General features: G+C 55.8%; 2 protein-coding genes across 2 annotated transcripts in view; one reads left to right on the top strand and one right to left on the bottom strand.

The window, feature by feature from the left end:
* Positions 1 to 17,253, bottom strand: part of LOC309832716 (lipase maturation factor 1-like) — a gene marked incomplete at both ends in the record, with an annotated part of 18,616 nt that extends 1,363 nt beyond the window's left edge. The window contains one exon of the mRNA XM_082670700.1: positions 17,061 to 17,253. Coding sequence (XP_082526826.1) covers positions 17,061 to 17,253 — 193 coding nt within the window. The remainder of the gene's footprint in view (positions 1 to 17,060) is intronic.
* Positions 17,254 to 28,800: 11,547 nt separating this feature from the next.
* SOX8 (SRY-box transcription factor 8) lies at positions 28,801 to 32,223 on the top strand (the record flags this gene model as incomplete). Its single annotated transcript, XM_082671378.1, has 3 exons — positions 28,801 to 29,222; positions 30,547 to 30,776; positions 31,484 to 32,223. The coding sequence occupies 3 exons, from the start codon at positions 28,801 to 28,803 to the stop codon at positions 32,221 to 32,223; spliced, it is 1,392 nt and encodes a 463-aa protein (XP_082527504.1).
* Positions 32,224 to 70,607: the final 38,384 nt, after the last annotated feature.

The raw sequence follows: 70,607 nt of genomic DNA, 5'->3' as shown, positions 1-70,607 counted from the left end.
AAGGTTTCCACACACTAGGAAGCCCCTTTGCGGGCGGAGACTGTGGGTGGCGGAGACTGTGGGTGGCGGAGGGGGGAAGCTTCGGAGCCGCGGAGGAGAGCACAGCAACAGGGGTGCAGAGGGCAAAGCGGAGAGATTCCCGCACAAAGGATCAGTGCCGACTGGCACTCACCAGCCCGAGAGGCTTGTCTGCTCACCCGCCGGGGCGGGCAGGGGCTGGGAGCTGAGGGGATGGCAGGGAGAGGACTGTCGGCGTGAACAGAGCCTGAAGGGGTTAGTGCACCACCGCTAGCCGGGAGGGAGTCCGGGGAAAAGTCTGGACCTGCCGAAGAGGCAAGAGACTTTTTCTTCCCTCTTTGTTTCCTGGCGCGCGAGGAGAGGGGATTAAGAGCGCTGCTTAAAGGAGCTCCAGAGACGGGCGCGAGCCGCGGCTAACAGTGCGGACCCCAGAGACGGTCATGAGACGCTAAGGCTGCTGCTGCCGCCACCAAGAAGCCTGTGTGCGAGCACAGGTCACTATCCACACCTCCCTTTCGGGGAGCCTGTGCAGCCCGCCGCTGCCAGGGTGCCGGGATCCAGGGACAACTTCCCCAGGAGAACACACGGCACGCCTCAGGCTGGTGCAACGTCCTGCTGGCCTATGCCGCCGCAGGCTCGTCCCGCACTCCATGCCCCTCCCTCCCCCGAGCCTGAGTGAGCCAAGGCTCCGGAATCAGCAGCTCCTTTAATCCCGTCCTGTCTGAGCGAAGAACAGACGCCCTCTGGCGACATACACGCAGAGGCGGGGCCAAATCCAAAGCTGAGCCCCAGGAGCCGTGCGAACAAAGAAGAGAAAGGGAAATTTCTCCCAGCAGCCTCAGGAGCAGCGGATTAAAGCTCCACAAGCAACTTGATGTACCCTGCATCGGTGGAATACCTAAATAGACAACAAATCATCCAAAATTGAGGAGGTGAACTTTGAGAGCAAGATTTATTATTTTTTCCCTTTTTTCTCTTTTTGTGAGTGTGTACGTGTATGCTTCTGTGTGAGATTTTGTCTGTATAGTTTTCCTTTCACCATTTGTCCTAGGGTTCTGTCCATCCGTTCTTTTTTTTTTTTTTACTTAAAAAAATTTTTTTTGCTTAATAATTATTTTTTATTTTAATAACTTTATTTTATCTTACTTCATTTTATCTTCTTTTCTTTCTTTCTCTCTCTCTCTCACCCTCCCTCCCTCCCTCTCTCTCTCTCTCTTTCTTTCTACTTTTTCTCCCTTCTATTCTGAGCCGTGTGGATGAAAGGCTCTTGGTGCTGCAGCCAGGAGTCAGTGCTGTGCCTCTGAGGTGGGAGAGCCAACTTCAGGACACTGGTCCACAAGAGACCTCCCAGCAATATCAAATGGCAAAAATCTCCCAGAGATCTCCATCTCAACACCAACGCCCAGCTTCACTCAACGACCAGCAAGCTACAGTGCTGGACACCCTATGACAAACAACTAGCAAGACAGGAACACAACCCCACCCATTAGCAGAGAGGCTGCCTAAAATCATAATAAGTCCACAGACACCCCAAAACACACCACCAGACGTGGACCTGCCCACCAGAAAGACAAGATCCAGCCTCATCCACCAGAACACAGGCACTAGTCCCCTCCACCAGGAAGCCTACACAACCCACTGAACCAACTTTAGTCACTGGGGACAGACACCAAAAACAACGGGAACTACGAACCTGCAGCCTGGAAAAAGGAGACCCCAAACACAGCAAGATAAGCAAAATGAGAAGACAGAAAAACACACAGCAGATGAAGGAGCAAGATAAAAACCCACCAGACCTAACAAATGAAGAGGAAATAGGCAGTCTACCTAAAAAAGAATTCAGAATAATGATAGTAAAGATGATCCAAAATCTTGGAAATAGAATAGAGAAAATGCAAGAAACATTGAACAAGGACCTAGAAGAACTAAAGAGGAAACAAGCAACGATGAACAACACAATAACTGAAATTAGAAATACTCTAGAAGGGATCAATAGCAGAATAACTGAGGCAGAAGAACGGATAAGTGACCTGGAAGATAAAATAGTGGAAATAACTACTGCAGAGCAGAATAAAGAAAAAAGAATGAAAAGAACTGAGGACAGTCCCAGAGACCTCTGGGACAACATTAAACACACCAACATTTGAATTATAGGGGGTCCCAGAAGAAAAAGCGAAAAAGAAAGGGACTGAGAAAATATTTGAAGAGATTATAGTTGAAAACTTCCCTAAATTGGGAAAGGAAATAGTTAATCAAGTCCAGGAAGCACAGAAAGTCCCATACAGGATAAATCCAAGGAGAAACACGCCAAGACACATACTAATCAAACTGTCAAAAATTAAATACAAAGAAAACATATTAAAAGCAGCAAGGGAAAAACAACAAATAACACACAAGGGAATCCCCATAAGGTTAACAGCTGATCTTTCAGCAGAAACTCTGCAACCCAGAAGGGAGTGGGAGGTCATATTTAAAGTGATGAAGGAGAAAAACCTACAACCAAGATTACTCTACCCAGCAAGGATCTCATTCAGATTTGATGGAGAAATTAAAACCTTTACAGACAAGCAAAAGCTGAGAGAGTTCAGCACCACCAAACCAGCTTTACAACAAATGCTAAAGGATCTTCTCTAGGCAAGAAACACAAGAGAAGGAAAAGACCTACAATAACAAACCCAAAACAATTAAGAAAATGGGAATAGGAACATACATATCGATAATTACCTTAAATGTAAATGGATTAAATGCTCCCACCAAAAGACACAGACTGGCTGAATGGATACAAAAACAAGACCCATATATATGCTGTTTACAAGAGTCCCAGTTCAGACCTAGGGACACATACAGACTGAAAGTGAGGGGATGGAAAAAGATATTCCATGCAAATGGAAACCAAAAGAAAGCTGGAGTAGCAATTCTCATATCAGACAAAATAGACTTTAAAATAAAGACTATTAGAAGAGACAAAGAAGGACACTACATAATGATCAAGGGATCGATCCAAGAAGAAGATATAACAATTGTAAATATTTATGCACCCAACATAGGAGCACCTCAATACATAAGGCAAATACTAACAGCCATAAAAGAGGAAATCGACAGTAACACATTCATAGTAGGAGACTTTAACACCTCACTTTCACCAATGGACAGATCATCCAAAATGAAAATAAATAAGGAAACACAAGCTTTAAATGATACATTAAACAAGATGGACTTAATTGATATTTATAGGACATTCCATCCAAAAACAACAGAATACACATTTTTCTCAAGTGCTCATGGAACATTCTCCAGGACAGATCATATCTTGGGTCACAAAACAAGCCTTGGTAAATTTAAGAAAACTGAAATTGTATCAAGTATCTTTTCCGACCACAATGCTATGAGACTAGATATCAATTACAGGAAAAGATCTGTAAAAAATACAAACACATGGAGGCTAAACAATACACTACTTAATAACGAAGTGATCACTGAAGAAATCAAAGAGGAAATCAAAAAATACCTAGAAACAAATGACAATGGCGACACGATGACCCAAAACCTATGGGATGCAGCAAAAGCAGTTCTAAGAGGGAAGTTTATAGCAATACAATCCTACCTTAAGCAACAGGAAACATCTCGAATAAACAACCTAACCTTGCACCTAAAGCAATTAGAGAAAGAACAAAAAACCCGGAAGTTAGGAGAAGGAAAGAAATCATAAAGATCAGATCAGAAATAAATGAAAAAGAAATGAAGGAAATGATAGCAAAGATCAATAAAATTAAAAGCTGGTTCTTTGAGAAGATAAACAAAATTGATAAACCATTAGCCAGACTCATCAAGAAAAAAAGGGAGAAGACTCAAATCAATAGACTTAAAAATGAAAAGGGAGAAGTAACAACTGATAATGCAGAAATACAAAAGATCATGAGAGATTACTACAAGCAACTCTAAGCCAATTAAATGGACAACCTGGAAGAAATGGACAAATTCTTAGAAATGCACAGCCTGCCAAGACTGAATCAGGTAGAAATAGAAAATATGAACAGACCAATCACAAGCACTGAAATTGAAACTGTGATTAAAAATCTTCCAACTAACAAAAGCCCAGGACCAGATGGCTTCACAGGCAAATTCTATCAAACATTTAGAGAAGAGCTAACACCTATCCTTCTCAAACTCTTTCAAAATATAGCAGAGGGAGGAACTCTCCCAAACTCATTCTACGAGGCCACCATCACCCTGATACCAAAACCAGACAAGGATGTCACAAAGAAAGAAAACTACAGGCCAATATCACTGATGAACATAGATGCAAAAATCCTCAACAAAATACTAGCAAACAGAATCCAACAGCACATTAAAAGGATCCTACACCATGATCAAGTGGGGTTTATTCCAGGAACGCAAGGATTCTTCAGTATACACAAATCAATCAACGTGATACACCATATTAACAAACTGAAGGTGAAAAACCATACGATCATCTCAATAGATGTCAGAGAAAGCTTTCAACAAAATTCAACACCCATTTATGATAAAAACCCTGCAGAAAGTAGGCGTAGAGGGAACTTTCCTCAACATAATAAAGGCCATATATGACAAACCCCCAGCCAACATCGTCCTCAATGGTGAAAAACTGACACCATTTCCACTAAGATCAGGAACAAGACAAGGTTGCCCACTCTCACCACTCTTATTCAACATAGTTTCGGAAGTTTTAGCCACAGCAATCTGAGAAGAAAAGGAAATAAAAGGAATCCAAATCAGAAAAGAAGAAGTAAAGCTGTCACTGTTTGCAGATGACATGATACTATACATAAAGAATCCTAAAGATGCTACCAGAAAACTACTAGAGCTAATCAATGAATTGGGTAAAGTAGCAGGTTACAAAATTAATGCACAGAAATCTCTGGCATTCCTATACACTAGTGATGAAAAACCTGAAAGTGAAATTAAGAAAACACTCCCATTTACCACCGCAACAAAAAGAATAAAATATCTAGGAATAAACCTACCTAAGGAGACAAAAGACCTGTATGCAGAAAATTATAAGACACTGATGAAAGAAATTAAAGATGATACAAATAGATGGAGAGATATACCATGTTCTTGGATTGGAAGAATCAACATTGTGAAAATGACTCTACTACCCAAAGCAATTTATAGATTCAATGCAATCCCTAACAAACTACCACTGGCATTTTTCACAGAACCAGAACAAAAAATTTCGCAATTTGTATGGAAACACAAAAGACCCCGAATTGCCAAAGCAATATTGAGAACGAAAAACGGAGCTGGAGGAATCAGGCTCCCTGACTTCAGACTATACTACAAAGCGACAGTAATCAAGACAGTATGGTACTGGCACAAAAACAGAAAGATAGATCAATGGAACAGGATAGAAAGCCCAGAGATAAACCCACGCACATATGGTCACCTTATCTTTGATAAAGGTAGCAGGAATGTACAGTGGAGAAAGGACAGCCTCTTCAATAAGTGGTGCTGGGAAAACTGGACAGGTACATGTAAAAGTATGAGATTAGAATACTCCCTAACACCATACACAAAAATAAGCTCAAAATGGATTAAAGACCTAAATGTAAGGCCAGAGACGATCAAACTCTTAGAGGAAAACATAGGCAGAACACTCTATGACATAAATCACAGCGATCCTTTTTGACCCACCTCCTAGAGAAATGGAAATAAAAACAAAAATAAACAAATGGGACCTAATGTAACTTAAAAGCTTTTGCACAGCAAAGGAAACCATAAACAAGATGAAAAGACAACCCTCAGAATGGAAGAAAATATTTGCAAATGAAGCAACTGAGAAAGGGTTAATCTCCAAAATTTACAATTAGCTCATGCAGCTCAATATCAAAAAAACAAAAAACCCAATCCAAAAATGGGCCGAAGACCTAAATAGACATTTCTCCAAAGAAGATATACAGATTGCCAACAAACACATGAAAGAATGCTCAACATCCTTAATCATTAGAGAAATGCAAATCAAAACTACAATGAGATATCATCTCACGCCGGTCAGAATGGCCATCATCAGAAAATCTAGAAACAATAAATGCTGGAGAGGGTGTGGAGAAAAGGGATCACTCTTGCACTGCTGGTGGGAATGTGAATTGGTACAGCCACTGTGGAGAACAGTATGGAGGTTCCTTAAAAAACTACAAATAAAACTACCATATGACCCAGCAATCCCACTACTGGGCATATACTCTGAGAAAACCATAATTCAAAAAGAGTCCTGTACCAAAATATTCATTGCAGCTCTATTTACAATAGCCAGGACATGGAAGCAACCTAAGTGCCCATCATCGGATGAATGGATAAAGAAGATGTGGCAATATATACAATGGAATATTACTCAGCCATAAAAAGAAATGAAATTGAGTTATTTGAAGTGAGGTGGATGGACCTAGAGTCTGTCATACAGAGTGAAGTAAGTCAGAAAGAGAAAGACAAATACTGTATGCTAACACATATATATGGAATCTAAGAAAAAAAATGTCATGAAGAACCTAGGGTTAAGACGGGAATAAAGACACAGACCTACTAGAGAATGGACTTAAGGATACGGGGAGTGGGAAGGGTAAGCTGTGACAAAGTGAGAGAGTGGCATGGACATATATACACTACCAAGCGTAAAACAGATAGCTAGTGGGAAGCAGCCGCATAGCACAGGGAGATCAGCTCGGTGCTTTGTGACCACCTAGAGGGGTGGGATAGGGAGGGTGGGAGGGAGGGAGACACAAGAGGGCAGAGATATGGGAACATATGTATATGTATTAACTGATTCACTTTGTTATAAAGCAGAAACTAACACACCATTGTAAGGCAATTATACCCCAATAAAGATGTAAAAAAAAAATAAAAATAATATACACCTTATTTTACTTTTATTTATAACTTAAGGGCTTCCCTGGTGGCGCAGTGGTTGAGAGTCCGCCTGCCGATGCAGGGGACACGGGTTCGTGCTCCGGTCCTGGAAGATCCCACATGCCGCGGAGCAGTTGGGCCCGTGAGCCATGGCCGCTGCGCCTGCGCGTCCGGAGCCTTGTCTCCGCAACGGGAGAAGCCACAACAATGAGAAGCCCGCGTACCGCAAAACAAAACAAAACAAACAAACAAAAAACTATCCATGGGGACTCCCCTGGTGGTCCAATGGCTAAGTCTCTGCACTCCCAATGCAGGGGGCCTGGGTTCTGTCCCTGGTCGGGGAACTAGATCCCACATGCCGCAACTAAGAGTTCACATGCCACAAGTAAAGATCCTGCACACCGCAACTAAAAGATCCCACGTGCCACAACTAAAAGATTCTGCATGCCGCAACTAAATATCCCACACGCGGCAAGGAACATCCCAAGTGCCTCAACTAAGACCCAGGAAGCCAAACAAATAAATAAATAAATATTTTTTAAAAAATCAATGTAATCACCACACTAACAAACTAAATCAGAAAACCATAAGATAGTATCAATAGACCCACAAAAAAGTACATGAAAGAATTCATCCATTCATGGTAAAAAAACTTTCAGCAAATTAGGAATAGAAGGGTACTTCATCAGTCTATAAAACGTAACTATGAAAAACCTACAGCCAAGATCATACTTAAAGATTAATGACTGAATACTTTTCCCTGAAGATTTGGAACAAAGCAAGACTATCTCTTCTCTTATTACTCATATTCAACACTGTATAGGAAATCCTAGCTAGTGCAATGAAGCAAGTATAAGAAATAAAGGTATATAGGTTAGAAAGGAAGAAATGAAACTATCTCTATTAATAGACTGCCTATGTAGAAAATCCCAAAGAATCGACAAAAAAGAAAGAAGAAGAAAAAAAAGCCCTCATGGCACTAATAAGTGAGTTTAAGAAGGTCACAGAATACAAGACCAATATACAAAAGTCAATTATATTCCTATATATCAGCAATGAACAACTGTAAGCTGAATGTTTAAATATTACAATAGCCACCAAAAAAAGTGCCTAGGGCTTCCTTGGTGGCGCAGTGGTTGAGAGTCTGCCTGCCAATGCAGGGGACACGGGTTCGTGCCCCGGTCCGGGAAGATCCCACATGCCGCGGAGCGGCTGGGCCCGTGAGCCATGGCTGCTGGGCCTGCGCGTCCGGAGCCTGTGCTCCGCAGTGGGAGAGGCCACACCAGTGAGAGGTCCACATACCGCAAAAAAAAAAAAAAAAAAAGTGCCTAGATAAAAAACTAACAAAATATATGCAGAATCCGTACATGGGAAACTACAAAACATGATGAGAGAAATCAAAGAAGATCAAAATAAATGGAAAGATTCATTGTGTTCATGAACTGGAAGAAGAGCCAGCATTATTAAGAGGTCAGTTCTCCCCAATTTGATCTATAGAGTCAATGCAATCTCAATCAAAACATCTGGTAAGCTTTTCCATAGATATTGACAAGCTGATTCTAAAATGTATATGTAAGAGCAAAGGAACTAGGATAGCCAAAATAATTCCGATGACGAACAAAGTTCGAGGACTCATTTTATCCAATTTCAAGACTTACTACAAAGCTATAGTAATCAAGACAGTGTGGTATTAGCAAAAGTACAGACACATAAATCAATGGGAGACTAGAGAGTCCAGAAGTAGACCTACACAAAGACAGTCAACTGATTTCTGACAAGGGTGCAAAGACAATTACAGACAAAGACAGTATTTTCAACAAGCGGTGCTGGAACAACTAGACATCATATGCAAAAAAAATGAACCTTGACACATAACTCACACTTTGTACAAAAATTTATTCAAAAGGACCAGAGACCTAAATGTAAAACATAAAAGTATGGAACTTCTAAAATAAAATATAGAAGAAAATCTATGTGACTTGTGTTTGGCAATGAGTTTTTAGATACAACACCCAAAGCATGACCCATGAAAGAAAACACTGATAAATTCTACTTTATCAAATGAAAAACTTTTGTTCTGTAAAAGATTTTTTTTTTTTTTTTTTTGCTCTACGTGGGCCTCTCACTGTCGTGGCCTCTCCCGTTGCGGAGCACAGGCTTCAGACGCGCAGGCCCAGCGGCCATGGCTCATGGGCCCAGCCGCTCCGCAGCATGTGCGATCTTCCCAGACCGGGGCACGAACCCGAGTCCCCTGCATCGGCAGGCGGACTCCCAACCACTGCGCCACCAGGGAAGCCCTGTAAAAGATATTTTTAAGAGAACGAAAAGACAAGCCATAGACTGGGAAAAATACCTGCAAATCACATATCTGATAAAGGACTTGCATCCAGAATAAAGTACCATTAAAACTCAACAACAAGAAAACAAACAACCCAGTTTTTTAAAGGGCAAAAGATCTGAACAGATACTGAAAGTCATCTGCTTCACACAAAGAAGATACACAGATGGCAAATGAGCACATGAAAAGATGCTTAATATCATTTGTTAGTGGGGAAACGCCAATTAAAACCACAATGCAGGGGCTTCCCTTGTGGTGCTGTGGTTAAGAATCCGCCTGCCAATGCAGGGGACACGGGTTAGTGCCCTGGTCCGGGAAGATCCCACATGCTGCAGAGCAACTAAGCCCGGGAGCCCCAACTACTGAGCCTGTGCTCTAGAGCCCGCGAGCCACAACTACTGAAGCCCACGTGCCTAGAGCCCATGGTGCTCTGCAACAAGAGAAGCCACCGCAATGAGAAGCCTGCGTACCGCAATGAAGAGTAGCCCCCGCTCACCGCAACTAGAGAAAGCCCACGTGCAGCAACAAAGACCCAACGCAGTCAAAAATAAATTAATTAAATAAATAAATATTTTAAAAAACTTAAAAAAAAAAAACAACGCAATGCAGTATCACCACACACCTATCGTAACAGCCAAAATCCAAAAAACTGAAAATACCGAATGCTCCAGAGGATTCAGAAAAAGAGGAACTCTCATTCATTGCTCGTAGGAGGCAAACTGGTACGGTCACTCTGGAGGACAGTTTGGCAGTTTCTTATAAAGTTAAACACAGATTTACCATATGACCCAGCAATTATACTCTTACGTGTTCACTCAAGTGAACTGAAAACTTACATTTACAAAAAAGCCTGCATGCAACTGTTTACAGGAGCTTTGGTCATAATTGCTAAAACTGGAAACAACATAGATGTCCCTCAGAGCTTGAATGGATAAAAACTGTGGTGCGTTCATAAAACGGTATGATATTCAGAGAGAATATCAACGGAATGTTGATTCACTCAACAGCATGGAAAGATCTCAAGTACATTTTACTAAGTAAAGGAACCCAGACCCAAAGGCTACACACTGTAGGATTCCATTCATCTGACACACTGGAAAAGACAAAACCATGGGGCAGAACACATACCAGAGCATGCCAGGGGCTGCGGGGGGAAGCCGATTACGTGGACAGGGGAATTTTCAAGAGATGTAACTATTCTGGTACAGTACTAGAGTGACTGATAACTATGCATTTGTCAAAACCCATAATTGTACATCATAAAAAACGAACTTTAATGTATATAAACTATCAAAACAACCTAGCCAGGAGGTTAGGGGATGCCAGCATAGAATGCAGACTGTGACAAATGAATCAAACTCTATCACAAATGTATAACTCGGCCACACTGAATGCAAGGAAAGAGGGAGGGCTGGCCTAAGAAACTTTGGAAATTGTTCTGAGTAAAAACTAAGCACAAAGACAAAAGTAACTGTATAGAAACACCGGAGTCTAATTGGGGGTAGGCGAACAATTCTAAGACTGCTTTGCATGTGCATTGGGGTTAAGCAAATAAACCATGGGGGATGGTGGGGCAAGATTTCTCACTAGTGGAGAAGGAGGTTCCAGATAAGCAAAAAGGGAAGGCCAACACACACCCCACATACTGGATGAGAATCGGAGATGCCAATGAGAATTCATGTTTACCCTAATATACATTCAAATGGATATGCAGAGAAATGACCATATGTGAGTGAGCACACCCACATATGTAACCTAGCTCTGTTTGCTAAGAGAGTCTGGAAGCAGTGACACCCCAGTAGCAATGGGCACTCTCAGCACAGCACCTAGATCTGGGTTCCTAACACCACTCTCAAATAAAAGGAACGAGGGCTCCTGGAGAAATGGCTGGTTTTAGGGCTGGGAAATGAGAGGAGCCTGCAGCATCCTGTAGTACCACAAAGTAAGGAAGCTCTCGAAAAATAAAGAATGGAGGCATGTCACAGGGATACGGGAGACAACTGGGAAGAACCACCACTGACCAGAGCTGGACAATTTGATACCACGAGGAACACTGCTGGACCACAACCCACAGTGTAAACAAATATGACAATTGCCAAATAAATTCATTACAGAGGATATCCAAATAACATGTGGAGATACCACCTCGGGGGGTCCCTGGAGCATGGACTGGACCCCATGACGGACGGAAAAAGGAGAACTTGACAGAGGAGACACCTGGCAGACACACCCCAACCAGGTGATCCAGGTCAGTATCACCCGTGATGCGAAGGGTGCCTCTCCTCTGTGAGATTCTCCCCACAACCTGTCCAGTCATGAGAAGACATTAGACAAGCCCAATTTGAGGGACATTCTACCAAACACATGACCAGACATGCTCAAAACTGTCAAGGTCATGAAGAGGCAGGGAAGTCCAGAGACTGCTGCAGACCAGAGGGGACAGAGGAGCCATGACGGCTAACGCAGTGCGGGGACACCGGATGGGAAGGGGTGCTGGTGGAAAACCAATAAGGTCTGGAGTTTGGTTAATAGTTTTGTTTTTAAAGGCAAATGTTTCTTGAATACTACGTGCGGCTCACTGTAACTGCAGGAAGAAAATTGAGACCTGATCCCCCCCATGACAGCAGATGTCCAGGATGTCAGGAATAAAGACAGAACACTGGACACCAGAGGGTCAGCAGGGAGGGCTCCCCTGGTCTTCTCCTCGCACCCCTCCTGCTGCCTCCATCACTGGGCAAAAGCTGCCCAAGTCCATATGCCACCGACCTTCCTGGTAACATGGAGGCCACCCCCACAGTGGTGCCCACCCAGCCCTGGCCGTGTGTGTGCACATCCACACACACGCACCCAGGTGGAGCCTGTCTCTCCCGACTCAGACTACGTGGGGACCTAATTAGCAATGGCTGAACAGCTGGACATCCTCCCTCCCCACAACCACACTCCAATGCCATGGAAGAAAAACGAAATTTGGTCTCACTAGTTAAAAAGTAAATCTACCAACAACACATTAAAAGGATCATACACCCTGATCAAGTGGGATTCATCCCAGGGAGGCAAGGATTCTTCAATATATGCAAATCAATCAATGTGATATGCCACATTAACAAATCGAAGAATAAAAACCATATGATCATCTCAACAGATGGAGAAAGAACTTTTGACAAAGTTCAACATCCATTTACGATATTTTCAATTTTTAATTTAAAAAAATTTAAAGTTTTAAATTGTGGTAAAATACACAAAGCATAAAACATACCATCTTAACTAAAAAAAAAAAAGTAAATCTAAGGCAAGCATCATAGGAAACTTCCTACCTTACAGGAAAAAATGATAATAGAATGGATTTAAATTTCAGATGAAAAGAACCTATTCATTTTTCACTCCTGTTATAGAAATGCCTAAATAAAGAAAAAAGTTTTCAAAAAATCATAGGATCTCAAAGCTAAACCAAACAACCAACCTTAGAAAGGCTCAGTCAGCCCCCACTCTGCTCTAGGAAAGAGTCAGCCCTCTGCCCAGCTCTAGGAAGGAAGGAGACAGGGCCCAGGCATGAGACTCTCAGCTGCTCCCTGGTGGGGTAACCCACAGACTGACCTAGGAGAGGTTACCAGGTCACCTAATATGCATTATCAAGGATGTCTGCAAATATTTTCTTTAAAATATCAAAAAGAAAAAATTTAGTTTTCTCTCCCTTTCAGATAAAGTGCTATAAAATTAAAACAGAATCATCTCCGAAATGTCACTCTCCGATGGGTGGTTTTATGGACTGTGGCTACATTCTGGGCCTTAGAAAAATAACCTCCAGTACTTTTTCTTTAAAGGTTTTCTTTAAAGGTGTGTGCTGTAGAGAGCTCAGACGTAGGGCAGGTTTATTTCTTAAACAAACTGGAAGCATTTTACAGAGAAGCTTGTGAAATCAAGCAGAGCATTTCATTAGCAATCAAGGGGCCTGGAGGGAAGAACTAACTTCCCATGAATCTTGGAAGCGCTGAAAACTCAGAACAACAGAAAATGAAGCAAGATTCGAGTACTCTTTTGGTTCCATTTTCTTCCTCAAAATTTCCAAAGAACACCTAAGAGTTCAGCAAATGCAGGTGTGTGTGGTTCTGCTGGGCTGCGCCAGTGCTGGGCCTGGGCGCTGACTGGCCGCAAGGCTAAGCTACCAGACCCCAGGTGAGACCTCTTGACCATGAGTGAGACAAGCTGCCGCTGCTAGAGGGTGCAGTTTAGGTTCACCTCAGACGCTCTAACAGTGACTGGCAGCTGGGAGGAAAGACCTAATAAACTCTACTACAGGTAAAGTAAACAAGGAAAGACTCAAGCATGACACTGCACAGCAAATCTGAACCAAAAGGACAGTACCGTAAGCTGGCAAAGCCAGGAATCAGAGTTGGGCTGAAACTAGTTGTGAGATCTTTTTGAAGTAGGATTTTAAAAGATATATTATCCCGGGGACTCCAAGGTACCATATGAAACTGGGGAGATAAATAATTTTGCTGATGTGTCAAAAAGTCCTCCATTCGCTCCAGTGCTTGCAGTTCCTTGGAGAGCACCATGGCGGCAGTCACCTACACATGGTTACTCATACGGTCCTGGCCATCACGGCGGGTCCCATATGAGGGCACAATTCCCGAGGCCTGGGAGGAGCTCACCTTCTTCTGCAACAGATCCTCGTTTAGCTTCAGGCTCTGGTCTGAGCTGGGAGCCTCAGTGCATTGGTGGTCCCCAAAGGGGTACATCTGGGACCCACTGGGGGGTCTGAACAGACAGGGGCCTGGAGTCAGCAGACTGGGCAGGGCCAGAGAAGCTCGTCCAGAACTAGGGCAGGAGTCTTAAGTCTGAGTGAGCTCACCTGGGCCCTGCGAAGGAACGAGGAAGGGAGCTCACAGAGCCACGCCATCACATGACAAGGACCCAGGCCAGGATGGCAAGGCAGCAGACTCGAAAAGCTCCCAGAGAGGAAAAAAGGTCCCTGTGGTATTGTCATATCATAAGAAATATTTATTTGGTCTTCGTCCAGGTTCCTGGCACAAAGCTCCTAAAACCCCAGGGATTTCCTGAGTGATGAGGTGAGAGGAGCATCTGTTATTCATAACAAGCCCCTTTCAACCTTACCTGGGTTTATACCAATGAGGTGATTCTTGGAGGATGGGGGCTGGTTGCCAGAGGAAATTTCAGCCCCACTCCTGACCTCTAACCTCACGGGACGGGGAGGGGCTGGAGATGCAGCTGATCTCCAACAGCCAGGGATTTAATCAGTCCTGCCTGTGTAATGGAGCCTCCACACAAACCCCAAATGGAGGGGTTCAGGGAGGTGCTGGGAGGGTGGCTCCCTGGGAGGGCGTGGGGGCTCTGCACCCCTTCCCACACCTTCCCTGGGCATCTCTCCCATCTGGCTGTTCCCGAGTCATGTCCTTTACGATAAACCAGTAACATAAGCAAAGTGTTCCCCTGAGTTCTGTGAGCTGTTCTGGCAAGTTATGGAACCCGAGGAGGGGGTCGTAGGAACCCCAATTTACATATGGTTGGTCAGAAGCACAGGTGATGGCCTGGACTTCTCACTGGCGTCTGTGGTGTTGGGGGGTGTCTCGTGGGACTGAGCTCTCAGCCTGTGGGGACCCTGGGCAGTTAGGGTCAAAACGCACTGACTTGCAGGACACTCACATGGTGTCTGGACAATCAGACGATTACTCGCTGTGAGAAAAAACCCACATCTGGTGTCACAAGCATGTGAGCAGAAGAAATAAAAGTGTTTCCCTTTAGTCACCTGCAAAAGAGTAGGAGTCAGACTGTGTAAAGACCCCTTGACATCACAAAGTTCTGAGGAAAACTGCTCTGAGAGCCACAGACCCAGGCAAGTGGCCAATTTCTACGTGTGCAAGGAAGGACACAGAAAGTTCACCTTCTCTGTATCTTTTCTTGGAATGTTGTTTTGGGATATGCTCCAGTAAAGAGAGAGAATAAACCCCCAAACAAGACACGAGATCTGAGGAACTACAACTACAACTCAGAGAGAACCAGGGGCCTCTCGGGTGGGCAGTCTCTGACCTGAGTGTCACACCCAGGGCCTGGGGTGCCGAGCTGGGGAGGAGGGAGGACACAGTTGGAAAAGTATCCTGTGGTGGCACAGAGCAATGATAAAGGCTGCAAAACGTCAAGGAAATTTTATGGAGCAGGAGCTGCTCCTAGAAGACAGAGGACGGAGGTATTAAACACCGACCCTGGCTTCAAGGAGCTCCCAGGGAGTCGCACAGACAGGTAGACTAATGACACTAAGAACTCTGTTAGATGTGCAGAGGGTGAAGGAAGCATAGGCTAGGGGTCCATTATTCAGCCTCCTGGTGGGGTCAGCAGTCCATGAGGGCAACTGTAACACTCAACGTCAAGTGAAAGCTGTGGACAGTCTGTGGCATTGTGGGAAATTCCTGGGACTTAAGGGACTCTGAGGTAGCTCACAGTCCCCAGGAGATCTGGAACCCTCCAGAAAGAAATCAATACAGGGCGACTGCCTACTTGCCAGAGCCATCTCAGCCAGGGACCCTCGTCCCTGAAGATGGTAAACTGGTTCCTTCGTGCAGCTGAAAAGCACTGACTCTACCCCAAATAGCGAGAAAAGATGGGGGTGGGGGGAATGCATATGCCAAAGCAAATCATTCTGTGCTCAGTACCGGCCTTAAAATATCTTCTTGACCCACTGGTTCAAAACGGTTTCCTTCTGAACCGAACAGAGAATCCCTGTGGAGATCAAAGGCAGCCCCTAACACTGGAAAGCCAAGCTGAGTTTTTTATAAGCTGTGCTCTCTGCGAGCTAAGCCACCGGGGTTTTTCTACTGTCATGGCGCCGGTTTAAGGGTCTGTTAAAGTCTCGGAGATTAACTTTGTCTTGACTCCATCTTTTACTAAGTGACAGCTCAACCGTTTAGAATGACTAATCCCGTGGAGAATAAAGCAATACTGGCAAGAAGTATTTTCTATAGTAACTTAGAGCGCACGAGAGTCGAAGCTGAATCCCCCAGCGCCGCACACCGAGCCTCACCGCGCGCCCGGCCCTGGTCCCCGCGGCGCCCCGCTCGGTGTGTGATGACGGTCGCTGTGCAAAGCGTGGCATTTCCACTCCCTTGGAACGCATGTTCTGAAAACTCAGAAATGACGCCGGGACGGCCGGTGCCCGCGGCGTGCAATCCCGGCCGGCCCGCCGGGTACCAGCGCCCTCCGGAACCCTCTAGAAGGGCGACTGCCCACTGGCCCCAGGCCATCTCAGCCGGGGGCTGTGCCCCAACCCCACTGGCCCCCGCACTGCCACGTTTGTCTGAGAAGCCCAGTTTGGCTTCAGGCACCAATGCTCGACCCAGGGCGTTTGTGCCCCTCCAGGCGTGGGGATCGGGGTTGGGGGGGTGTGCACTCCCCGCGCGCGCGGACGGGGGGCGTCGGGTGTCCAGCGGTGTTCTGGGGGGCGGCCTGGGGCGAGGGGAGGGAGAGAGGGAGACTGGGGCAGACCACGCGGTTCTCCGCCTGATAAAACCTGGCGCGCACAGAACCCCGCAGGTGAGGCCGCACCTGCTGCTCAGGCCTCAAAGCTTTGGAGCCGCGGGGAGGCGGCGGGGCCACAGCTCGTGGGACCTGTAGGCGGCAAAGGGGAGTCACCGCTTCACGAGCTCCTGGTCAGCGCGGGGTCGGCGTGGGGGCCCCCCGGACCTGCAGGACGGAGGGGGCGCAGGGCCGAGGCTCGGCCGCGAACCCGCTTGGGGGTGGGCCTGAGGGTGGGGGGCAGGGCGCGAGCGGAGGGACCACACTGGGGCGCCTGGCCCCGCGAACTCACAGTAAACGAAAGCGAGGGCCTTCAGGAGCACGATTCTGGTCAGCCAGAAGGTGCCCGCGCGGAGGCGGGCTGGGCAGCCCGCAGGGTCGCGCCCCGGCCCTGGCGAAGATTCAGGCGCCGGGCCCGCGACCCCGGCCTTCCGCCTCCTCAAGGGCTCCTCCGGCGTCGCCATCGCCGGGCCGTCGGAGCGCATGCGCGAGGAGCGCCGCGCGCTGAAAATGCCCCGCCCACGCCGAGAGACCCCGCCCACACTTAGAGGTCCGACCAACTCCGGCCAGCCACGCCCATGCGCGGGGAGCGAGGACTTGGCCCGATACCGCTCGCGCTCCCCGCAGGTCGCTCGGGGCGCTGCAGCCGTGAGAGTAACGGGGTGGGTTCGTGGAGAACGGCTCGTCGCCCCACCTGGAGCGGGCTTGACCCACTCACTCGTTCATTCACTCGCTCATTCATTCATTGAATTAGCCAAAGTTGCAGAGGCCCCCAGTGCACTCCCCTACCTAGGCGCCTCCCCTCCTGGACCCTCACACTGGAGAGGGACGGATGGCACTTCAGAAGCAGAAATGCAATGTGAAAGAGATTATTGGAAAGCACGTATGAGACCACAGGCCTTCTCCGCGTCCAGGGCAGCTGAGATGTGGGCAGCCAAGGACCCTGGAGGGTACTGCGCTCCTGCTGCACGCCCTGGCAGTGTGTAGACTTGCATTCCTGCAGAGGAAAGGCCAGAGCAGCAGCTTCACCCCAGGGCTCCAGGCTGCCACTGCCTGAACGGGTGGTGTGGACCGGTACCTCACAGGTGTCCCCTCCCAACTCCCCATCTCTGCTGTCTGAGGAGGGTGCTGGGGTGATGATCACACAGCTAGTGAGGGACAGTGCACGCAGTGGCTGGGCCCTAAAGTTCAGACGCTCCAGCTTTCTTTCCCTTTACCCCCCACCAACCCCACAACATCTCTGCACAGGACAGCAAAGTCCCCTTAGACGGTCAGCGCTCCTATTGGCCCTCAAGACTGGACCTCCAGCCGCAGGGGAGAGTGGTGGGCTGAGGATTCAGAGTAAGGAAGAGCTTACTGACCAATGACCCAAGCATAACCCCAGTGAGGACACAAGCAACTCTACATTCTGAAGATACAGGAGAGGTGTCTCTAAGCAGGTGGAATGGTAGGCATTCCTCAGAGGAAGGAAGAGCTGTGTGAGAGAGTGGACCTTAGGGGTTACTGGGTAAACTGTGGGGAGCTTGGAAGGAAATGATTGAGGTAGGTGTGATTTTTTCTTATTCATTTGTTAGAGCTCTTTACATATTAAAGATCCTCTTTTTTTTAATATTGCTTGGGATTTTATCTACTTAAAATATCTTTCCATTTCAAAGTGGAAGTAGATCAACATTCTCACTTTATAGTTTAAAAGAAAAAAACATTAAAGTCCATGAGGTATAGTTTTCATTTTAACTATACCATTTTCATTTGTGTTGGCCACTGAGAATTCAAAGGTAAATATGAAATAGTTTTGATCCTGAAAGAATTCACAGTCTAGTAGGGGAGAGACAACCACCTAGTCATACAATGTGAAATGCACTACACACAACAAGCCCAGACAAGTGAGTGGTGAATTTTGTCAAGAAAGATCTTCTTGTCTGTATATTGCAAATGTTCTGGGTTTTTTGTTTGTTTTTACGTCTTGTTCCTAGTCTTTGGTATGTAAATTATCAATAGTTGTGTAGTCAAATGATCAGTTTTTCTGGCATGTTTAATTATATCTTCACCTGTAGTGTAAGCCCCATGAGGGCAGTGATTGCCTCTGGACATAGGCTCTCCCAAATTAGGCTTGACCAGGAACTTCCGGAACCCCCCCTCCAGCCCTCAGCTGCCACCCCACCCTCCCATTGTTGGGGTAATAGCATTTACGTGTATATTATAGTGTGATTTTTTTTAAAAGCTCCCTTTTCTTTTCCATGAAAAACCCTCCCTCGGACCCCATCTCTAAGACCTATAAGAGATTTTCAACGGAGGGTGCAAACATCTTCTGTAGCCTGGAGAGCCCCTAGCTCCTTGAGCCCTCATCCTGAGGGCTCAAGCCTTGGGGAGCCCTGGCCGTGCCCTGCTTCCAGGTCCTTCCACAGGAACCCACAACCCACACCTCCCCTCCATACCCGCTGTTGTCCGGGTGCCACGTTCGGATGAGCCCACACAGCCACTTGGGAAGAGTGGGGAGAGTCCAGGGCCCCCAGCCCAAGCCTGCCCGAGCTTCCCTGGGTCCCCGCCTGGATGTGGGAGCTGCACAGGGGATGGAGGCAAGGAAGGATGGCTCTGCTGTCAGGTGTGACCCCGGGTGCTGCTTTTCAGGTGGGGACAGTTTTCACAAAGGACCCTTTGTCCTCAGCTTCCCCTGGCTGGGGCTGCATTGTTCCCCCCTGAGAAGGGCACAATGGGACATTGTGCAGAGCAGAAAGGGGCCCCTTGTCCAGCCTCCAGCTCGCTGGGCTCTGGGCTCCCTCCCCGGGTTTGCACAGGGTGGGCGAGGCCATCAGAGGGTCCACCGGGAGCTCATGTTCTCATGTCTCCTCCAGGGTCCTCCTCTGAGCTGACTGCAGAGGTCCAGTCCATCTGAGGGTCTAGAACCTTCACGGGAATGAACCCCATCGAGCAGGGCTTGGCCATGGAAAGGCTGGCCAGTGGCTCAGTTCGTGGCCGTTTCAGCCTGAATTTAATCAAACGTGCACTGGTGTATTGTTCAGACATAAAAAAGAGTCATATTGATACATTCTACAACATAGATGAACCTTGAAAACATATTCAGTGAGTGAAGCCAGACAGACACACAAAGCCACATATTGTACAATTCCATTTATATGAAACATCCAGAATAAGCAAATCCACAGAGACAGAAATTAGATCAGTGGTTCCCAGGGGCTGGGGGAGGGGGATGAGGAGTGACTGCTAACAGGGACAGGGTTTCCTTGTAGGGTGATGAAGATATTGTAGAACTAAATAGAGGTGATGCTTGCACAACATGGTGAATGTACTAAATGCTACTGAATTGTACACCTAAAAAAACTTAATTTTATGCTATGTGAATTTCACCAAAATTAAAAAAAAAAATCTGCTCTGGTCCTTGTTTCAGAATCACCTAAAAAGGCATTGCTTTTACCTGTTGGAATAAGTCATGTCATTTATACTTACATCTTCATTTAAACTTACATCTTCATCTATGCTAGAGAGCAACTAACAGTTTTAAAATAATATTCAGACATGGGTACATCTTGTGCCCCGCGAAGATGCCCCACTCTAAAACACACCTCTTCTGCAAACCCCAAGCCGGAGGGCCGGGGCCTGGTGCTGGGTCGGGGCACTGAGATGCTTTCCTCTTGCCCCACCACTCAGCGCCTGCATGCTGGGGTCTCTATGAAGCAGCTGTTCACCAACGCCAGGAGCCTGGGGGAGGCTCCTGAACCTACATTTTCAAGGAAAAAACTATATGAAAACAAGCCAAGATACAGGAGAGGCCAGAGGTGCTGAGAGGAGGCCTGACTACCCTCCGGGCTGGTTTCAAGAGACCTGGAGCTGAGCCCCACCTGGACAGAGCCAGAAAGGGCCAAGAAGGGGAGGGGAGGGGAGAAAGGGAGCTCCCCTGAGAGGAGCTCTCAGCTCAAGATGGGCTAGTGTCCCAGGAACCCCTAGGTGGGTCCGCCTGCAGCTCCCCCAGCACGGCCCTGGAGCCGAGGCGCACAAGCTCACAGCTGGCGGCACTCCCAGCAGCTGCGGGACGGCTTCAGAGGAAGGAGCCCCATGTCAGCACCTCGTCCAGCTGTCCCTGGGCACACGGGCCTGGCAGTCCCCACCGCATCAGGGTGATTGTCCCTGACGTGCCTTTGCAGCTGTCTCTGGCACCCACAAGAACCCAGCTTGGGCCCAAATCTAATCGTGCACCCTTCATTTACCCCAATTTTTCATGTCTTGACATCTGTTGATGGGGAGGGCAGGACCTGCTGGTGCTAACATCTGTCACTTTCTTCTGGAGGGGTGGTCAGTTTGGGCTGGCCCCACCCTGCCTGTCCAGCGGCCAAAACCCCCGGTGAGGCTGGCAGGTGCGGGAGGGGGTGGGTGAGCAGGTGCTGGCCATTTGCTGGTTGTTCTGGAACCATGACTCATGGACGGCTGTTCTGCTTGGCTTGCCCGTCTCCTGTCCCCACACCTCGGTTCCGGGCCACGAGCACTCCTACCCCTGATCCCCAGAAGGAGATGTGACCCTGTGTGGACCTGCAAGCTGGTGAGCCATGACTGCCAGGCAGAGTGGAAAGCAAATAATCCCAGTGCAGTGACATTCTCTGGATGTAGAGCCCTATAGGGGAAAGAGTGTACAGTTATGTTTTTCTCACGGAATCATATTCTGAACTGGAAGAAGTCTTGAAAACTGCTGAGGTCACAATCAGGAGGCCTGCAGGTGAATTCGGCCCACAGAACTGTATCATTTACCAATCACCACGATAATGCCACGTAACAAACAGCCTCAAAGCCACAAGTTGTTGTGTTGCTGGGCAGTGCTTCCCATCCAGCCTGGCTCAGGTATGCCTCTGCAGTCAGCTGAGGTCTGGGTAGCAGCAGAGCCCTGGCTGGCCATTAGGGCCTCTCTCCGGCCACCCACAGGCCGCACCACTCCTTATAGCCTCGCCCTCAACAGCTTCCACATTCCCCTCCCTGCCTGGCTCCTGAAGGCACCGGCATCCAAGACCGTGATTTGGCCCAAACCTGGGGGGTGCTGAGGGCTGGGCTGGGGGAGCTTGTGCCCAGTGCCATGCATCACCAGATCTTACCTTCTTAAGACTCACCCCGTGATTAAAGCAGACGATTCATTTCTGGAAAGAGAGGGCAGCATTGCTGTTACAGGTTCTCCTACAGGACGCCCAGTGGGCCTGACAGTGGGAGATGTGCTCGGAACTCTGCCAGCTTCGCATGATGGTGAGGTCACTGAGAAAATGCAGGACACATCAGGTGTTGTCTACAGCACACCCAGAATCCTACGGACATCAACTTGTGCAGGTCTGGTGGGGCCCCCGGGACAGACAGGTACTCTGCTGCCCAGAGTAACCCCGTAACTTGCCCAAAGCTAGAGGCCACAGAGAACGGCATCAGAACCCATGACCTGGAGACGCCCTCCTTTCTAGAACTCCAGCACCTTCTCGGGGGATCACCACAACTCCCTCCTGCCCCTTTCCACACCCCAAGGGCAGGAGGCAGGAGGCAGGCGCAGGGACCACTGTGCAGCCCCAGTTCACAGACCAGCTGGGAAACCTCCTTCCACACTTTATTAGAACGCTTTGCCGGCATAAGCTTCTACAGGGCAGAGCCCCTGTGAACGTCACCCACTGTCCCAGCACCAACACAGGTCTGGCCTGGAAGCCCCAAAAGTGTTTTCAGAATGAGCTATAGAATACAGAACGCTTACTTCCCCCATCCCGATCTAGTCTAATGGACCTGCACAGCGGCCACTGGGGGCTCTCCATCTCATCGTGGTCACAGGAAATGTTGAAAGCTGCCAGAAATTGCTTCTAACCGCTCGGGTTAATTCATTACTGTACTTCCAGATAACGCACAGGGGTCACGTGATCAAGAGCTTTCGGAGCTGGCTCATCCCGGCCACTCCAGCACCCACCTCCACACAGCCAGCTCAGGGCCCCTCCTGTCCAAAGGAATGGAGAGGGAGCAGCAGGCCACCAGCCCTCAGGAGGCTCCAATATACCCGCACCCGGGGTGCCAGCTACCTCCTCTGATGACCTGCCAGGCTCCTGCTTGCACCTGGCCAAGGAGCCCATTCCTTCTCAAACCAACACCAGGTGACTGGGTGGGAATCACCAGTTTGAGTGGCAAAGTTGGCCCATATCTTGAAGTCCTCAGGTCCTGGGGCTCGGGAGCAGGTGGCTGACAGTCCTGTTCTACACACGCCATGTCCCAAGAGGAAGGAGACGTTGGGGTTTGCAGCCGAGGAGGCTGGGTTTTCTCTTGCCAGCGGCTGCCCCTCCAGCTCCTCGTGCCAGGCCCAGAGGGACCAAGGGACCCATGAAGAGAAGACCAGGAGTTTCCTGCACCTCTGCCCCAGCCCAACAACCCCAGAGGCAAAGCTTTGCCACACCCATATCTGAGCTCCTGCAGGCCGGCTCCCACCTCACTGCAGAAGAACCCCAATGTGCCCGCCTGAGAGCATCTTAATTAAACCCTCCTACTCTGTGTTCAGAAAAACAAATACCTGGGAGACCTGGGTGGTAATCTTTTGACAGGGTGTGTTTTAACTTGCCTTTGACACTAGTGGGTCTCTGGAACCTTCCATCGTGGCAGAGGCGGCCAGGTCCCTGCTGGCCGGAGCCCCTTACTCAGAAAGGGATTTTCTCTGTGACGTGTCTACTTTCAGCCATGTTGGCCCATCCCAGTCACACTCTGAGGGGTTCAACTTGGACAAGAGGCCTCATTAAATCTGAAAGCCAAGATTGGAAGGACAAGCATAGCTCTTGGCAGCCTGTTCGGGCTCAGAATGCTGATTTTCTGAAGTGAGAGTCAGCTTCAATGTCCTGGGTCCCCTCCTGCAGGGGGGCTGAGGAAGTCTCTCCTGGCCCCATCGCTGGGGTCCAGGGGGCAAAGGCCCAGAATGAGAGTGGGGTCTGGGAGTTCAGGAGACTGAGGGCCCAACATGAGGGTGGAGTCCAGGGCCCAGGGGAGTGAGGGCCCAGCATGGGGCTGGGGTCCAGGGATCCAGGAGTCTGGTAGCACGCAGAGCCCTTCTGCAGGGACAAGGAATGGAATTTACTGGCTGACGGGGGAGACGTCCAGAGGAAGGCACACACCGATGCCAAAACGCTAACGCCTCAGCACTCAGTTCCTCTGTGGAAGACGCTGCTGGTGCCTGGCCTGGACCCCTTTGTGCTCCCTCTACCCCCGGGACCCTGCCTGGAGACGTTTTTGGCTGCAGAATCACCCTCTTCCCGCAGTCAAAGAGACCTAATGGCTGCTGGTGGAGTCAGCTCCAGGCCCACTGGCCAGAGAGAGATGGATGGGCACAGCCGGAGGCTTGGGGACCACTACCAGGAGGGGGTGAGTGGAGGCCAGAGCAGAGACCACAGCTGTTCCGACACATCTGTGCACACACATCTCACTGGGCAGACAATGTACTTTGGGGTCCTTGGGTTAAGCACTGCCCCCTCCCCAGAGAAGAACAGCCACAGCAGGGGGTCCCACCAGCAGTCAGCAGTCACCCCCAGGCCGTATGGGTTTACTTATCAGGAGGCCTTAGAGCTGATGAAAAGGTGCAGAGGGACAGCCTGGAGCAGGTTCTCCCTACCTGGAGGTGGGGAGGCATCCTGAGGAGGTGTCTGCTGGAAGCAGTAACAGGGCTCAGGAGCAAGCTACATGGGACCAGCGCCTGCCACGGGCTGGCCCCCAACACCCTGGCCCTGCGGGCAGAGAGGGGAGGAATGCGGGCGTGATCTTCCAGTGTCCTCTGCACAGGACAAGGAACAGCTACGGCCAGCTCCCGAGGGGATATTAGCCCAACCAAGGGGCCGGCTTCCACCCAAACCAGAACTTCCACACCAGCTGGCAATTACGTCGGGGAGGGGAGTTTCAGCAAAAGGCTTGGCCCAGAGCCCCGAGAGTCTGTTACTGGGGGATGCTGGACCCCTGGCACCCTTGGGAGCCCCCTCTCTTCTCTCTCTGGAGACCTGGTGGGCCAGGACGAGGCTGCCTTTATGGGGCCTCTGCTCAGAGCTGTCCCTTCATCTTTGGCCTGGAAGTTTGGTTCTGCAGACCGGCCAGTAATTAAAAGTACCAATTAATCCCCAAGGTTGAGCCGGGGTTCCCAGGATGTAATGCCAACTGCCTCAGGCTGGCTTGCCAAGAGGCCCAGGCCAGGGCTGCGGACACACAGGGGACACATCGGCCTGGGGTTCATGGGCCCACATGACCTGCCCCCAAGGTCTTTCTCTTAAAGACTCTACCAACTACACACATGGCCGCCCTGACTGTCTGAGAGAAGAGCCAGGCAGGGGACGGGCAGAGGATGGGCAGGTGTCCTTCTCCGTGGTGATCTGGCCCTCAGCAGCCCCTTCACATGGACTTCCCAAGCCGGCCTAGAAGCCAACGAGTGGATGGGCTGGGGGGTGTCTCTGCACCTGGAAGAGGTTTCCCTGGAGCTCTCCAGCCCTCCACTGGCCAGGTCTCATAGGCACGGCGGGTGCCTGGCAGCCCACACCTCCTTCTTTGCAGGTCCCCTTGGAGCCTCTGCCAGGGGTGTGGGTCTAGAAACCTGCTTACGTCAGCTTTCCCACGCCCCAGGCTGATAGTCCCGGGGCAGGTACCTGGTCCAAACTTGGCCAATCAGATCGTCTCCCTGAAACCGCAGAGCCCACAGATGAAGGTAGAGGCATGTGGACTGGGGTGGGTGGGGACAGAAAGGAAGAGCTCAGAGAAGAGGGGAGCCGGGGGTGGACTGAGAGCTGCCCCTCAGCCTGGCTCTGTTCTCAGATAACCTGTGCTCTTTGCTGCCACAGAACCTTCGCACATGCTCCCCATCCCACCATGCTCTTTCCTCTCTCTTCGATTGGTCAGAAGTGTCAGGCCCCAACTTGTCACCTCCTCAAAGCTGCCTTCCTGGATCACCCCACCACCACCACCCCCCTGCCGCCCATGGTGAATGTCTCAGCCCCTTGGTGTGTTCACTGTTGGTCCCCTCCTCAAACGCCACATCTTCTAGGCTAGGACGGTGTAGTGTGGTTCTGTGCTGTGTTGCCCAGAAAAGCCCAGCACACAGCAGGCACTTCATCAATACTGGTAAACACAGGAATTAACTGTGGCCACCACCTCCTCTGAAGGCTACGTCCTGGTGTCCACTCAGGGGCTGCCTAGCAGATGAGGATATGAATCGAGGTCAGCACTAATGGGTGGGGTCAGATAGCACATGGCAAATTTTACAGCCTTCAAGACCACGAGGGAGCTTTGGGGCACTTCTGGGTGCCACCCTCTGTGTCAGCAGCCAGCCTGAGAAAAGCCCTGGCAGGGATCTGCCTGCCCATCCCCTGGGAATGGTGGCCTGCACATATAAGACAGAAGCTGCCCACCAGGACCCCACCAGTCCCTGAGGTGGTCACTGCAACCCGGTGGAGCTGAGGGTGGGGCCTAGGACTGCACATGCCACACACTGTGACCTGGATCTGGCACTGGACCCTCCTAGCTCAGCCTCTTTTCCCCCAAGGGTCCCAGTGGTCAACTGATTGTGTCCTAGGGGACATAGCTGTGTAGTGCCCCACCATGGGTCAGTGGGGAGCGGGGAGAGGCTGCCCTGCCCAGTGTACCCAATGCAGATCGTGCTCCATTTTCCCTGGCAAAGCAAAGCTCTTCATGGAAACACAGACCTGGTGCCCAACGGCATGCCCAGTGCAGGGAGGGGTGGGATCTGATCCCCAGGACAGGGTTGGAGGCAGGACAGTTTGGGCCGGGTCTGTCATCCGTACCTCCTTCCCCCCACTTCAATCCTGCATTTATTTGCATGGATCCCTATGGGCCAGGAAGTCCGGTGGATGCCCCTGGGGAAGCCCTCACTTGGGCCTCCCTGGTGTCCTCCGACTGCAGGGTGGGACTCCAAGAGGAGGGCAGGACCTCCGAAGGGAAGCCACCGCAGACCAGCGGGAAGGATGTTCCTGGCAGGTGACCTTGCAAAGGCAGGCAGATGACAGGAGGGGAGGCAAAGGGACAGGCCACTCTGGAGGCCAGCTCTCCCTCTGGTATCAGGGCGTCCTCCCAGCACACTGTTTCGCCTTACAGCGAGGCTCCTCATGGTGCTTTCCTGGAAGATTGGAGGTCGGGTTCCCTGACCTGGGCCAGTGGGGTGGCCCTTCCATCACCTGAAGGTGGTGGGGAACAGGGCAGCCTGGGCGCTGGCCCTTGCCTCTTAGGCCCTGTGCCAGCTGTTCCAGATGCAAGGCTGCGGGGGTCCCGGGCATCCCCGGCATCTCCCAGAGCCCACTAGACGTCTGGCAGAAACTGTCTCCAAGGCCTAACTAAGGAGTTCACAGCCCAGGCAATGGCGCACTCAGTTGGAAACTGGCTGGAGCCCTGTCTTACATGTGGGGGCGGGGTGAGGGCAGGAGGCTCTCCCTGCGAGGTCAGAGCCTTGGAGGGAGCTCCTGGGTTGGTAAAAGCACATAGGGGAGACTCTTCAGCTTTGGTGTTTTCTGCTAACAGACCCGCCCCTTCTACTCCTTAGGCTGCCGTGGCCACTCGCCCGGGAATCCATGACTCGGAAGGAGGTGCATGGTTGGGGAACTGGGCGCCCTTGACTAGGGTCACCCGGGTCGCAAGGTCGGAGACGCGCGTGTTCTGTGTTGGCTGTCTTGGGTGGGGGTGGGGGGTAGTCTGGCGAAGCTCTGGGCGGCCGGGCCGTCGCCTCTCGGCGGGTTTGGCGAAAGAATCCGAGCCGCCCTCCGGGACCGCCGGGCCCACGGCCAACTGGCGGGGGCGGCCTCGGGCGGGGACTCTGAGCCGCGGCCCGGCGCTTGCCTCCGGGTAAATGTCCCCTCTCCGACCCCGCCGCCCCCAACAGGGCGGCACACCCCGCCCCCTTCTCTCCTTGGCTGGCGCGCCCACCTCCTCCACTCCAAGCGCCCAGAGCGGCCTCCGCCTCCGCCAGACCACCCAGGACCGCCCCGGCGGACGGCCTCGGTGCCCCCAACCCCCGGGTCACGCCCGGAAGGCCCTGGGCCCCCGCGTCCGGCCACGCCATCCGCCGGGCCGCCCTAGGGACTCAGCTAGGGTCAGCCCAGGCCCCGCCCAGCGCTCCCGCCCCCTTCGGCGGCCGCGGCTTCTGCGGCAGCGCCCCTGCCGCACTTTCCGCGCCCGGACGGGATCGGGGTCCTGGGATCGCCCAGCTCTGAGCCGTGGTCCCTGGGCGCGCCGTTACCTGGACGTGCGCGGCGTGCAGACTGGCGCGCGGGAGGCTCCTGCACGTCGCGCCGGCCCTGCGGGCGGGGAGCTGACCCCCCGCCCTGGGCCGCAGGCTGGCAGCAGTTGACCCCGGCGCCTCTGGGCTGTGGGCAAGACATCGGGGCTCAACGCAAGCTGTGGGGGAGGCTCTTGAGGACCCGCCTCCTTACGCAGCGGGAGGCCGAGGCTGGGTAATGGGACCGGGGCCCGGACGCACAGGAGCAGCTATGAGCCAGCAGAGGGAGCGCAGCGGAGAACCCCAGCAGGCAAAGGGCACCCCGGAGCGCCCACCTCTACCCGTCTCTGCCCCCTTTTTCCTTCCCGCCCCTCCTGGAAGGGGGGCCCTCGGCGTGCTGCACAGCCCGGGATCCGGTCCTCGGCTGCCGGGCGCGCCGGCCCCACGTGGGGCGGCGCCAGGCGGGGTGGGCGGGGGCGCAGGGGGAACTGCGGCGCTTTCTTTAAGGTGGGGGGAGGGGGCGGGGGCGGCCAAGCTCCGCCCCCAGTGGCAGTGGGGTGCGCGCCGGCCAATGGGGAGCCGGGCGGGGGGCGGAGCCTTGTGGCCGCTGCTTAAAGAAACTTGTTGCGGGTAGCCCAGCGGGGACTGAGCTCCGGCGGCGGCGGCGACGGCGGCGGCGGCGGCGGCGGCAAGAGGACCGGGGTTGGGAGGCTGCGGGACGCGGGTCGGGCCACCGCGCGACGACCTCGGGTCCCAGAGAGGCTGCAGCGCAGCCGGGCATCGGACTCGGTGCACCTCCCTGGTGCGCGCTTCTCCGCGCGCGGCCCCGATGCTGGACATGAGCGAGACCCGCGCCCAGCCGCCCTGCAGCCCATCTGGCACTGCTAGCTCCATGTCGCACGTGGAGGACTCAGACTCGGACGCGCCGCCGTCGCCTGCCGGTTCCGAGGGTCTGGGCCGTGCGGCGGGCGCGGGGGGCGGCGGCCGGGGCGACGCGGCCGAGGCGGCGGACGAGCGCTTCCCCGCCTGCATCCGCGACGCCGTGTCGCAGGTGCTCAAGGGCTACGACTGGAGCCTGGTGCCCATGCCGGTGCGAGGCGGCGGCGGCGGTGCGCTCAAGGCCAAGCCGCACGTGAAGCGGCCCATGAACGCCTTCATGGTGTGGGCGCAAGCAGCGCGCCGCAAGCTGGCGGATCAGTACCCGCACCTGCACAACGCGGAACTCAGCAAGACGCTGGGCAAGCTGTGGCGGTGAGTGCACTGTCCCGAGGCCGGGGCGGGGAGCGGGTTCTGGGGTGCGTGGAGCTGGGCGGTGGCGCAGCGCCCGGCCTCGGCCCTGCTCCCAGTGGCTGTTCCCAGGGCGAGTCGTAGTGGAAAAACCCGATCTGGCCAGACGGATGGGACGCGGGGTACGGGACGGCCTGGGCACGCAGAGGGCAGCAGGAGCAGTGTGCAGCCCCCAGCACATTCCCTGAGCCCAGAAACAGCCTTCTCTAGGCAGTGGATGGCAGGCCGAGTTGGGGACCCCAGCTGTGAGTGGCCGCAGAGCCTGGAAGCTTGTCCCTCCCAGAGGAAAGTGGCCTCTTTCTGGAAGCAGAACACAACTCTCTGGAGGTGCCCCCTCCTTGGAAAGGACTCCCCGACCACCCTGTGGAGGGAGTCCAGAAGGCAGATGGAATGGTGTGTGTTTGCCCCACCAGCACCTTCGGCACCTTCCCCGCAGCTTCTCCCAATGCTCTGCCACCTCTGCACCCTCACCAGGGAAGGAAGGGGATGGAGGGGGTATTCAGCACTGGTGTGCACTTTGGTGTGATGAGGCTGGCCGTTTTGCAGAAAGTAGGACGGCAAGCAGTGGGCAGCAGTGACAAGGTTGCTGCTTGGGACAGCCCATCCCCACCAAACGCTCTCTACTGGGGTTTAAAGCTCTGGATCCAGGGTGCTGGTCTCGTTTCCTGCTCCTCACCTCATGAGTGGGAGCTCAAAGCTTGTGTTTATGTCTTCTGTGCTCCGGCCTCTGTCCAGTCAGGGTGCTGTGGACCCATGGCAGCCCCGTGCCTCTGTATCCCTAGACCCTGTCCTGCAGGCAGACATGAGCTTCTGGAAGGGTATGGGGGGCCGGTGTGTGTTCTGAGCCTTAGCGAGGACCACTGGGTTTTGCCAGTGTTTCTGGAAGTCTGGGAAGCCCAGCTGCCCACAAAGTCCCGGCTTGGTTCCCAGAAGCCTCCCTTTGTCCACAGTGTGTTCTCAGCTGGGTCCTGGCCTCTTCACCCACCTGCCATAGAAAGTCCCAAAGGGAGGGGACAGGTTCAGGGAGGGGGGAAGTCAGAGGAGGAAGATGGAAGCCGGAAGGTTTGGGTCTTATTCTGGCTTGTTCCTCTGACCTCACCTAATGCCCTCACCCCCGGCTTGATCCCTTCTGTCCTCAGAGAAGGGGAGCACCTGCCTGGGGCCCACCAGGTTGCGGGCATGCACTTGGGCTTCCCTGGTCCTACCCAGCGCCTCACCTGATGCGCGGGCCAACACCTGGGGTGATGTCGGCCCCCTCGTCATCTTGTTCCTGCCCTTTGCCCTGCAGCTTGCTGAGTGAGAGTGAGAAGCGCCCCTTCGTGGAGGAGGCAGAGAGGCTGCGGGTCCAGCACAAGAAGGACCACCCAGATTACAAGTACCAGCCACGCCGGAGGAAGAGTGTGAAGACTGGCCAGAGCGACTCAGACTCAGGTGCCGAGCTGGGCCACCACCCGGGCGGTGCTGTCTACAAGACTGACGCCGGCCTCGGTGACGCACACCACCACGGTGACCACACAGGTGGGCTCCTGGGGGTAGGAGCAGGGGCTCACTCCCAGGGCAGGCACCCTCAAGAGAACCAAACCTTCCCCGGGTACCTGGGAAAAGGCCCCATAGCCCCAAAAGGCAGCTGTTTCCGATGCCCACGGGGGCCTGCTTAGCCCCCTCTGAGACTGAGGGCCTGATATCTTGCCCTGGTCTAGCGCACTGTGACCTGGGTGTTTTCTGTCCTTCCCGAAAGCGTTTCTGCTCCGCTGGCCTTTGTGCTGGTTCTGACCTAGGATTCACCCATGCCACCGGCCTGGTGGTTAGCAGCCCAGTTTCAGGATCAGACTGACCCGGGTGGAATCCTGGCCAGCTGAGCAGTCTTAGTCATGCTGGCTACAGCCACGGGCCTGGGGAGACAGGTTTTGTGTGGACTGTGTTGTTGCCGTGGGCGAGGGGCTGGGCACTTCCTCTCCTCCCCCCTGCCCCCAGCTTGCTCTTCATGATGGGGCCTCCCTGGCCCCAGGCCTTTCCCTAGAACAGTGCTTAACGGAATTTCCTCGGCGAGGAGTGAGGTCTAGGTCTGGCTTTGCTGGAATTTCTGGGAAATGTACAGGAACAAAAAGCCGTTGATTCCTACCTGCGGCAGTTAGCGGGGCTGGTTTTCCTCCTGTGTGCACGTCACCAGCCTGGCCGCCCCCTACAGAAGGGGCATTCATCCCTGAAATGTGCTCTGTTCCCAGGGCAGACCCATGGGCCGCCCACCCCCCCCACCACCCCCAAGACTGACCTGCACCACGGGGGCAAGCAGGAGCTGAAGCTGGAAGGCCGCCGCCTGGTGGACAGCGGGCGCCAGAACATCGACTTCAGCAACGTGGACATCTCTGAGCTGAGCAGTGAGGTCATCGGAAACATGGACACCTTTGACGTCCACGAGTTCGACCAGTACCTGCCCCTCAACGGCCACTCGGCCTTGCCCACAGAGCCAGGCCAGCCCGCGGCCGCCAGCTCCTACGGAGGCACCACCTACTCGCACTCCGGGGCGGCTGGCATCGGGGCGTCCCCTGTGTGGGCCCACAAGGGAGCCCCATCGGCCTCTGCGTCGCCCACTGAGGCAGGGCCCCCGAGGCCGCACATCAAGACGGAGCAGCTGAGCCCTGGCCACTACAGCGACCAGTCGCACGGCTCTCCGGGGCACACCGACTACGGCTCCTATAGCGCTCAGGCCAGTGTCACCACGGCCGCCTCCGCCGCGGCCGCCAGCTCCTTCACCAGCTCACAGTGCGACTACACCGACCTGCAGGCCCCCAACTACTATGGCCCATACCCTGGCTACCCGTCCGGCCTCTACCAGTACCCCTACTTCCACTCGCCCCGCCGACCCTACGCCTCGCCCCTGCTCGGTGGCCTCTCCGTGCCGCCCGCCCACAGCCCCCCCAGTAACTGGGAGCAGCCCGTGTACACCACCCTGACCAGACCCTGAGGGTGCGGCCGCGTGGACGGGCTGCGGCCGAGGACAACCTTGATCTCGGCAAAGATAGATAGACCTCCGAGGGCTTCCAGAAGGTGTGTGACGTGGGGAGGAGCCGCGGCTCCGTCAAGTGCCTGCTGAGGTCCGCGGGAAGCCAGGCTTTGTAAACGAGTCCCCTCTGCTTCCAGACTTCCAAACTCCTGTCCATGGACAAAGCCCTCCTTCCCTTCTTGCTCTCTTTTTGCGGGGACTGCGACTCTGACGGACAGTCACTGGGTCCCTCTTCCGAGCAGACGCCAGCGTCTGGGTTTTGCACCTCAGTGTCTGCAAAGCAGCAGCCACAGCACAAAGGACAAAAGGAGGGAAGAGGTGTGGGGTCTCCAGGCCGCCCGTGTTCCAAGGTCCTGGCCACCCTTGGCGCTGAGAACTCCCCGAGACCAATGGATGACGTTCCTGAGGCTGGTCATCACCCGTCACCCACAGCCTGGCGGGGATGTGTCCGCGGGAGCACCTCTTGGGACCAGCTCATTAGACCTGAGGTGTTCCTTGTAGTTAGGGTTCTTCCGAGCAAGGTTTGGCTGTGATTAACACTTCTCTCTTTTTATTTTATTTTTTTAATTTTTATTTTTGAAGCTTCAATGTGTTTGATTTGTTTTGAAAGCTGTTAAAATGTATTTATGTTCTGTATTATTTTATCTTTAATTAATGAAGTAATCTGTGCAGAGAGCAGAATTTAAGACAAAACGGAAGCCGCAGAGCTGAGGGTGAGGGCTGGGGGTGGGGGCAGATGGGGTGGGGCCCTTGCTCCAGGCATTTGCGAGCCTGGCTGTTTGGGAGGCATCAGGCAGAGCCCCAGCTCCAGGGCCCCCAGAGGTGGCCGGAACCCCGAGGCAGGAGAAGGGATTTGTCTTGTGGTGTCTCTGATCAGGTTGAGGTGCCCCTGGCACCTGGCATTAAGTCAAGGTTTAGAAGGCAGGGTGTCGCTGAATTTCATTCCTGCTCACAACCGTGCCAAGTGGTGGAGGCGGGAATTTCCTGGGACGTGGTGGCTCCAGAAATGCATTAATCTCGGCTCTTAGGAACCAGGCGCCACCTACAAGCTGTGAAACTAAAACCTTCTCCACTAAGCGCTTTTAGATTCTTAGTTTTAGAAGAATAATACCTGATTTCCCTGTCCTGCTTCTGCTGTGTGCTGAGCGATGATAACCGCCTACTTCATGGAAAATTGTGCCTTTAAAACTTTGTAAATTTAAGTACATCTGAGATGTTGCTTCTTTTTACTTTTTCTACTTTTTCCTACCATTTTCTAGAAAAAAATTTTTTGTTTTGCATATCTCTTCCTGGGGGTGGGGGCAGGGAACTACAGCAAACTCATTTTTATGCAATATATTTTTCGGTGTCAAGTTTGGACTTTCGCTGTCACTTACCTGCTGTGTTTCGCTACTTTCTGACCAAGCAACGCTAACTTTTGTACAGATCAATTTGATAAAATTAAAAAATGCTTTTTATCTATGTGGGCTGCATTTTGTGTGTTGCTTTCCATAAGCGTGGGGGCTGTGGGTCTCCGAGACCATGGGGGTCCTGTTTTGAAGGAGTTTGGCCAAGGCAGGAGTGGGCTCTGTGAGGGTTAACCCCAGGCTCCCCGGGGGGAGGGGCCGGCTGGCCAGACCACCCTCCCTCTTGGGTGCTGCATCTGAATTTGAAAAGAATAGATCTCAGAAGCCTCCAGGAAGCGGGGGATGCATCTTCCTCCTGGTGTGTGTTGGGGGGGGAACCTTCTCAGTAGGCAAAATGGGTCCAGATGGGCCAGATTTGGGCCGTGGTTTCCTCCCAGGCGAATCCCAGAGCTGGTTTCTGGGTGGCTGACGACATTTTTCGGGCACTGGCTCAGAGCCAGGCTGGGAGCTGGATAAAAGCTGCCCTGCAGGCCCCGGACAGGACTGTCTGGTTGGCAGAAAGGGTTTCTAGGAAGAAACGGTTGTGGGAGCAACAGCAAGCGAGGGGCAGCCTCGCTCCCCGGCTGGGCCTCCCCAGCACGCGGGCCTGGAGGCACCCACCTCTGAGCTGTGCAGATGCATCTGGGGGTGAGAGGAAGATTATGCTTCTCAAGAGAACCCAGATACGCAAGGCAGTTAACCTATGCAATTTTAATGGATGGCCTGGGTATAGGGCCACGCACCCGTCCCCTCGCCTGCCCAGCCGCTCGCGTGGCTGCAGTCCAGGGCGCGTCCCTCACCCCGCGCTGGGGAGCCACATCCAGGGCCTGCCAAGAGCAGCGTTTGGGAAGAGCTGCCCGGATTTATGAGGGTTCGTGAGACCAGTGTTTGCCAAGCTTCCCGGGTGAGGCGGGTCTGAGGTGGGGGGATGTAGACATCCAGGCTCACGGAGGCCCGCTGCCTTCACAGCCGGCCGCCTGCGAGGAGCAGCCCAGCCTGCCCTGCATCCAGCGAAGGGCTGTCCAGGTCCATATGGCCCTCTAAGCCCTCGCATTGACACCCCAAACCAAGGAAAGCCCCCAGCGTCCAGCTTGCTGACAGAGGGAGCAAGGCCTCCCCTTTGCTGTTCTGGGATCGCTCAGGCCTTGCCAGGTTCCCGAGGGCTGGAGGCTCTGCCAGTTTTGTTTGGAGTTGGAGGGCCTCCTGCGTATTAACTCCCCAGGTCCCAGTCTTTTCCCGCTGACCCACCCTGTGTGACAGCCCCCATGGCCCTGGGTTCTGGGCAGGGTTCCCATGGGTTTCCTACATCTGAGCTCGTGACGCTCCAGGGAGAGGAAGGACAGCCATGTGGTCCTGGCGCAACCACACCCTGCCTGGCCCAGGGCATGGAGACCCAGTGCCCTGCACCTTGTCCCTGCCCCTCCAGGGCCCCCTCCCGTCTTTGGGGCCTGGGCTGGTGGCTTCCCCGCTGGGAGCATTCTCAGGCAGACATCGCAGGCCGAGCCCACAGCCAAGGACCCTAGAAGTGGTGGGGTCTCTGTCTCCCCAAATGCTGGATCCCTCAGTGACACTCTGAGAAGCCAGCTGGGGCGGCCCCCTGGGGGTCAGGGCTGCTGAGAGGGCTCCCTGGGCTACCCTGGTCCTCAGGCTGGTGAAGGATTTTTGAGGAAAGCCCAGCTGACGAGGTTACTCCCAAGGTCGGCCTCGCCCCGCCTCGCCCCAAGTCTAAGAGAGTGTCTGCTCAAGCTGGTCCGGAGTCCTGTTCTCATTTAGACTGTTCCATTGGCCCATCCCAGGGCCAGGCTGGCAGGAAAAGTTCCTCATTTTTCATTTCCTCATGCAGAACAGAGAGCATTGCCTCTCTGATCTCAGATGAACAGAGTGCCCTGTTCAGGGAGAAAGGGGAAATGGCATTTATGATCCAGCCCTGCTCTGATGTGTTGGAAAGGCCCCTTCTGGTTCACAATCACTCTTCCTGGGATGATATCGGCTTTCAGAAGTGGATTTTCTGTTTGGATGGGAGTTCATGGCCAGTGTGGCTGTCAGCTTCAGGGAATGCCCGTGTCCTCTGAGCAGCTGCCTGGGAGAGGCCCAAAGTCCTGCTCACCCGGCCGATCCCAAGGGTCAGATTCAGGACCCACCCAGCCTGCTGCAACTTTGGCCCACATTTAGGGGGACAGCACTCAGGATGGGCATCACAGACTTAGAGTCCTGGCCTGGTGTGGAACCAACTCTTTCCTCCCCAGTGTGTAGCTGGGGTCTCCAGTCCAGCCCAGGACAGAGGGCTCTAGGGTCTCTGTGGATGCCATCTCTGGCTGATCAGGTTTGCAGCGGCTGCGGTCCATGGCATCAGGTGGGGCTGGGAGGATGTGTTTCCAGGTGATGACTCGATGGCCACCAGACACTAGGCAAGCCCTCACACCCTGTGTGGACGGCCTCCTTGGACACATTCCAACAGGCTTCATGGAAAACCTGTGCTGACCAGGACCTAGTCTGGAGGCCACAAAGCCCGTGATGCCAAATCCCCCAGTCTCACCCCAGAGCCAGTGTAGACCCCAAGACAAGGGAGATGGGCTGTTCTGCCAGGCACTGGGGGTAAGGAATCATTCTCGAGGAAGGAGACTTGTAGCCGCACTCGGCCCCCAAACTCGGGCCCCCTGGCCCGGGCACTTCTCCTCCAGGAGGGAGCAGCTGTACAGATATCTCCAAGGATGGGGCTGCAGGAGGCTACAAAGGGGAAGTCAGGGAGGGAAGGAGCAAAAGAGGGAGATGCACATGGGGCTCCAGGCCCCCCTTCATGTGAGGAACGTCCTGGAGCAGAGAGTGGGGCCGAGGACTGGCCCTGAGAGCCCAGCACTGCCCACCCCTGGCTGCGTGCCTGGGCAACCAGGCTGTGAGAGGTGTCCTGTCTTCTGCTTCTTCAGGCTGGCTTTGGGATACCTGGCCTCCCTCTGGGAGGGAGGAAAGATGGAAAAGACCCCCTGACATACTGGGGGGACTCAGTGAGATTAGGACCTGCCCGCGATGGAGCGTTTGCACAGATACCTGAGAGAACTCTTGGTTCTATTATTACCACCTTCAATCACATGATGCTGCTTCTTGCTCATCTGCAGAATAAGGTGGATTTGCTGGTAAGAAAATTAAGTAAAAGTGAAATGGGCAGAGAATGTGCACTCAAAGGCCAGGGGCCTGGGATGCCCCCGTCCCAGCCTCTGCCTCTGGGACCCTTCCTGCTGCACCGAGGTGTCCTCCAAGCTTCCCTGCAGTAAGGCAGTGTGGGCCGGTGGATAGAAGCTCTGCCACTTTCCTGTCAACCCCTCTGTGCCTCAGTTTCCCCCCATGACCATGGGGTGATGATGGTCTCACCGAGGTGCCTTGAGGATTTACTTGGTGAGCCTGAGGCCAGCACTTGGACACATGGGACAGGAACCTTCCTGCCCTATCCTGCTGGCAGACTTGTCCCCGGACCCCTGGGGTCTTCCCTCCCCTCATCTCCCCCAGCCTCATAGTGACTTCCTCAGCTCAGCCCCAGAATGGCCGGTGGTGGAGGCCTGCACAGCCTTCCTGCTTCCCCTGCCCAGGCTGGGCTGTCCCCAGCAAGGTCCTGTGTGCAGCGGATACCTCGCCCCCGCCCCCCCAAGCTCTCCATAACCCCTGCCGTCCCCAGGGGGCTGGGGCCAGAATGCAGGGCTCGGTCTGCTGAGGCTGCTGCTGGGCCTTTCCAAGAGGTCCCTAACCGGGTCAGGTCGGCCCTGCTCGCTGGCTCCCTGGGCCAGGGTGCCACCCGCAGGACCCCGCAAAGGGTTAAGGTGCTGGAGGCCTGGCGGGAGTGCAGGCGGCTGAGCAGAGCAGCCGGGCTGGTGCAGGGCCAAGAGCGCCAGCGAAGGCGCTGCATTTTAATGAATCATTATTGCCAGGGAGGCCTTTGTCTTGCTTTATCCGGTGCACAATAAAAGAATTAATTAGACAGAAAATGGCAGGGCAAGGAACTGACAAGTCATTAAGGGCTGCTGAATGACCGATGAGATGCACGCCGGGGTGGATTTCGGCTCCGGAATGATAATGGCCGGACGGGTGCTTTGTATGCGCTACCAGCCGGCCTCTGGGCAGCATTGTGGGTGCTGCCGTTGTGGCGGGCAGGACGGGCCAGTACCGGCCTGACTCTCCAGAGGCCAAGCGGGCAGTGGGAATCGGCTGACAAAATCGATGTATTAATTTTTGTGTGCAGACACAGTGTAAATATTTGGATACAGAGGGGACTTTGGCGGGTGGGCATCCTGGCCCCTGGACTCTACTTCCTGGCTCAGGGGACAGAGGCCAGCAGTGGCTGTGCTCCCTGCATTGTGAGAAGCAGAAGGCAGGGATGGGGAGGGGGGAGGAGAGAGACTGAGAGGAGAGGAAAGAGGAGACAGGTGAGGTGAGGAGGGTAGAAAAAAAGAGAGAAGAGGGGAAGAGAGGGGTGAGGGTAGAGGGAGCCTGGAAGACCCAGAAGAAACTCTTCCGAGAGCCAGGCTCTGCCATCCTTTGCTGCTGCTGTCATGGTTATTTAGACGTCACCAGGAAAAAAAGTGCCACCCACAGATCTAGCTCTCCCACCAGAAAAATTGAGCCTGTGACTTAGGAGTGCATCGCGGGGGAGGATCAGCCGGCTCCTCCCTGCGACCCCCTGGGGGGCTGGATTTGGAAACCGCCTAGAGGATCTGGTGCCGGCTCCCTGGTTTCCTGCTCCTTCACGGCATGTCTTGTGCCTCCTGGGTGTCATCTTGGGGGTGGAAGGGAGGGGACTGAAATGCCAGACAAGTTGGGAGAGGGGTCCCCCTGCCGTGGGGCGATGAGGATGTGGGAGAATAAGCAGGGGATGTGACCTGACCAGGCAGTCAATGTCCCTTCCTGGGCTGGATGTTAAGGGACAGGTGACACCACCACTGGGACACTTGGACCAGCTCCAGATCCCGGCTGATGGAGGATGAGGGGCTGCTCTGTCCAGAGGACAGCCCCTAGTGCAGGCAGAGGGCAAGTGCTGGGTGTCCCTGGGTGGAGGGAACTCCATCAAGCCAGGGCTGCATGGAGGAGAGGCCACATCCATTTCCAGATAACAAGTGTCTCATCGGTGGCAGGGCGTCTGGACACCACTGGGAAGTATTGTCTACGCTTCTGTACCCTGTACCCCCGATGGTTGTGTGTGCGTCCCCGCTCACACACAAGTGTGGGACTAAGATGGGCCTGGACACTCTGGGCATCACCCCCAAAGGGGGGGTCTCCCCTTCCTTCTGCCCAATTTCCTGGGGTCACATGGGTCTTCTGAGGAGCTTGTTCACGAAAGGGAGAGGGCGGGGTGGGATGAAGGTGGCCAGAGGGCCTGGATGGCCCTAGCTCTAGAAACCTGAGTCTTCTACATTTCTCCAAACAGGAGGGGGTTAGCAAGACAGGGTCACGGTGCCTGGCATCTGGTAGGCCTCTCTGGCTTCTGAGGTCCCTCTGTAAAATGGGAAGGATGGTGTGTACCTCCCCAGGAACGGTGATCAGAAGCATGGGAGATGAGTCCTTAGCACAGGATTTGGTTAGGAGCAGCCACGAAATACACATCACCCAAAGTTGTCATTGAGCTGAAGTTACGACTCACACCTCAGCAAGGAGTCGGCCTGCTTGCTGGACAGGGCCGACATTCTCCCCATCCATCCCTCCATCCATCCAATGACCATCAGACACCAGGTATAGGACTTTAAAGGAGAAGGAGACTAACCTAGCCCTGCCCCCTTCTCAGTGCATCCAGAAAGGGTCACACAGGACAAGTGGAGGGGACTGTAGGAACCTACACAGGGACCAGCCTCCTCTGCGGGTTGTCATGGAAACGTCTCCCTGAGATGTTTCCACTGAGTCTTTTTTTAAAAATATTTATTTATTTATTTGGTTACGCCAGGTCTTAGTTGCGGCAGGTGGGCTCCTTAGTTGTGGCTCGCAGGCTCCTTAGTTGCGGCACATGGACTCCTCAGTTGTGGCATGCAAACTGCTAGTTGCTGCATGCTTGTGGGACCTAGTTCCTTGACCAGGATAGAACCTGGGCCCCCTGTATTGGGAGTTCAGAGTCTTAACTACTGCACCACCAGGGAAATCCCCTCCACAGAGTCTTGCCTCTGAGCAGGGATCTGTGACCTCAGCCTTGCCTAGTACAGATCCTGGTAAATGGCATCATCCTTCGCTCCTTCACTCAGCCTCAGAAGCCCATTTAGGCAGCCCTGGCTGGCTCTTTTCTCACTGGACCTGAGTGGGCAACAGCACTGAGAAGACACAGGGGCAGACCTGAGCCATGCCCAAGGCAGGCAGAGTATCTGGGCCAGGACCCAGGTGCAGCCCCCCACAACTCTGGGTCCATACTCACCCCAATTTCTCCAGACATTTCCAGCTTTGGCACTGACTGTCATGTATCCTGGGAGGCCCTCTGTCCCTGGAGAACCAGGACGGTGGTCACCCAATAAACCAGTGTGGGAGGTCCCACACTGCCCACGCCCCTCTGTGGAAAACATGCACTTTGGGTTGTGGGTGGGGGCAGTGTTGGGGGGGCAACCCCATCCCAGCATGGGTAGTGTGCCCCTGGGTGGCCTTACGAGCTCAACAGGGTCAGGTCTGTGGCTGTGCTTGAGCTTCATCCATGACATAGGCTGTTCTGGACACAGACCAGATGCTCAGGGAGTATTTGCTGACTATGAATCTATGAATGAACAGAGGAAGATGAGGCGAGTCTCAGTTCTTCCAAAGCCTGAAGCCGGACGAAGGCCCAGTGGTCACAGAAGGGCAGGGCAGCAGCATGGCAGGATGCCCAGGGACTCACTGTTTTCTCTTCCAATATGTCTCAGATAGTGACAATATTTGTACAGGAGTGGCAGGGAGTGAAAAGGGGTGGCTGACAGGGCACAAAGGAGGTCTTGGGAGCCCCGGGCACTCTGGTTGGCAGTCTGGTGGTCTATGCACGGTGAGTTGTTGTGAGAGGGGTGCTAAGCACACAACATGGGGAGGGCTGGTCTGCTCTGAGCTATTTAATCTGGAACTGTGAGTAACACTGATGATTGAGACCTTGAATTATCAAGAAACAGCTGAAGCGTGTGTGAACTCCCTTCTCCAGAAGGGGTGGCACCTGCCAGAAAGGCCAAAATTAAGAGGAGGGAAAACACCAAGTGCTGGAGAGGATGTGGGGAACCAGGGCCTCATCCCTCAAAACGGCTTTAGTCCTACCTGCAGGTGACACATAGGTGCCCTACAACCCCACAGTCCTGCTCCTGGGTGTGCACACACAGCCAAAAGCTCTTGTGCTCACAGGACTAGAAGGTTCTCTGTAGGCTGCAAACTGGGAGCCTCCCAAGTGCCCTTTGAGTAAGTAAGTGAATTATGATCTTTACACACATTGGGGTCCAACACGGCTGGGAGAAGGAGCCAGGCATCACGGAGCCTCCCAAGGCAGGGATCACCGTGAGATTCCATTCACCCGGGAGATTCCATTCACATCCAGGATAAGGGTTTTTGTGTTTTGTTTTGTTGTTGTTTTTTTAAGGCAGGGCAGTGAGAAAAACATGTAGGAGGATTTCTTCCAAAATCAACCCAAAGTTCTTCTGATCACTCTATGGAAAGTGGGGTCTCTGGAACTTTTCTTCCCAGAGTCAGGGGACCCATGTCCCCACGTTTCCACATTGTGGAATGTTCCACTCTATTCAGCAGACAGAAAGAAAATATCCTGAAACAGGTAAGTGATGGTGAAGAGAGCGATGGTGAAAGGGAGTCCAGAACGCCTTTCTCCTGCTGAGGGTGAGGAGGGCAAGGCAGGCAGGAGCCCCTCACAGCTGCCCAGGTCCCCGGAGAGGAATGTCTGGGTGGGGAGCATGGTCCTGTTAAAAGAGGAAACCTACATGCTCTGTGAGGACCTGGGGAGGCATCTATTCGTAAGGGGTTGGGGGGGCAGGCGGGTGTGCAGAAGAGGGTAGGGGGCGTGAGGACAGTGGCGACCGTACAGTATGTGCTGGGCACTGGGCTGGCCTGTGCTCAGCCAGTGTGATCTCAGCAAAGGCCTGAAGGGTCTGTGATTCCCCCGTGGTCACTCTGCTGGCCAGGGCTGCAGGCCAAGCCCTGGGCAGAAAAGCAAAGTGGGGCAAGGCCCCAGCGGCAGGACGTGCCAGGATCTGCTGCCCTAAAGGACACCCTACACCTGTCTGTCCTCTGAGCACTGTGGGCTTCCTCGCTGGGAAGGGGAAGGGCCTTCACTCTGTCAGCTGGATGGAAGGGGCTTGTGGGCTCAGATGCTCCTCCTGGGCTCTGCCTCGGTGGGTCATGCCAGAGGTGCCTCTGCCCCATCAGCCCCCAAGCTGGCCTGCCAGGGGACCCGAATGCGCTGGCATCACCCACAGAGGGAAGCATTCTTGGGTGTCCTAGTTAGAGGACGATCTAAGGCTGAGAAAATGTTCTGGACCCCTCTGGACACCCCGGGAGGGCGGCCAGCACATTTGGATGTTCAGGCTGGCCCTGAGGCCAGGGAGGCCCCGCAGGCACACTTGGGAGCTGGCTTGAGTGGTGGGTGGGGGTGGGGTGCACACTGGGGGCTGCTGGACGCGGAGCCTGGCCCGGCCCTGCCTCCTTGACCTGACCGCCAGGCCCAGAGGGAGCGGCAGGGACAGAAGGCAACCTGAGCAGGAAGCGCTGGCTGGAGTGTTTCCTTCCATGAAACACCAGCCCCAGCCCCACCCCGGGCAGATGGATGTCACAGGCCAGGCTGAGCTGGGGTTTTCATCGCCTCGGGAATGCCCGCAGTGTGGATGGAGCAGGCGCTGTCGTGGAGGAAGACAGAGCTGGAGCTTTGGGGAGGTGGGCGTCCTGCTCCCAGCTGACAGGAAAGTCATTTTCTTGCAAAGCAGGGACACAGCCAGCTCGGTGCCTTTGGAAAGGAGACAAACTACATCTTGATTGTGATGGGTTGATGGGGTCGCGGGCCCTCGCCCCCGCCTGCCTCCCGCTCCACACACCCGGGTGTGAGATTGGCGGGGCTGACTCCCCTCACGCGGGCTCCCTGTCACCTGTTCCTCCCATTTGCGAGCTAATTCCGCAGGGTCCGTGGGCGGCAGCGGGCGCGGCAGATCCGGAGTGTGGGCGAGGCTGTTACAAAACAGCCCCAGCGCAGGCTCATTTGCATGAAGCCCCGGAGAGGCCCCACCCAAATCCTCCTTGATACTGAGCCCCTGAAGCTCCAGTCTGCAAAATGCCCTCCTACCCCTGCCACCCAGATGGATGCTGGGACCCCAGCAAGACGCCGCTTCACGGTCCCTGCTGGTTCCCCTGGGCTGGGCATATTGGGAAGGCTCAGATCCGGTTTACCCATCTGGGAAATGGGCACCCAAGTCCGCCTGCCTGGGCACCTCAGAGCGGCGAGGGAGCCAACGGGGAAAGAGAGGAACAGCTTCCCCCATGGGCAGCCAGGAGGTCAGCCTGAGTGAGCAGAGGCTTGAGCCCCACGGAGCCTGAGCAATGGACTAAATTGGGAGATTCCTATGCAGCCATGGGGTGGATAAGCCAGAACCATGAGTGCTGGGGCCAGGCTGCGAGGCTGGGTGGTCCCTAGGGAGGAGGCCCACGAAACGGAGACATGCGTGCCCAGCGGCCCCAGAGACCTTGCCCTTGGGTCATCAGGGGTGCACACAGACTCTGAGAGCTCTGGAGCAGGCAGGGGGCAGCCTGTGGGAGGTGTGTGGGTGGGGGCTCCCAACAGCGGTAGGAAACAATTAACCAGGTATAGTGCCTGGCTCCTGGGTGGGTGTCAAGAGGGGATACAAATAGCCTGGCCTGGTGAGTACTCCAAGGAGCCGCCCCTGGGTGGGGGCTGCAGGGGAGGTGGAGGAGATGGGCAGGGAGGGAGGGTTCAACGAGGGGAGCCGGGCTGGCTGGCCAGAACGTCCCTGCACCAGACTTAAAGAGAGAGAGATGGGGGAAGAAAGAGAGGCCGGAACGGGCATTGCTGCTTCCCAGGAGACTTGACGGGAACTGAGTGGGTTACCTGTTTGCTTCCACTGTTGGGAGGAAGGGGAAGGCGCACCAGCCAGACCGTCCTACAAGTTGCTGCCATAAGGGGACATCTCCCCTCCTGGGAGAAGTGGGGAGTGGTGTCCTCAGCGCTAAACGTGCCTGCCCTGCCTCTCCCCTGCTGGCCCCGTCACCCTCGGCCCAGATGCCTCCTCCTCCGAGAAGCCTTCTGCACTACCCCACATAATGAGCCTATCTGATTATTTCCCTAGTAGCCCAGGTCACCGTCAGCTGTCATTGCAACAGGTGGGACTTCTGCCCACACATCATGAGCCCCAAGAGGGCAGCGGCGGGCCCACTGTGGTCACTGCTGACCCCAGCGCCTCATGTCAGGCACATGAGCTGACCATCAGGGGTGGACAGGGGCTCCGGAGGCAGAGTCTGGGTGGGTGGGGGGCGCTCGGGTACCTCCCAGTCCCATCCCCCAGCTGAGCCCTGGAACTTGCCGACACCCCTCATGATACTGCTCAGACTCCCTGTCTGGGCGGGGGTCTCCCCGCTCTGCCGATGGGGAACTGGGGTCTCCATGTTACAAGGCATCAGAGACTGGTAAGGCCTCTTGAGTTGCTCTCTAGCTGATGTGGGGTGCAGGGAAGTGAGTAGAACCCCAGGGACCCCTGGGAGCAGGAGGACCTTTTCCCCATGACCTCAGCCCCCAGAGGCCACGGGTTTCCCCCAAAGTGCTCCTGTGGGCTCCCAAGAGTCTGGCCTGGGAGAGGAAGCAGGAGCCGCCCACAGACCCCCTCCATGGACTCTGGGTGGCCAGACCCTCCCTGCTGCCTACGGGCTTGGGATCCTCCAGCCAGAGGTGGACACAACCAACACCTCTGACTTCAGACAAGAATGGGCATGGGCGCTTGGGAGGACCTCGCCTCTGTCCACGTGCCCAGCTGCTCTGGCAACCTTCTTGTGCAGAGGAGCTCACTACCTAGCTGGACAGTCCCAGGTAGGAGGCAGCAGCTGTGAACCCAGGCTTGGTCGGGATGTCCCGGAAGCCCCATGGGGTCAGCTCTTTCCCTGCCCAAGTTTCTTAGTGACCTTGAGAAGTGACCAGTCAGAGCTCAGACGCGGGCTTTGTCCAAGGTGAGGCCGGAGGGAGCAGCACCCTAGGACAGGAGCCCCAGGCCCTGGGGAGAGGCCACCTGTCAGCAAGCTCCTGCTCAGTGATGCGCTGCATCTGGCTGAGAATCGGAGAGACTCGTGCTTGGGCCACGTGGGCTGAGTTTGGGGGCCTGGCTGCCCCAGAAAATCAAAACCACATTTTCTCTCCTGGAGCTTCCCAGAGTGTTTTCAACCAGACTCGGAAAACTCATTTGGACAGATGCCGTTTCCACCCAGGAGGATTGGATTTTCCTCGGAATGCCAGCAGGAAAGTCAGCTGGAAGCTGAGCTCAGGAGAGCGGAGAGGGAAGGTCTGGACCCTGGGCAGGCTGCGGGGCTTGGCCTCCCGCTCTGCCCATGGCCACACAGCCTGAGATATGCTTCTTAGCCTGTCTGGGCACTGCTCCTCACGTGGGGGGCTCTGCAGTGATCAGGTGACTGAACACAGGTGGCCCCTTTACACCAGCCTCAGAGCCTGCTTCTGAAATGATGGGGGCTGCCCTTTGGTGGGGACGGCAGACGTGAGTGACCTCTGTGAACAGGGAATTAGTGTCTCTGCACAGAGGGGCAGCTGGGACGGCCCTGAGGCCCTGATACGCCACACCGGGGCTGATTAAAATGAATGAAATCCAGGGACTTCCCTGATGGTCCAGTGGTTAAGACTCTGTGCTTCCACTGCAGGGGGCACAGTTTCGATCCCTGGTCAGGAAAAACTAAGATCCCATATGTCATGCGGTGCGGCCCCCCAAAAAAAAGCTCACTTAAAAAAAAATTAGTGAAATCCAACCTGTCCTTGGAGAGCCTGTCCCCAGAATAAACCGCTGCAAAGCCGAAACCTGGTGCGTGGTGGCCAGCTACGTGGGCTGGGACCAAGTGTGGAGGCTCGGCAGTGCTTGCTCCCGTGGCCCTGGGACAACTGGTGACAAGGGCCAGGCCAAGGGATAACCAAGTGTGGTCCGTCCACACTCGGAGTATCACTCAGCCATGAAAAGAAATGAAGCATGGACACTTGCTACAACATGGATGCACCTTGAAATCATGATGCTTAGCGAGAGAAGCCAGACACAGAAGGCCACATAGTGTGTAACTCCATGTATGCGAAATGTCCAGAACGGGCAAATCCACAGAGACAGAAAATGGATCACTGATCACCAGGGGCTGGGGGAGGGGCATGGGGAGTGACCAATGGGGCCGGGGTTTCCTTCCGGGGGGTAGAAAATTTCCAGAACTCCAGAGAAGTGGTGGCTGCACCGAATTGAGAATGTTCATTTAAAATGGTTAATTTTATGTTATGTGAATCTCAACTCAATAAATTAAAATAGAAAGATTCATGGCAGCCAAGATGACCCAGGTTTGGGGGTGACTCATCCAGACCATTTGTATTGTGGTCATTTAAAGACAAATCCGAACTTTTCCAAAAACTGAAAGACCAAAGTGAGGTCGCTCGGGCCAGGGAGGGCGGAGGCGCACTGGCTGAGCAGAGGCTTCACCGGCCAGGTGGCTGGGTTTCCTCCTAGGCAGGAGGGGACTGAAGCTCAGGTGCCATGTCATACAAGCAGTGGATGCAGGCTTGGCCCTCCCAGGTCGGGGAGTGGCTTTGAGTTTGGAGAAATGAAAGTCCTTGTCAGGGCTGGGCCCAGCAGGAGGGGTGGGGGGCCTGGGCCAGGCCGGGGGTGTGGGCCCAGGATCCCGGACAGCCTTTGGCATTCCTGGGAGAAGCTGGCATGGAGAAGACACTGCAGAGGTGCAGGAGGGGATGTGGTCTCCCTGGGGATGTGGACGGGGTCTACCCAGAGCCAAGGACCGTGGCTCAGAGTGAGGAGCTGGTGCTCCTCGTCCGGGCCCCACAGGTTGCGTGCACACATACCCTGTACCCGTCCACGTGGCCCCGTGGGGCCCAGGGGCTCACCCGCCTCCCCAAGTCACCCACCACTCTCTGAGGAAGGGGCGGGTCCCAAGGAGATTTTCCAGGCTTCCTGGAAAGTGCTGCCCATGGCTGGAGTCAGGGATGGGCCCCTCACACAGCCCAGCTGGGCTAGAACCCCAGACACGCCCCAGAAGGGGCTGGAGTGGCCGTTGGTCACCCAGGGTCCCACTCACCCTGCTCCCCAGAGAGCACATGAGGCAAACCCCCCAGTGAAAATCCACCTGCATACTGTCCCCTCTCATTATTTGTTAGCTATCAGGCCCCATTAACGGTCAGGTGGAAGGCTGGTGCATCTCCATGGGGAGCGGGAAGGCCTTGGTCCCCCAGGAAGTGCTGGCCACAGGCAGTGGCCCCTGGTGCCCCCAGAGGCCGTGGCATCTCAGGAGGCCGTGCTCCTCCATGGCCAGGCCCCACCTTTGCTAGGGCGGGCGTGTAGGGGCCGGGCCCGTGTGTCAGGGGTACGCACAGGCAGCAGCCTTCCTGGGGGAGGTGGGGAGGAGAAACTTTCCAGGGCACTGGTCGCTCAGGCCCATCTGGGTGCTGCCTCTGGCAGGAGCTGTGTGCCCTCTGCCCACCTTTGCACCTGGATGTGATTTCCCAATCTGTGGCGTCGTTGATGATAATGAGAGTGGCCACGGAAAGGAAACCTTCTCCTCCAGCGCCAGCCAAAGTGCTGACACACGTGACCTCCAGGTGGGGACTCTGGTTGTACCCACTTTATAGATGGGGATACTGAGGCTCAGAGAGTTGGTGCGCCTAGTGCAGGTGTGGCTTCAGGACTCCTGGGGACTGCTCAGAGTGAGTTACAAGTCATCTCCATCCTCTCCACCAATCCTGTGGTCCTGCATGTCCCTTGGGGTTCCCATGGCAGAGGCCTGGGACCCCTGGAAAGCGAGTGTGTCCCCATCTCCATGCCCCACCCCTGGGCCTGGGAATGGGGAGATCACGATGCCCCTGTCTGTGGGGCTGAAGGGGGATGATGCACCTACAAAACTCTGAGCGTCCGGGCAGTGATTTTTATTTTCACCATCACCCCAGGGCGATTGTCAGAGACTGAAGTTCTCATGGGCAGAATGTGTCCCCCAAGTTCCTGTGTTGAAGCCCCAGCCCCCAGTTCCTCAGGATGTGACTGTATTTGGAGAGGGGGTCTTTACAGACGTGGTGAAGGTAAAAATGGGGTTGTTAGGATGGGTCCTAATCAACATGCCTGGTGTCCTTAGGAGATCAGGACACGACGCGCACAGGGGAGACCATGGAGGACACAGGGAGAAGGCGGTCGTGTGCATGCCGAGGACAGAGGCCTCCGGAGGACCCAGCCCTGCCCACACCCTGATCTCCATGTCCAGCACCGGGACTGGGAGGAGACACATTCCTGCTATTAAGCCCCCCTGTCAGTGGGGCTCTGTTCTCTGGCCACCTGAGCAGACAAAAGCCACTGAAATACTTGCAGGTCAAGTGCAGTGTGACTTAGGCAGCTGTGTCCACACCCTGGGAGAGGTTCCAGAAGCTTCTGTGATCTTGTCTACTCATCAGGGTTCCATGCTACCTGTGCAGGTCCCCCTTTGCAGGAAGCACAGCCTGGACACACACAGTGCCCAGTCTCGCACTGGCCCTCCCCCAAACCAAACCTTGGCATCAGTGCTCTGAGGAGAAGCCGCCCCGGAATGTTCCGCCCTGGCTCCACGCCTGCCGGGCCTTGTGGCAGGCACAACAGTGAGGTTCACACTCCTGGTAAGTTTGATACCAAGGTTTCAAGGTTTCTTTCCCCTCCAGAAGCCATTAACGAACTTTTCATGAAAAAAAAAACCAAAACACCCTGTTATTTTTCCCAATGTAAATGTGGAGCCCAGGGTGGTTTCCAACTTTCCACAAACATTTCAGGGGCCTGGGGAGCACGGCAGGCGTGAATGACTCTGCAAGCCCCCTGCGGGCCGCTGGGCCCCCCACTCCCACCAGGCTGGGTCAATATTGATGCAGAGCAGAGGTGGCACCCGCCACGCCTCCAGGGTGGAGGGAGACTGCAGGGTGACTGTGGGGATGCTGCCCGAGGCCCCAGGGCCTGAGCTGGACAGAGCCCTCAGGCTGGGCAGAGAAGGGGGCTGTGGGCAGAGATGGGGGCTGTGGGCAGAGGTGGGGGCTGAGGGGAGAGATGGGGGCTGTGAGCTGGGCTGGGGCTGCAGCACCTGCATGGGCACCCGCCATTTCACATAGGTCGATTCCTTTGCTTTGCAAAGCCAAGTGGGGGAGAATTTTCCTAACTTATTTCAATTAAGACTCAAATGATAAAACGTCAATTTCAGGAGGGCGTTCTAGCAGTGAAACTGTCCCCATTTCCCTGAATGCCCTGCTGATCCCAGACACTATAGCAGCCCCTGGAGGCTGATGGCCATGGAGGGACAGTCTCTCCATGGGATGGTCATGGGGCCCTAATCGCGCTTTGGGGCCGAAAAGTCAGAGTCTCACAAAACCCAGGGCCATGAGGTGATGAGCTGGGCCTCTCTCGGTGAGGGGCTGTGTCTCCAGTGTGGACGTGTGTATCGGATCAAGTTCTCACCTTCCTGGTCTGCCCATCACCTCCTTCCAAATCCTTGCCATTGGCAGGAAGAAGCAGCTCTGCCCTGTGGCTGCAGACCGAGGCCCATGGAGCACGCCGTGTGTGAGCGAGCAGGGAGATAGGGCGTTCCTGGAGATGCCCAGCACACTCTCTGGGGTTCCCCAGCCTCTCCTTGCTTACGACCAGAGCCGGGAGGCTCACCCTCTGTGAAGGCCACCCGCATGTGCTGCTCAAGGGGCAGCAAAGCTTCTTGGGACCCTCCTTCTTCCTTCAGCCCTTCCTTCTGGGAGTGTTACAAAACTCCCCGCTCCCCATGGCCTGTCCCACCGTGTCAGGGCAGACCGGGGCTGGGGGCAGTATCTTCATGGTCCTGTCCAGCAGCAGTCAGCCTGGCTAGAGAGCGAAGTTGGCCGTGAATGGATGAACGAATGAACGAATGAACTTACGATTAAATGGTTTGCTGCAGAGACCCGTGAGGCTTCAGAACCTTTGCTGAGAGAGGAGTCAGCCGGGGAGTGAGCCCACCCCGGCAGCAGCTCCGATTGGCGGATCTCCTCCAGCCTCCCAAGCGGACTTGCCAAGCGTCATAAAAATACCTCAGTGCTCTAGGCCGCCCAGTGTCACACTTACTGCCGGGGGGTAGGGGTGGGGGTGATAGGTTAAACAAATTCCACTTCAGAATTTACTGTGCCTGCTCGTTATTTCCCTCAGAGCAGGGGCCATATTCCATGCAGAAATACCTCCCTAAGTGTCCAAGGGGGAGGGGCCCAGCTCACAGAAGGCAGCTTCCAGATTTTTATATGAACAAAGGTAGCTGTATAAACTCGCCAAAAACAAGTCCTTTACAGAAAGCCGTTTGTGAAACTTGCTTTCCAGTAACCGGTACATAGGGAGTAGAATGGGAACTGCAGCGTGAAATGGACAGAAGCAATTTCATTTTCTGGGCTCTGTGCATATTTGAATTTTTGGAAAATGTGATGGGGATGAAGGGGAGGTGGCAGTGGGGGGTCCAAGTTCAGCTCTGCCCCGTGTGCTGAACCCCCTTGTCGGGAACAGGGGTGCTGGTGCTCACAGCACATGATGTATGGGGCTTCTGTTAGATTTGGGGTCGCTCTGCAGGGAGCAGGCACATGCGGTGTGAAGGGCTTGGCATGTGGAGTGGCATTTTGGATTCAGGACAAGAACCCCCTCCCTGCACCCAGTCAGGTGCCCGTGAGGGCTGGGGTCTTGGTACCACCAGTGTGAACTCACCCTGGCCCCAGTGGGCGTAGACTCAGACAGTCTTTGGTCTCATCCCCTGTGGCACGGCACTGAGGCCAGTCTCAGCGTCTGACCCTCCCACTGTGGCCACAGCCCGGGAGCTGGTCACTCCTGCTGCCATCCACAGGGAAACTGTCACCCACGGTTGTCCCGCCCCTTGGACCTCAGTGGTGGGCCCTCAGCTCAATCACCTGGCAATGTGGGGTTCTGAGACGTGGCCCAGAGCAGGATGGTGCGGCGTGAGGCCAGGGGGTGGTGTGGACCCCGAGGGAGTGTGAGGATGGCAGTGTAACTCTGATTTCCCCCTTCTGGGTGGGGAAGTAGCTGGCAGAAGGCTGGCTTGGGACCTGGAAGGAGAGGCCCGGTGGCCCCAGCACAGTGGTCCCCGACATGGGGGTCTCCCTGCAGTGGAGGCTGGGAGAGCAGAATCCTTGCGGGCCACCCTGCCCTGAGATGGCTGGTGGCCTGATGGTGGGCATGAGTCACCACAGCATGCAGGGCCAGGCTGCCTGGGCAGGGAGGGCCCAGTGGGCGGGGGCCATACCCCTGTCTGGCCAGACGGATCGTGTCTTCACCAGGCGCCTGAAATAGCCCTAGAGGCGTCCAGCAAGGGAGGAGAGTGTGGATACCCAGCAAGATGAATGTGCCCGGAGCTTCGGGCAGCTCTGCCAGGCCAGGTAACCAGAGCCTGGCCTGGGACAGCCCTCTGGCCCTGTGCAAACAGCAGGGGGCGGTTGGCTGTCCCCACTCCTCCCCATAAGGCTCCACGTCTTCCTCCCACCCCTGCGGGCTCTGCCAGGCCCTGGCGGGGAACCTGACCAGCTTCTGCCGGACTTCCTGTAACTCCCTACTGCCCCCTTCCCCGGGGCCCTGGGATCCTTGAGGCCCTGCAGGTCCCCAAAGGCCCAAGGGTCTCCCAGGCCACCCCACTTGGGCCTGCAGACTCTCGGCAGGGACCTCCAGCCTGGCTCCCGCAGACCCCGTCACCCAGGGCTCCCGTGTCCACCCACGGCTGGGACCTCATGGCTGGCGTCCTGTCCTTGCCCCCGACCCAGCCCGCCCGAGGGAAGGCAGGACCTCGTTGCTCACAGACTGTCCTTCAGGGTGGGACCATGGGGCTGATGGGCTCTTGATACCCATGGGAGAAGGGGCAGGGATGAGGTGCCTGTGTCAGTGTCCTGGGCATGGGAACCACCCCCCACAAACTGGGCAGCTTAGAAGAGCAGCAAACACTGCCTGCAGGTTCTGGAGGCCAGAACCTGAGGTCAGAGCCCCTCACCCCAGTGTGACTCCCTCTTCCCTCTGTCTGTCCTCTCCGCTTAGAAGGGCACGTGTCAGAGCATTAACTCTCACCCTAATCCAGGACCACCTCTTCTGACTTAATTACATCTGTGAAGACTCTATTTCCAAATAAGGTCTCATTCTGAGGTTCTGACGGATGTGAATTTTGGGGATGCTACCCGCCCAGGGCAGCGCCTACTTTAGCTCAAGCAGTTGATGCCCAGAGAGGTGGGGGAGCCCCCAGATCCAGGCCAACTCCTGTGGTGGGGAGACTGCTCTGGGGAGCGCAGGGGCCTGTGGATGGGAGGGGAACACCCAGGCGCTGAGGGGAATGAGCTGGTTGGAGATGGATGCCTAGGGAGCTGCCAGACAGGGAAAGAGGCGTCCAGGGACCTGCCTCCTGGGGGAATGGGGGGTCTGGGAGGTGGGGCGGCTGGTGGGTCCTGATGGACCACGCAGAAAGGCAACCCCAGAGCCCATTCTGAGGTGTGATTTGGCCTGTGATTTTAATAGAGGAAGGGGGGTAGTTGAGAACAGAGCTTCCCTGGGGATGAGGGTGGGAGGTCACAGGTCTTGTTCGGGACGGGAGACCGGCGGGCAGCACAAAGGCATTCTGGGGCCGAGGCTAAACACAGAGGCTGGTCTGTGGGCTGAACGCACAGTAGGTGTTCAGACAACGTCCACGGAAAGGGCTTTGCAGAAATGCCATCTTGATGCTGGCAGAGGGAGACTTGAGGCCGCTGTCTGAGCCTCCGTCCTCCTAGCACACCCTGCAGGTTATGTGCCTACTGCTGGGACATTAAGGACCCAGCCTGGGGGGCACCCACAGAGGGACAGGCGGGCACAGCATCCACCAAGCTGGTCTCCTCGTCCATCAGGAGAGAGGAACGTGGGGGCTGCACAGGTGGGGGCCCTGGCCTGGCTGCAGGGCACCTGGCTGGCCTGCCTGTTCCAGGCCCGACCGGGCTGCCTTGGCCAGCAGCTGCTTCAGGCACAGCTGCTGGCCGGCAAGGCCTGGCCCGAGTCACGCTTCTCTAGGTGACCGCCGCCCCATCCTGCGCCCCATCCTGTGCCCAGGTCCAGGCTCCCTGGGGTGGGGTGGACGGGGGCGTCCGGCATCTCGAGTGTGAGGCCATAAATAAGGCTGGGTGCAGAGAGACCTCGGAGGACTTCCTGCTGTAAATTTGAGGTGCCGAGTACTGGACCGTGGTATTAACGCTGAATTTAAAACCTGCCTGTTAACAAGCAGGGCAGCCTGAGCCACGATACGGAAACCAGAGGGCCTTCGGCAGTGCCGCGGACGGACGGGGCTCCAGGCATGTGGGGGCGAGCGCGGTGGTTTCCATGACACTGCTAGGCCGAGGCTGCTTCTGCTCGGGGTGACCGGCTATGCGTCCATGTGGCCCATCCACAGGCAGGAGACCCTCACTTCCACAGGAGGAGAAACGCAGAAAGGTGAGGCAGGTGTTCTCTGTGCAAGCGTCTTGCAGCCAGCATTTCCCCTCAGTGATCTCCGGGTATCAAGGGAGATGGCCTGAGCCCAGCGTGTCCGCAGACAAGGGTTCCAGGAGGACATGATTCCAGGAATGCTGGGGAGCAAGCAGGTTAGCGCCATGGGCACCGGGCTCCGTCCCGTGGGCAGGACTGGGCATGGCCCGGAGTTGCCCTACCCTGGCAGACATTAAGAAGACATGGGGTGGGCTTCCCTGGTGGCGCAGTGGTTGAGAGTCCGCCTGCCGATGCAGGGGACACGGGTTCGTGCCCCAGTCCGGGAAGATCCCACATGCCGCGGAGCGGCTGGGCCCGTGAGCCATGGCCGCTGAGCCTGCGCATCCGGAGCCTGTGCTCTGCAACGGGAGAGGCCACAACAGTGAGAGGCCCGCGTACTGCATTAAAAAAGAAAAAAAAAAAAAAAAAAAAAGACATGGGGAGAGGACGGCTGTGTTAGGACGGAGGCAGAGGCTGGGGCACGTGGCCAGGAGCCCAGGACGGCCCAGAGTCACCAGGAGCTGGATGAGGCAGGAAGGATCCTCCCCTGGAGCCTCAGGAAGAATTCAACCCTGTTGACACATTGATTTTTGACCTGGCCTCCAGAGCTGTGAGAGATTAAGTTCCTGTTGTTTTAACCCATTTGTGGTTCTGGGTTCCTGGACCCTTGTCTGCACTGGTTTCCTGCGGCCTCCTGGTTGCCGGCAATCTGTGGTGTTCCTGGCTAGTGGCCGCATCCCTTTGGTCTCTCCATCCATGACCGGCTACCTGACTGTCCCACATAGTAGAGGAGGTTCCCGTAGGGGTTGACTCTGTCCTGATTCTGATGGACCACAACCCCCTGGGGAGGAGAGAGAAGCTGGTGAATGGAGAGAGCAGGAGTGTGGTGCCTGGCGGGCCTGGGGAGCTGGAAGAAACCATCTCCATGATTGACCAGCTGGGTGTCCATGAGGCCAGGGACACGGCTCCTTCCCCCTCCGGCCAGTGGCCTTACTCTCCTCCCACCGTGGGTCAGGAAACCCCAGGGCTTGTCCTGCCCCTGCCCCTGGCCCACTCTCCGCGGGGATCACAGCTCCTGGGCCTCAGGGATGACGCACTTCTCTCTGCTTAAATATACCAACTGGCGGGTAGCGTGGAGCTGGGTGCATAGTAGGTGCTGAAAGACACCTGTTAACCCAACTTATCTCCCCAATACTTGTTCAGACGTGTGCGCACTCAAGGAGGATGTTGTCAACACTGTTTGTCTTGCTGGACCCATGGCCACCTGTGCCACTAGTGACCTACTTTTCTTCAAAATAAATCCACTTGAGCTTCAAGCCTGTTTGAAAGGAGGTTTCCTGAGGCAGGTCTGTGATGCTGGTGGAGTTCTCTTTCCGGTCCACACACACTGGAAGAAGCACAGACCTGCCGGCAAGAAGGGTTCTCACCCAAGGCCCCTGAATCCTCAGTGTGGGGCCCATTGGGGGGCGATGGGGGAGCCACACCCTTCAGCTCACCCAGAGCACGGTGGGGGCCATGCTGGGAGGGACAGGGGAGCTGGCTAAATCGGGTGGAAAATCAGTCTTCAGGGCTCCCCGGTGGTCACCGTGTCCCCAGGAAGGCGTGGATTACCCCGGCACTGCCAGGCAGTGTGTGTCTGTATTTCCCAAGGTGATTGGATAGCCGAACAGCTGCTCTGGAATCCATACTTTTGGGAAGGCAGCCCAGGGTCACTGCAGAGCGCTGGGAGGGGCTGCCCTGGGTCCTGGGACGCATGCGCTCAGGCCACCGTTCTGGTCCTGGCTGTTCGGCCTTGGGGTGTCCCACCGATGTTGCCCAGTCCTGGGAACAGGTTGTGCGGAGTCCCACCTCCCTGCCTTTGTCCATGCCGTTGTCCTGCCCAACAGGCCCTCCCCACAGTCACAGAGTGGGGCGTGGGGGGTGGAGGGTGGGTATCTGAGGTGGGAAGGGCCGAGGGGCCTGCTCAGCTCCACCCCAGGCCCAGGGCCCGGCTCCAACAGTGTCCAGGGAGGACAGATGGCTGTGGCCCACAGGGATCCTGGGGCTGGGCTGGGCTCTTCACGGCTCCCAAAGCTCACAGGAGCACCGCACAAGGTAGATGCACACGTACAGAAGTGCACACACGTGCACAAACTGTCGTGCTCGTACACACACAGGGACGTGCACGCGGACATGTGTGGTGCTCATACACATGTAGGTTGAAGGCACAGGTTCATACATGTCCTCTTTGCCCGCTCATCTGCCTGTGAAGCAGGTGCTGGGGTCTTCCTGCTCGGAAGCCCCACCTCTCCTGAATCCACTCTGTGTCCGGACCCCTAGTGGCTCCTCGTGGGCTGTTCCAACCTCCACTGGCTCCAGTGCAGTCCTGACTGCGCTGGGGACACAGAGCTGCAGGAGGAGCTGGCCGGGTGCTTGGGGAGTGGAGGCTGGTGAGCTGAGCCTGGCCCAGGGCAGCGGTCTAACTGTAACTGGAGTCCTAGTGGCCGCGGGCAGGGGGAGATGCTGCTGGCCAGGAGTCCCTTACTCCACCTGCATCTGACGGGTGTTTAGGGAGACTCTACTGTGCGCTGGGCTCTGAGCAGCTGTGCCAAGAGGCGGGGCCCTGGGTCTGGGGTGAAGCTCTGTCTCTGAGCACCTGTGAGGTCCTAGGTGCCGTGACCCCGGAGGACCCTGGGGTGAGCAAGATGGGCAAGGGCTGCAGGGACGGCCAGTGGCTGGCTTGAGGGACCCCACCCGCACTGCAGGGCCCCCAAGGGAGCTCCTTCTTACTTGATGAGGTGTGGGCCCTGGAGACCCACCCGGACTGCACTTCTTGGAGGGGGATGCAGTGGCCCGAGGGCAGAGATGGGCCAGGGGCTTGGGATTCCTCTGGGCCTGACAGTTCTCGTGGGCTACCATTCCCAGCTCCGGGAGAGGTGGGGACCGAGGTCTAGATGCCCCACCCCAGTGGCAGCCTGAGCTCCAGTGGGTGTTTATTCCCCTCCTGGCCCCTCCCCAGGTCGGTCCACAGAATAGGATGGGTGAGCTGTCCCTTTAGGGTGGGGATCTGGGTGTGGGCTTCAGAGCTGGTGGCCCCTGGCCCTCTGAGCCTCAGTCTCCCTGTCTGAGCAGTGGGGTGGCACGGAGCACTGTACACACTGTCCAAGTTTAGGGACAGTGTTTGGGGGTGGCACAACCCCACCAGTCTCAGCGACGGAGACGGCGCTCTGGACAGCTGGCGACCGCTCCCACGGGGAGGCTGCTCTCGGCCAGGGCTCTGGGCTGTGTGTATTGGGGCTGGGCCCACTCTCTGTGGCTGCGTCTGCTCGGAGCAGCTGGGCAGGCCGGCCGCTTGGGCCGGGGTTGGCAGAGGACAGAGGTCTCCTGGGCCTGGGGTGGGACAGGGGGGCACATAGCCCTATCGGGGTCCCTCAGGCCTCCCATGAGCTCCAGGACCCCCAAGGATGCCCCAGGCCTTAGGTCACGAGGACAGGCACATTCAGAGCTCTGGTCACCCATCAAAGTGAGTTGTCCTTCATCGAGGTGGAGCTCACAGGGCGTGGCCTTTCGTGGCATCAGGTGTGCAGTGTCCATCACAGGTGTGGCCGTACTGTGTTCCTTCTCGTCCTTCTGGGGGACTCTCCGTGGCACTAGCCCAGCATTCAGTCAAAACCCTCTGTGGCTGGTTAGCTGGATCCACCTGGTGGCACAGGGCTCTGGGCCTCATTCCTGGAGCCCCCGTTCCAGGAGGGGGAGGGGACGGGGCGTACTGGTGTCCTGTGGTTGCTGTAACAGATCGCACGAACTCAGTGCCTTAAGACAGTGACATTTTATTCTCTCGCAGTCTGGTGGTCAGGAGTCCCACACAGGCTGAAATCACGGGGTCTGCTGGGCCGGCTCCTCAGAGGCTCCAGGGCAGAATGGTTTCCTGCATTTTCCAGCTTCTGGAGGTGCCACGTCCCTGGCTCAGCTCCCTCCTCCATGTTCACTCACGTCTCCTTGGCCTCCTCGTCCACTTCTGAAGACCTCTGGGATGACACTGGGCCCACCCAGATAACCCAGGGTAATCCCATCTCAGGTCAGCTGGTGGGCAAATTCGTAACACGGCCCCGGGCCCCACGTGGCAGGACCCCAGGGACCCCACCCTCTGTGCTCTCTGTTCCCAGTGCAGCCCATTGGGCCTTGGCACCCCTCGGAACCACCAACCCTTCCCCCAACCAGGCCCTGCAGAGCTGTCCCCACGCCCAGAACCTGCACCCAGGCCAACAGTGTCGTCGGGTGCGGTCCACTCCCCAGCACACATTTCAGCCTCACACGAGTCGTATTGATGGTGGAATTCTGTTGGGGATGTTAAGGGTTGAATTGTGACCCTCTAAAATTCCTGTGTTGAAGTGCTGACCCCCAGTACCTCCAAGGGGGACCTCATTTGGAAACAGGGTCATTGCAGCTATAGTTAGTGAAGGTAAGATGTGGTCATTCCCAAGTGGGGCGGACCCTAACCCAATGGGACTGGAATCCTTCAGAGAAGGTTGTGGACACAGCGCACTCAGGGAGAGCGCCTGTGAAGACTGTCAACTCATTGCCCGGCGCCCAGGAACCGCCAGCAGCTGGATAGAGGCCGGGACAGATCCTGCAGTGCCCCCGGGGGAGGCCCCTGCACTCCTGTCCGCCCCAGGGGCCACTTTTGGAACTCTGACATCCGAGGCAGGGCCCGACCACCTGTCTAAACTCCAGGCAGGGTCACTGTGGGGCCGGGCGCCCCCTCTTCCCCAGGTCCAGTAGAGGGAAGTGAGGCACAGGCAGCGACATGGTTCTCTTTGGCAAAGGGCCTCAGGATTTGCAGGGGTTGAGACTCCCAGCCCCCGAGCCGAACTCTGCAGGAGACCCGAGACTGGTGCATCGCTCCCAGGACTGCAACGCTGGGCACTTGAGAATCGGGCAGAGCCCAGTGCGGAGGGTCCCAGGAAAGAGCAAGCAAGGCGCAGGCTGCAGGGACCCCCGGGCCTCCCCCTCTGTTGGGGCCCCAGCCAGGGCTTCTGAGGGGCCGCTGGCCGTGGGAACTGTGTTCTTGTGGCGCCTGCTCCCCGCCCAATGTCGCCCCAGGGAAAAGTGGTGAAGAGGAAGACACCACCGAGACCACAAGCCTGGAACCCCCAGGGCCTGTGGCCTTGGAGAGACAGGCATGTCTGGAGCGTTGCTCAAATCCACGGGCGTGCGTGCTTCTGTGTGCGCATCGGGTGGGGGGCCGGGCCGACAACCTCGGGAAGCAGGGTCTCCCTGCCCAGGGACCAAGACGCTCCCAAATGCCCTCAGGAATGGGCCCTTTCATAAAATCCTCAAGGCTTCAAACATTCTTTAAACTTTAGTCATGGTGGTGGCCAGGATCCGCCTCTCTGGCCAGCATCCTTCTGTGATGAGCCCTGGATGTGCTCCCTGCGGCTGCTCCCAATCCTGCCCTCTGTCTGCAAGGAACACCTGGCTGGTCCTGGTGTGTGTTACCCTGTGGCGGTGACCCCCCCCCCCCCGTCTTCAAGAACAGGTTACAGAACCTCCTTTGGAAAGGCCACTCTTGCTGGTGGTGACCGCTCACATCTCTGTGGACACAAACGGGCAGGTGGGGAGGCAGTGGGGTGTGCGGAGTGCCCGGGTGCCTATCTGGTCTCTGCCATTCACCAGCTCGTGACCTTGGCCTTGCCTCGGTGCTCTCATCTGTAAAGCCAGCCTCCTGCCTGTTTCTGCTGGGGATGAACTTGGCTGACAGGTGAGAAGTTCCTGGAATGTGATCACGGAGGCAAAGGGCATCATTGTGAGTGCATTTCCATCTTTGCTCTGCCTACCGGGAAGCTCGAAGCAGAGGGTGTGACCCACCTCAACTGCCTTGGGGGCTCTGGGAACTCTCTGGACTTCTTGGTTTCTTTTGGTACTTCCTCTTCCTTTCTTCACTCATTATTCATTTTTTTATAATCACTTTTCTTAGATTACTTAACCTGCAGTAATATTTACAATTTCTTTATTATTTTTTGAAACATTTATTTGTTTGTTTGTTTGGCTGCTCCGGGTCTTAGTTGTGGCTGGTGGGCTCCTTAGTTGCGGCAAGCAGGCTTCTTAGCTGTGGCATGTGAACTCTAGTTGTGTCATGCATGTGGGATCTAGTCCCTGACCAGGGATCGAACCCGGGCCCCCTGCATCAGGAGTGCAGAGTCTTATCCACTGCACCACCAGGGAAGTCCCAAGATTTGCCATTTTAAAGTGTAGGATTCATGGGCTTCCCTGGTGGTGCAGTGGTTGAGAGTCCACCTGCCGATGCAGGGGACACGGGTTCGTGTCCCGGTCCGGGAAGATCCCACATGCCACGGAGCGGCTGGGCCCGTGAGCCATGGCCGCTGAGCCTGCGTGTCCGGAGCCTGTGCTCCGCAACGGGAGAGGCCACAACAGTGAGAAGCCCGTGTACCGCAAAAAAATAAAAATAAAGTGTAGGATTCAATTGTTCTTAGGATACTCACTACAGATACTGGAGTTGGGCAACCAGGATCACAATCCGTTTTGAAACACCCTAAAGGAAACCCCAAACCCCTCGGCCATCGCCTCCTCAGCCCCCATCCCTAGACAACCACTAATCTACTTTCTGTCCCAGTGGATTTCCCTGTTCTGGACATTTCATAAAGGGACAATCGTACGGTGTGTGTCTTTCTGTATCTGACTTATTTTACTGAGCGTGATGTTTTTGAGGTTCATCCGTGTTGTAGTGTGCGTCAGTACTTCCTTTTTATGGCTGAATCGTATTCCATTGTGTGGATAGACCACATTATGCTCATCCATTCCTCTGTTGGACATTTGGGTTGTTTCCACTTTGGGCTGCTGTGAATCACGCTATGAACATTTGTGCACAAGTTCTTGTGTGAACATATGTTTTCAATTACCTCAGGTGACTACCTGGAAGTGGCATTGCTGGATCTCATGGTGATCCTGTGTTTAACCTTTGGAGGAAGTGCCGTACTATTTTCCCTGGTGGCTGCACCATTTCCATTCCCACCAGCAGTGCACAAGCTTCCATGACCACATTCTCCCCAACACTCGTCATTTTCTGGGGTTTTTTTGTTTTGTTTTGTTTTGTTTTTTGCGGTACGCGGGCCTCTCACTGTTGTGGCCTCTCCCATTGCGGAGCACAGGCTCCAGACGTGCGGGCTCAGCGGCCATGGCTCACGGGCCCAGCCGCTCCGTGGCATGTGGGATCTTCCCGGACCGGGGCACGAACCCGGGTCCCCTGCATCGGCAGGCGGACTCTCAACCACTGCAACACCAGGGAAGCCTGTTTGTTTTGTTTTTTGATCCTGGCCATCCTAGTGGGCGTGAGGTGGTATGTCATAGTGGTTTTAGTTTGCATTTCCCAGATGAGTGATGATGTCGAGCATCTTTTCATGTACTAACTGGCCATTTGTGTATCTCCTTTGGAGAAATGTCTATGCAAATCCTTTACCCAGCACTTCCCTGGTGGTGCAGTGGTTAAGAATCCACCTGCCAATGCAGGGGACATGGGTTTGAGCCCTGGTCCGGGAGGATCCCACATGCCACGGAGCAACTAAGCCTGTGCACCACAACTACTGAGCCTGTGCTCTAGAGCCCATGAGTCACAACTACTGAGTCCGCGTGCCACAACTACTGAAGCCCACACTCCTAGAGCCCGTGCTCTGCAGCAAGAGAAGCCACCGCAATGAGAAGCCTGCACACTGCAACGAAGAGTAGCCCTCACTCGCTGCAACTAGAGAAAGCCCTCATGCAGCAGTGAAGACCCAACACAGCCATAAAAAAAAAAAAAAATCCTTTACCCATTTTTTAAAGTAGGTGATTTGTCTTCTTATTGCTGAGTTGTTCGAGTTTTCCCTATATTCTAGACACTACTCCTTTATCAGATACATGACTTGCAAACATCTCTCGATCTGTAGGTTGTCTTTTCCTTTTCCTGATGGTGCCTTTGCAGCACAAAAGTTTTTAATTTGGTGAAGTCATTTATCTATTTGTTTCTTCTGTAGCCTACGGTATCTTTCTCGGTTTTTTATCCGAAGGTATTGGACACATTTTGCAAGGTGCTCGAGTCCTTCGTGGGTCTTTCCCTGAGGGTGGTGGGGACGGCGGGCTTGGCGTTGGGTACACGTTGTGGTTGTCAGCAGAACCCGGGGAGGCCGAGGCAATCAGGGAAGGCTTCCTGGTGGAAGAGGCTGGTCCTTCATGCTGCAGTGTTGGGACCCAGCCTCTTCAGCCTGGCAGGGTTCCCTGGTGTGGAAGTGGGACACCAAACCCTCCTCCACGTGTGGTGCTGTCTTCCTCTCCTCCACCTGCCTGCCTTCCGAGCCCCACCTTTCTGAGCCCAGCCCTCGAACGGTGAGCAGAGGACGCGGGGCTGGAAGCACACAGGGTAATTAATTCTGACTTACAGAAGCTGTATTAAATTGGATAGAAACTGGCGAAAATAGGATTAGGAGGGAAGCTGAGCCAAGAGCAAACAGAAGGAAAACTCCCAGGGCCGGGCAGCCCAGCAGCGCTCTCAGAGGCAGGAGGTGGGAGATGGCCTGGACATTTCTGGGCGATCGCGTCATGTCCGAGGCTCGGCCTCCCCGCGCCGCCCCACCGGAGGGCTGCCAGCCCCGGCCCGGGGAGATGGGAACGCGGCTGCTCCCCTCCCGGCGACCGGCTTATCTGTGCTGAGCTCACTCAAGTCCGAGGATTAATTTGGAAACAATTAAAATTCTGTGCAAAACAAGCCACAGGCTGGGCTGCCAGGGGGTTGGCACGCACGGCACGGGGCCCTTTCGCCACCAACGCAGAAATCTAATTAGTGTGGGATTAAGTCGGCCACAAATCAGCAAGCAGGGGACCGCTCTCGGAAGGCAGCTGAAACCCAGCGAGGCACGCCGTGCAGGGCCGGCGACAGACAGGGCAACGGCCCGACTGGGCTGGCGTCTCCAGCCCTGGCCGCGCAGACGGCTGTGCCCACAGGCACTGCCTGGCCCCTCGGTTCTCCCGCTGCCCAGCCCACAACCCTTGGCCATTAGCACCCGTGTAAACGGATGGCAAAGCCATCTGAGTCCCAGGCAGAAGGGGCAGGAGGGGCTGAGGTCACTGCAGACTGCCCGGCACTGGGTCTGGCTTTTGCAGCTGTGCTTTGCTGGAGTACATCACGCACTGGCTGGTCTGTTGCTTTCTCTTTAACTGCATTTTTGGGGTTTGCGGGGACCCTGTCACTCTTTGTTGGGCCACTGAGATGTTCACGGTTGTTTGGCTGGTGTCTGGAGGGGCCAGGGTTTGGCTGAGATGCAGCAGAGCCCAGCACTTTCCCAAGGGCGTGTCGGGTGGGTCCTCAGGTCACCTGTCACCCAGGTGTGTGAGGTTGGGGCCGGACCACCGTGCAGACACAGCCAAAGGGATGCCGGAGCAGCTGTCCTGGACCAGCCCTCCTGGCAGACTCTGGGGGCCATGGCAACTATTCCCCATGTCCTGGAAGTCAATGGGGGCAGTGGCCCTCTCCAAGGTGTGGTCGGCACCTGCCCTGCACTGCACTTGGACACATCACGGGTGTGTGGAAATCATTCTGCTCCGTGTATGAGAACCCCAGGCAGCCGTGTGTCCACCCTGCCGAAGGGGTCCTTACTGGGGTAGAAACCCTCTGAAAGCACAGACCCTCCTCCCAGGAAAACGCCTGCCCGCCCATGGCTTCTCTGTTCCCTCAGGCTCTCCACTGTGTCCTGGGCAACCCCTGGCCAGAAAAACAGCCTCTGCACCAGGACTAGCAAGGCGGATGCAAGTACATTTGTCTAAGGGCTTTTGCAGCTCTGCTCTCGCCCTGTGCTCAGAGCAGGGCGTGTGCACGTGTTTGTGAGCGTGTGAATGCGTGAGCCGCCGAGTCGGGGGCCAGTGGGCCGAGGATCTGTACGCAGATGTCTCCCTCCCCCTCGGGGACTTGAAGGCACTATCTCCGGGGGGCTTTCCAGGCATGGTGGATGAAGGCTGGGGGTGCTCTGGAGGGGGAATGAGCAGTGGGGGACCCGGGGCACCCTGTGGTGCCGGGTTCTTGCCTCACCTCCAGAGGCCACACAAAGCCAGCGGGGGACGCTGCTCCTGGTGGCAGGGGACCAGGGCCTGGTGACATCACAGCAACTGGAGGCGGGTGAGGAGGGATCCTTCACCAGTGAGAGATGGGAGGTTGGGAGGTCAGGGCAGGAGGACATCCTTGGACTCCCGTTTTGCGTTTTGCATGTGCTAATGAGTTTGAACTCTGGCCCTGGCTCCAGCCTGCTGGTGGGGTCGTGCTGGGAGGGGCTGCATTATCAGCAGTCCCGGGGGCTCCAAGCGAGCGTCTACTGGTCCCTCTGCTGTTTGGAGCCAGGGCACACCAGGAACTGATAGATTAACGTGGCCAGCAGCCCCTCCCCGGCAGGCCGGCCTGGCGCCAGGGGGGCAGAGGGCGGACCCAGCAGACGTTGCCCGCAAGCTGGGAGAGGTACCCAGTTAGCTGGGGTTTGCGGGCCGGCTGACGTGGGAGCGGGGGGGTGGGGGGGGGACGGCACGGAGGCCTCGATCACAGGCTGGAATACTCCATCTGTGACCCAGTGTTCCCTCCATCCAGAAGGAAAACGGCTACGCCATCGAGACCTCCACGTTTTGCTTCCAAGCCGCGTTGTTGGAGGTTTTCCGAACTTCCACCAGTGGCTTCTGTGCCCAGGGGCCTGTTTAGGGGCGTGGCACAGAAAGTTGCATGTCCCTCACCCTGCAGTGACCCTCACCGGGGTTTCAGGTGATCTGAACACACTTCTGCTTCTGGGCGAATCCCTAGCAAAGTGAGGGAAGCGGGGTTTTCCTGGCTGGAATGCGGGGTGCAGACAGGGGTTCTGGTGGCCGAGGCCACCCTGAGTGGCTGACTGGCAATGGGGTACGGGCAGCGGGCGTTGTGTTGAACTGCATCCAGCCCCCTGACTCTGATCAAGGGGCTCAAGCTCCAGTATGGTCCTCCATCCCAGCCTGAGCTTGCTGGTCAGAACCCCAGAATCAGGGTCTCCACATGTCCCTCGGGGTCTGACTTACCACTCACCCTGCCCAGCCCTCACTCCAGCCTCAGCTAGCTCCACAGGGACAGGCCACGCCCTCGAAGGCGTCCTTTCTCCCCCACCCTCCACCACCCCCAGGAGCGGGCGTGGCGGGCTTCCTGCCTGCCCAGTGCAGGGCGCCTGGCCACAGGATGATGGGGATGGTGTCCAGGGAGTGCAGCTGTAGGGGCCCTGGTGAAGGTGAGCCCATGGGGAAGGGTCTGCTCTCCCTCCCTGGGGACCAGCCAGGGTCCCTGCCCCCAGGGCTGGATGAGGAGCGATTTCACTTCCTGATCTGCCTGGAAAACACCCTGGAGTCCACTTGGCAAGCAGCCGAGGCACCTCTGCAGGACGTTCCTTCCACTTCTAGCGAGAGCAACTGGGCCCGGGGGCCCCACCCTGCTGGATGTGTGGGTGGAATTCCCTGGGGTGAATCATGGGTGCCTGGCTCCCAAAGTGATGGCGCAACTCTCAGCTCTGCGGGGCTAGGGGTAGGGATGCAGAGCTGGTGGCCAGGCAGCTTCCCGCAGTGGGCAAGGGCCCTTCATCAGGACGTACTGGGCCAGTGACGCTGGTTCCTGCTTCCTGGGGGGACGCAGTGCAGCTGGGGAACCCCGAGTCCCACCTCAGGGCATCTGGGTTGGGCAGGTAGCTCAGATTAGACCACTTTTTGTCCCTCAGCCCTGAGACTGCAGCTGGGGCTGGAGGCTACTGACCCTGAACGTTGACTGGCAAAGTTGAGGCCCAGCTGTGGAGGACCCAGCCTGGTGGAGAAGCTGCGGGGATGGTCCTGAGCAGCAGCTCAGTCAACGCAGCGGGCAGGCTGGCTGGCTGGGCGCTGCAGGGCCCTCCCCAGGTTTCCTCCCTGTCGGACCTGCCCCACCACAGTGCGGGGATTCCACTCCCTGACCAGGAAGGCCACTGGGGAGGTGGGCAGGACCTGCCTCCCAGCTGGTGCCCCCAGCGGATCCCGGCTGTCTCGGAGCCTCAGTCTTCACATGTGTGAAGTGGCCTCACCTACTTCCGGCCTTGCTGAGCTTGGCTCTGCATCCCGTGTAGAAAGAGCCCCGTGCCCCGTGCGTGAGGAGTGGTCACTATGAATATTAATTAAGAGGCAAAAGAGACAGGAGTCAGAAACCCTGGGTTTGAGTTGCAGCCCCACCCCACCAAGCGGGGGTGACCCTGACCTGACACGAAGCCTGTTTCCCCATCTGTAAAAGGGGGCGGCAGCACCCAGCATCCCAGTTGACGTGGGATCCAGACTCAGTGGAGACTGGAGTGCTGGGATGGCGTGGGGCCTGGTGGGAGAAAGGGCCTCTGTGCCCACCCCCAGGTCACAGAAAGATGCAGAAGCTCCCATGGCCTGGCTTCCAGGCAGGGAGCAGGAGGACACGATGGCATCGGCAGGTAAACTGATCCCATGGGTGAGGGCTCGGCTGGGCGCAGCTCACCGGCTGGGATGCCCGGCACCCCTGAGAAGGCCACCTTTCCTGGGGCATTGAAGGCCAGGGTTGCCATGGACACGGCTGAGGGCCCAGGAGGCGCCCTCCGAGGAGCGGTGCAGGCAGGGTGTCTGTGTCGCTCAGGGAGCAGGATGGTGGCTGCTGGGCAAGGGTGAGCCCGTCTCTGTGCCCCAACCCCTTTGAGCAGCAGCACAATGTGGTCAGGACGCGTCACCCAAAAGGATTTGGCAGGTTTCCCACCTACATTCCCCCAAACATTCAGGCTTGTTCCGATAGAAAACCAAATGCAAGGAGCCAGTTGGAAAACATCTTCAGAGGACAGTCTCCTTTTCTTTCTTTCTGAAATGTCAGAGCCATTAACTTTTTCCTCGTTTTGGTGCGACCTTCCTAAGGTATAGCATGGTCGGCTGTCGGACAACCGGGGCTCAGAGGGGCTACTTGAGTCTGCTGACCGTAAATGTGGCCAGTCCAAGTAGAGATGAACCGTCAGTGTAAAATGCTGGCCAGATTTCCAAGACCTAAAAAAAGAACGTACACGGTAGATCCGTGTAACAGAATAATATGCAGCCATAAAAGAGAATGAAGCACTGACACAGGCCACCACATGATGAACCTTAAAAATGTGATGCTCATGGGGCTTCCCTGGTGGCGCAGTGGTTGAGAGTCCGCCTGCTGATGCAGGGGACGCGGGTTCGTGTCCCGGTCCGGGAAGATACCACATGCCGCGGAGCGGCTGGGCCCGTGAGCCATGGCCGCTGAGCCTGCACGTCCGGAGCCTGTGCTCCGCAACGGGAGAGGCCACAGCAGTGAGAGGCCCGCGTACCGCAAAAAAAAAAAAAAAAAAATGTGATGCTCAGTGAGAGAAGCCAGACACAGAAGACCACATCGTGTGTGATTCCATTTATGTGAAGCATCAAGAACAGGCAAATCCACAGACAGAGAGTGGATCCGTGGTTGCCAGGGGCTGGGAGGGGAGGGGGACACTGGGAATGACTTCTCTTTGTGGGGATGAATATGTTCTAAAATTGACTGTGGAGATGGCTGCACAGCTCTGAATATATTAAAAGCCATTGAAGTGTAGACTTTAAGTGGGTGAATTGTACGGTGTGTGAATTATATGTCAATAAAACTGGTTTTAAAAATGTAAACCGGGCTTCCCTGGTGGCACAGTGGCTAAGAATCCGCCTGCCAATGCAGGGGACATGGGTTTGAGCTCTGGTCCGGGAAGAGCCCACATGCTGCGGAGCAACTAACCCCGTGCGCCACAACTACTGAGCCTGTGCTCTAGAGCCTCCGAGCCACAACTACTGAGACGGCATGCCACAACTACCGAAGCCCGTGTGCCTAGAGCCCGTGCTCTGCAACAAGAGAAGCCACTGCAATGAGAAGCCTGTGCACCGCAACGAAGACCCAACACAGCCAGAAATAAATAAATGAAAATAAAATTTAAAAAGCTGTAAACCACCTCATTAATAATTTTGATATTAATTACATGGGGCAATGATAATATTCTGGATACACTGGGTGATGGCATCTCAGTTTGGGAAGATGAGGACGTTCTGAGATGGATGGTGGTGACGGTCGCACAACAACGTGAATGTGCCTAACACCACTGAACTGTGCATGTAAAAATGGTTAAAACAGTAAATTTTATGTTATGTGTATTTTACCACAAGAAAGTGGAAAAAACCCAGTCACGCAGCTCTCTGTCCCCAGGTTCTCACGCAGGTGTCATGTCTCTGAACAAGTCCTTACCTGTTTTCTCGGCCCGCCGGGGGCCCGGTCTCCTGCAGTGACACAGGGAGCTGGGCCCACGTTCCTCCACCCGCTGCCTTCAGGATGAATCTGAGTGACAACTGCCGGCGGAAGGGCAGCCCCCTTCCTAGGGGTTGGAAGCTCAGTGACCCGGAAGTGTCGTGCCGAGGGGCTCCCCTGGTGGGGGCAGGGACCCCTGCATGCGGCACAGCGGCTCCTGCCTGGATGGAAGCCCAGCCTCTCAGGCTCCGTGGGGCGCCCTCTCCCCACCACGTGGGGCCCTGAGAGAGACCCCAGGCCCCACGTGCAAGACCCTGGCCAGGGATGAGCCGGCTGGTCTGACGAGGGGCCAAGGGGCCAGTGGACTGTTATGGGGGTGGGGGAACCCTGGAACCTTCTGGAAGTCTCGGCCTCCTTGCCCAGTGGGGTTTAACGAAGACAACAGGGACAGCCCACGTTACGCACAGCACAGGCGGCCCAGCTGCTGTGATCATTCTCCTATTTCCACACGTGGAGGGTGGGGGCAGGTTTGCAGGATGCCCCCACCTGGGAAGGCGGCCCCCAGGCCGGAGAGGGGCAGCCCCAGACTGTCTGCCAGACACAAAGCAGATGGCCCCTCTTCCTCTGGAGCCTGCAGACCAGGAGCCCCAGGAGATGCTTGGCGCAGGTCCGGGGAGGCCGGGACCCCCTCTCCAAATTCCAAGACTCACAACTGCTTCCTATCACGGCCGATGCGCGGAGTTTCCGCCCCAGGAAGGAAGTCTGCGTGCTCCTTGGCCTCCTTACGCCTTCCCGCCAGCCAAGCCGCCGCCCCGTGGCCAACAGCTACCTTATCAGCTGACTGTCCCTGTGAGCCACCCCCTACCCCACCCCTGCCAAGGCCCCCAGAGGCCTTGGCACCCTCACCCTGCCCCCAGGGAAGCCACAGCCCACCCGCCCCTCACTGGCTGCCGGGAGGTGTACGAGCTCTTCTCTGCTCAGCACCATGGACATCTGTCACCTGGGAAGGCCGACTGTGGCCACCAAGCCCCAGACACATGTCTGCCCCGAGGACAGCCGTCTCTCCCTCAGACTCTCTCCACCTCCCCTCCGGGGCCCGACATGCCCCCCAAACTGCCTGGGCCCCGACGACTCATTTTCTCTGACTCGGGGCCTTCTTCCTTCCACAATCCTGCTGCCCCCTCACTCCTGGTCACTCCACGGGCATCTGCTGACCACTGCATCCGCCAGCATGCACAGTGAGCCAGCTGCAGGGCCCGGGAGGGCTCCCAGCCCCGGGGTCCCGTGCCTCTCCCTCCCCTGCTCCCCTCGCCCCAGCCAGGCCCGCCCCAAAGCCTCCAGCTGCTCCTCTGACACCCGGCTGCATTTTGGCTGCAGGACCCCGGTACTGCCTGCCCTGATGCCGCATGGCCCATGCTCTGTAAGCGGCTCCTCATTCGTCAGACACGGTTTCCTGACGCAAGGTCTCTGCTCACATCCCGGGACACTCCACAGGTCCCCTCAAAATTCATGTCCACCCACAACCTCAGAAAGTGACTTTATTTGGAAATAGGGTCTTTGCAGATTAATCGAGTTACGATGAGGTCAGACTGGCATGGTGGAGGCAGGGTGGCTGGTGTCCATGCCGGAAAAGAAAACCTAAACACAGACGCAGAAGGACGGCTGTGTGACGACGAGGCAGAGACAGGAGGGACGTGGCCACAAACCCAGGGACAATGGCAGCCCCAGAAGCTGGACGAGGCCGGAGGGAGCCTCCCAGGAGCCTCAGAGGGGGCCGGGCCCTGCGACACCTTGATTTCAGACTTCTGGCTCCAGACTTTGAGATTAATTTTCGTTGTTTCAGGCCATCCAGCCTGTGGTCCTTTGTTACGGTGCCCCAGGACTGAGTGGCTGCCCCACTCACCCCTGTTCTGTCCATGCGGCTGGCGGGGCTCCCAGACCCAGCCCGGATCTGGGCCACTGGGTTTGAGTATGGCCATGCTGCCCCGGGTCCTGTGAGCATCTGTAAGATGGGGTGAATGTGGGGCCGAGGGTGTGGTGTCACCCGACGTCGGTGCCAGAGGAGGCCTCTCCTTGAGGGGTGCCCCGCCTGGCCCTGACAGCCCCCTCCCTTGGCGGCTGACGGGCTGCGCCTCCTGGTTTAAATTGCTGCCTGGTCGGGTTCCCGCTGCTCCCCAGCGGCCCCCCTGGCTTGGCAACGAGATGCCCTGGTCTCTTTTTCCAGCGGGTGTGGGCCAAGCGGAAAATGACCTCAGAGGGTGGGGAGGCCGGGGAGGCCTGTGGAGCTCAGAGGGCATCCTGGGGGCTGGGCTGGGGGTCCCCCAGCAGGAGCCCTGCCCTGAGCACCATACCGGCAGCCCAGGGCTCTGCAGTAAAGCGGGACTCTTGCATTCACAGCCCCTGAGAAGACCCCTTGCCATTCAGCCTGGTTCGTGTCGGCCTGTACCCAGGGCTTGTCTGGGAGGAGGTGGGAAGGGGGCTGAAGTGGGCGGCACTCCCATGACCTGGACACCAGAGCGCTGGTCACACGGAGCGAGAGGGCTCAGTCGGGGCTCGGGTGTCCAGCAGGGCTGTCTGCGGCCACCTAGGTGGGGAGGAGGTCAGAAGTTGCAGCTCTGGGCTGCGGGTGGGAGCACATGGCTTCACAGCAGGATGGTCCCTCAGTCAGGGGCCTGCCAAGGAAGAGAACCCCCTCCTAAGACCTTTACACCAGAGGGAGCTGAGTGACTCTTGATGGGAGCGTGGAGGAGGGGTGAAGCATGCAGGGATGGGCAGCAGCCGCCATGGCCACACCTCGGCTGGAGGGACGGAGAGGGGGCCAGGGCTGTGCTGCTGGTGAGACAGTGTATGCAGAGACGGTGGGGAGCCCACAGCCTCCCTCCAGGCCCACCTCCCCAGGGACTGGGGTGCTGAGATGGGAAGGGAGGGAGCTTCTGCACTATGGGCCTGGGGCTCAGAGAGTCTGGGGAGACGCGCTGGGCAGGTGCCGGACGTGCAGCCAGGTGACCCAGGTGCCTA

This window comes from Grampus griseus (assembly GCF_964374135.1).
Source record: "Grampus griseus genome assembly, chromosome: 14".
NCBI lineage: Eukaryota > Metazoa > Chordata > Mammalia > Artiodactyla > Delphinidae > Grampus > Grampus griseus.
Note: the sequence above shows the minus strand (reverse complement) of the source record. Positions and strands in the feature narration are given on the sequence as shown.